This window comes from Oncorhynchus gorbuscha, linkage group LG21, assembly GCF_021184085.1.
Source record: "Oncorhynchus gorbuscha isolate QuinsamMale2020 ecotype Even-year linkage group LG21, OgorEven_v1.0, whole genome shotgun sequence".
Taxonomy (NCBI): Eukaryota; Metazoa; Chordata; class Actinopteri; order Salmoniformes; family Salmonidae; genus Oncorhynchus; species Oncorhynchus gorbuscha.
This window is the reverse complement of record NC_060193.1, coordinates 1,803,377-1,864,324: the sequence shown is the minus strand read 5'-3', so window position 1 is coordinate 1,864,324 and position 60,948 is coordinate 1,803,377. Positions and strand designations below refer to the sequence as shown.

Below are 60,948 nucleotides of genomic sequence, written 5' to 3'. Positions count from 1 at the left end.
TGTCTGTTCACACTGCTATGCTTTATTTTGGCCAGGTCGCAGTTGCAAATGAGAACTTGTTCTCAACTAGCCTACCTGGTTAAATAAAGGTGAAATAAATAAAAAAATAATGGCTAGAATGGATCCATGTCAAGTTAACGTGAGCTTTGACTTAGAGAATTAGGGTTAGTTTAGGAAAAGGGTTAGGGTTAGCTGAAATGCAATAAACAATCACTTTTGACGTTCATTTGACAAAAGATGGAAACGATCTAGCCATGACCCAGTCCAGCGGAGGGCGGGAGTGAAACCTGTGTGAAGCTAGCAACATATTGAAGTATGGCCCACAATGCAATTTACAAGTCTAATAAATCTACATATTTCAACAGATGTATACTTTTTTATGTCAAATTAATTATTGTCTTTAAAAATATATATTTTTATAACAACATTCCAAACTATTTTAGAATTAATTCGTCCAAATGTGTCGTGATTCCACTAGTTGTATCCGTTTTTGAATCGATTTCAAAGGGGAGACTTTTATTTTGAAGTCGAACCGCATATTTCCCCGGTTGTTTGTTATTGTAGCTAATTTCACACAGGTGAGTTACATTCAATTCCTGCTGCGAGTCACAGGCACGCCTTTACAACTCGGGGCCACTTGTTTTCTGGTAAGAAATTTAAACAATACGCATGCATATTATTTTTTATTATTTTGTAACTAGACTGTCTAGCTACAATGCAATATTGTGTGTCAAAGTTATCAATCTAATAACGGAGAAAAGATACAACGGAGTTCCGTTTTCAATGACTCGGCGTGCTAATTATATAGATAGGTCATGTTTACAACGAGGCTATCTTAATATATAGCAAAAAGACGCGAAATAATCACGCACATTTGTGAGCTCCGAGCTAGGAAACGTGTCAGTCTACGAGGGTGTAATATGAATGCAGCCACATAAACATGTTATTGGCTGACCATTGCATGGCTTCCAGTTGTTCTCGTTAACTGGTGGAGGGAAGGGTGTTTGTTTGGCTGGTGGATCGTGTTCTCACTTTGCGACAAATGGCGCCCGAGCCTCCCAATACTCTTTTGAGTGTCAAGGTGTACGCTTACACGATAATGCAAATATTTTGGACAGTCGGATTCGTGTAATAGTTAGTTAACGTTTACATGCTTTGCCAGAACGTTTTTTCCCCTAATAATCCTGTTTTAAATGGACAGTTGCGTGCATCTGAAATCAGGCCACTTTAAATGGGACTTTTGATAAATGTAGAAAATCGCCAATCAAAATAAACGTAATACCAAAGTGACTTATGTTTTGAGAAGTGTGTTTGATAATGAGTCCGGACGTAGACTGAACAAGAATATAAAGGCAGCATGTAAGGTTTTGGTCCCACGTTTCATGAGCTGAAATAAAAGACTCCAGACATTTTCTATAGGCACAAAAAGCTTATTACTATAAAATTGTGCCCAAATTTGTTTACATCCCTGTCAGTGAGCATTTATCTTTTGCCAAGATAATCCATCCACCCGGCGTGGCTTATAAGAAAGCTGATTAATAGGCATAATCATTACATATGTGCACCTTGTGCTGGTGTAACCAGTATGAAATGGCTAGCTAGTTAGCGGTGCACGCTAATAGTGTTTTCAATCGGTGACGGCACTCACTCTGAGCCCTTCACGTCGTGGTTCCCCCTTTGCTCTGCAAGGGCCGCGGATTTTGTGGAGCGATGGGTAACGAGGCTTCGAGGGGTGACTGTTTGTTGATGTGTGCAGAGGGTCCCTGGTTCGAGGAGAGGGACAGTAAAGGGCCACTCTAAAGTATGCATTTTTGTCGTAACGCAATGTCACATGTCTCAAGTTGAGGGATGCTGATTGCAAGAATGTCCAACAGAGCTGTTGCCAGATAATTTAATGATAATTTCTCTACTATAAGTCCTTTTTTGAGAATTTGTCAGTACGTCCAACCGGCCTCACAACCGCAGACCACGTGTAACCATGACAACCCAGGACCTCCCCATGCGGCTTCTTCCCCTGCGGGATCTTCTGAGACCAGTCACCCGGACAGCTGATGAAACTGAGGGTTTGCACAACCAAAGAAGTTCTTCACAAACTGTCAGAAACCGTCTCAGGGAAACTCGGCGTCCTCACCAGGGTCTTGACCTGACTGCAGTTCAGCGTCGTAACTGACTTCAGTGGGAAAATGTTCACCTTCGATGGCCGCTGACACCCTGGATAAGTGAGCTCTTCACGGATGAAGCCTGAATTCAACTGTACCGGGCAGATGGCAGACTGTGTATGGTGTGTGGGCGAGAGGTTTGGTGATGTCAGGTGGGAAGTGAAGGACACAGTTTACTAGCTTAGCCATCTAGTCCTAAGCAGGAATCTGGTACATAGCAGGCAGGAGCGACACCGTGTGCCAGCTAGTCCTAAGCAGGAATCTGGTACAAAGCAGGCAGGAGCAACACCGTGTGCCAGCTAGGTAGACTGTGTCCCCCTCCCTGTCTGTCCAGAGATAACTGGAGTGGGAAACTCTTTGAGGGCCCAGAGTATTTTATTCTAAGTTTGCGCAAGCCGTGGGCCAAGTTGATCCAGTGTTTCATGTTCCTTGCAGACAGGCCATGCATAGACAATGTGATTTCTAGGATACACATCAGACCAGCTCAGTAGCCTCTAGGTGATTTTTATTCTGTGATTTGTAATCACATGTGTCTATATATGGGAGAAATACAACTTTTTAAATTTTTTTAATGTCAACCAATCGATTGGTTGAAAGAACAGGTGACTCTCAGTCGACCAAGATCATTATTATTATTATTTTTTGGGGGGGGGGTTCAGCCCTAGAATACAAGTGTAATGTGTGTGTAGGGAGTTTTTTTGTGTATTTGTCTATAAAAAAAATATCATGACTTATTTCAACTTATTGATTATGAATTTGAACATTCTAAAAGCAGTGTTATGACATAAATCACCATGGCAACAGGAAGCAGCAACAGTATCGTTTTCAATGTGTGTAAACGAAATGGTTCATCAGGTAAAAACTACTGAATGAGCCCCCCAAAAAATGTGCTGGGATCGATTTTGTTGACATGAAACGGTGAAGTTTTTTTTTTTTGTGTGTCCTGGCTTACTTTGTTACTGTGAATGTCTTACACACTCTGTTTCCCATTCTCTTCCTGTTGAGGGCTAACTTAGCAAGCTTGGGTTCTGATAAAGAGTTCCACAGTTGAGCTAAACTCACGAGGCAGTTATATTCCTCAAGAATCAATGTGTTTTATATCGTTCATTGACGTCAAAATTGTAGCAACTGAAGATTGATGTTTATTTTAAAAAATTTACGATGTCTGTTTTGCAAACCAACTGCCTCTCCTCCCACTAGTGTTTAGTGACGTGTCTGTCCTGTCAGCTGATCTCTATCGGTCCCTCCTCTCCTCTCCACAGTATGAGAAGTAGTGCTGCAGCACGATGCCAGGCAAGGCAGCAGACGCGTTCCAACCTGGGGACTTGGTCTTCGCCAAGATGAGGGGCTTCCCCCATTGGCCGGCCAGGGTGAGTCTAACACACACACTGAGGGGCTTCCCCCATTGGCCGGCCAGGGTGAGTCTAACACACACACTGAGGGGCTTCCCCCATTGGCCGGCCAGGGTGAGTCTAACACACACACTGAGGGGCTTCCCCCATTGGCCGGCCAGGGTGAGTCTAACACACACACTGAGGGGCTTCCCCCATTGGCCGGCCAGGGTGAGTCTAACACACACTGAGGGGCTTCCCCCATTGGCCGGCCAGGGTGAGTCTAACACACCGACTGTCTGCTGATGATGTAGTTGACAAACCTCTTGTATTTGACCGCGTTCTACTCCCTAATGCCTAGTTATGATTTTGTCTCGTTACTGCAAATCCCCAACGGGCTCAGGAGGGGAAGATGGTCGAGACAGACGATAGTGTCTGTGTTTCTCCTACAGATAGATAGATGGTGTCTGTGTTTCTCCTACATATAGATAGATGGTGTCTGTGTTTCTCCTACATATAGATAGATGGTGTCTGTGTTTCTCCTACAGATAGATAGATGGTGTCTGTGTTTCTCCTACAGATAGATAGTGTCTGTGTTTCTCCTACAGATAGATAGATGGTGTCTGTGTTTCTCCTACAGATAGATAGATGGTGTCTGTGTTTCTCCTACAGATAGATAGATGGTGTCTGTGTTTCTCCTACAGATAGATAGATGGTGTCTGTGTTTCTCCTACAGATAGATAGATGGTGTCTGTGTTTCTCCTACAGATAGATAGATGGTGTCTGTGTTTCTCCTACAGATAGATAGATGGTGTCTGTGTTTCTCCTACAGATAGATAGATGGTGTCTGTGTTTCTCCTACAGATAGATAGATGGTGTCTGTGTTTCTCCTACAGATAGATAGATGGTGTCTGTGTTTCTCCTACAGATAGATAGATGGTGTCTGTGTTTCTCCTACAGATAGATAGATGGTGTCTGTGTTTCTCCTACAGATAGATAGATGGTGTCTGTGTTTCTCCTACAGATAGATAGTGTCTGTGTCTCTCCTACAGATAGATAGTGTCTGTGTCTCTCCTACAGATAGTGGTGTCTGTGTCTCTCCTACAGATAGTGGTGTCTGTGTCTCTCCTACAGATAGTGGGGTCTGTGTCTCTCCTACAGATAGTGGGGTCTGTGTCTCTCCTACAGATAGATAGTGGGGTCTGTGTCTCTCCTACAGATAGATAGATAGATAGATAGATAGATAGTGTCTGTGTCTCTCCTACAGATAGATAGTGTCTGTGTCTCTCCTACAGATAGATAGTGTCTGTGTCTCTCCTACAGATAGATAGTGTCTGTGTCTCTCCTACAGATAGATAGTGTCTGTGTCTCTCCTACAGATAGTGGTGTCTGTGTCTCTCCTACAGATAGAAGGTTCCAGTGTTTTTCTTTGGAACTCACCAGACGTAAGTAGAGGAGGCTTCCTTCCTGTCCTTCCTTCCTGTCCTTCCTTCCTGTCCTTCCTTCCTGTCCTTCCTTCCTGTCCTTCCTTCCTGTCCTTCCTTCCTGTCCTTCCTTCCTGTCCTTCCTTCCTGCACTTCCTTCCTGTCCTTCCTTCCTAAGAAGAAGGTTCCAGTGTTTTTCTTTGAACTTCCTCCATATTCTTCCTGTCCTTCCTTCCTGCACTTCCTTCCTGCACTTCCTCCATATTCTTCCTGTCTTTCCTCCCTGTCTTTCCTCCCTGTCTTTCCTCCCTGTCTTTCCTCCCTGTCTTTCCTCCCTGTCTTTCCTCCCTGTCTTTCCTCCCTGTCTTTCCTCCCTGTCTTTCCTCCCTGTCTTTCCTCCCTGTCTTTCCTCCCTGTCTTTCCTCCCTTCCTGCCTTTCCTCCCTTCCTGCCTTTCCTCTCTTCCTGCCTTTCCTCTCTTCCTGCCTTTCCTCTCTTCCTGCCTTTCCTCTCTTCCTGCCTTTCCTCTCTTCCTGCCTTTCCTCTCTTCCTGCCTTTCCTGCCTTTTCCTTGCCTTTCCTCTCTTCCTGCCTTTCCTCTCTTCCTGCCTTTCCTCTCTTCCTGCCTTTCCTCTCTTCCTGCCTTTCCTCTCTTCCTGCCTTTCCTCTCTTCCTGCCTTTCCTCTCTTCCTGCCTTTCCTCTCTTCCTGCCTTTCCTCTCTTCCTGCCTTTCCTCTCTTCCTGCCTTTCCTCTCTTCCTGCCTTTCCTCTCTTCCTGCCTTTCCTCTCTTCCTGCCTTTCCTCTCTTCCTGCCTTTCCTCTCTTCCTGCCTTTCCTCTCTTCCTGCCTTTCCTCTCTTCCTGCCTTTCCTCTCTTCCTGCCTTTCCTCTCTTCCTGCCTTTCCTCTCTTCCTGCCTTTCCTCTCTTCCTGCCTTTCCTCTCTTTCTGCCTTTCCTCTCTTCCTGCCTTTCCTGTCTTTCTGCCTTCCTGTCTTCCTGTCTTCCTGCCTTCCTGTCTTCCTGCCTTCCTGTCTTCCTGCCTTCCTGTCTTTCTGCCTTCCTGTCTTTCTGCCTTCCTGTCTTTCTGCCTTCCTGTCTTTCCTCTCTTCCTGCCCTTCCTCCCTATTCTTCCTGTCTTTCCTTCAAAATACAAATATAGGACAAAACACATCACAACAAGAGATCGACAACAACATAGCAAGGCAGCAACACAACCTAACATCAACATGGTAGCAGCACAACATGGTATAAACATTGTTGGGCCCAGACAACAGCACAAAGGTTAAGAAGGTAGAGGCCACAATACATCGCACAAAGCAGCCACAACGGTCAGTCCGTGTCCATGACTGAGTCTCTGAATGAAGAGATGGAGATAAAACTATCCAGTCTGAGTGTTTGTTGCAGCTGGTTCCAGTCGCGAACTGAAAAGACGAGCGACCCCAGGGACGGCAATCTTTTTTAAATAGTTACTCCAATAACAACATTATTTATTATCATTGTTGTTATTTATTATTGTCTCATTAATTATCATTGTTATAAAAAAATATAAAAAACATGATTTATTACTTTATTATTATTCTCATGTTATGATTTATTATCATTATTATAATTTATCATGGTTATTACATGCTAGTAGTCTCCAATTGGAAGTGTATGATTGGTTTGTACTGACTGAGTATTAGTATTATTACTAACTGAGTATTAGTAGTATTACTGACTGAGTATTAGTAGTATTACTGACTGAGTATTAGTAGTATTACTGACTGAGTATTATTACTGACTGAGTATTAGTACTGACTGAGTATTAGTAGTATTACTGACTGAGTATTAGTAGTATTACTGACTGAGTATTAGTACTGACTGAGTATTAGTACTGACTGAGTATTAGTACTGACTGAGTATTAGTACTGACTGAGTATTAGTACTGACTGAGTATTAGTACTGACTGAGTATTAGTATTATGACTGAGTATTAGTACTGACTGAGTATTAGTACTGACTGAGTATTAGTACTGACTGAGTATTAGTACTGACTGAGTATTAGTATTATGACTGAGTATTAGTATTATGACTGAGTATTAGTATTATGACTGAGTATTATGACTGAGTATTATGACTGAGTATTATGACTGAGTATTATGACTGAGTATTATGACTGAGTATTATGACTGAGTATTAGTGACTGAGTATTAGTAGTGACTGAGTATTAGTAGTGACTGAGTATTAGTAGTGACTGAGTATTAGTAGTGACTGAGTATTAGTAGTGACTGAGTATTAGTAGTGACTGAGTATTAGTAGTAGTAGTGACTGAGTATTAGTAGTAGTAGTGACTGAGTATTAGTAGTAGTAGTGACTGAGTATTATGACTGAGTAGTACTGACTGAGTAGTAGTACTGACTGAGTAGTAGTACTGACTGAGTAGTATTACTGACTGAGTATTAGTACTGACTGAGTATTTATGACTGAGTATTAGTACTGACTGAGTATTTACTGACTGAGTATTTACTGACTGAGTATTAGTATTGACTGAGTATTTATTGACTGAGTATTTATTGACTGAGTATTAGTATTGACTGAGTATTTATTGACTGAGTATTAGTATTGACTGAGTATTAGTATTGACTGAGTATTAGTATGACTGAGTATTAGTATGACTGAGTATTTACTGACTGAGTATTAGTACTGACTGAGTATTTATGACTGAGTATTATGACTGAGTAGTAGTACTGACTGAGTAGTAGTACTGACTGAGTAGTAGTACTGACTGAGTAGTAGTACTGACTGAGTAGTAGTACTGACTGAGTAGTAGTACTGACTGAGTAGTAGTACTGACTGAGTATTATGACTGAGTATTATGACTGAGTATTATGACTGAGTATTATGACTGAGTATTAGTATTGACTGAGTATTATGACTGAGTATTAGTATTATGACTGAGTATTATGACTGAGTATTAGTATTCTGACTGAGTATTATGACTGAGTATTAGTATTATGACTGAGTATTATGACTGTAGTAGTACTGACTGAGTATTAGTACTGACTGAGTATTATTGACTGAGTAGTAGTATTTGACTGAGTATTAGTATTTGACTGAGTATTAGTATTATGACTGAGTAGTAGTATTGTGACTGAGTATTACTACTGACTGAGTATTACTTAGTATTGTGACTGAGTATTAGTTTACTGACTGAGTATTAGTTTTACTGACTGAGTATTAGTATTGACTGAGTATTAGTATTGACTGAGTATTAGTTTTGACTGAGTATTAGTATTATGACTGAGTATTAGTATTATGACTGACTGAGTCACTCTAAGTGTCTGATAAAGGACCAAAATGGGAATTTGATGATTTCTGTCATTCTGTTCTTGTTTGTGGACCGAGTCTTCTTCTTCTGTCATTCCCAGAGCATCCATACCCACTGAAAATATAGTGACCTACGTAGGGAACAAGGGCAGATATGGGAAAGGAGTGCGCATTAGAGGTTTCACAGAGGGAATGTGGGAGATAGAGAACACTCCTAGAGTATGCAGCAAACAGAAGGTGAGGAGGACACACTCTCTCTCTCTGTCTCTCTCTCTCTCTCTCTCTGTCTCTCTGTCTGTCTCACACTCTCTCTGTCTGTCTCACACTCTCTCTGTCTGTCTCACACACTCTCTGTCTGTCTCACACGCTCTCTGTCTGTCTCACACGCTCTCTGTCTGTCTCACACGCTCTCTGTCTGTCTCACACGCTCTCTGTCTGTCTCACACGCTCTCTGTCTGTCTCACACGCTCTCTGTCTGTCTCACACGCTCTCTGTCTGTCTCACACGCTCTCTGTCTGTCTCACACGCTCTCTGTCTGTCTCACACGCTCTCTGTCTGTCTCACACGCTCTCTGTCTGTCTCACACGCTCTCTGTCTGTCTCACACGCTCTCTGTCTGTCTCACACGCTCTCTGTCTGTCTCACACGCTCTCTGTCTGTCTCACACGCTCTCTGTCTGTCTCACACGCTCTCTGTCTGTCTCACACGCTCTCTGTCTGTCTCACACGCTCTCTGTCTGTCTCACACGCTCTCTGTCTGTCTCACACGCTCTCTGTCTGTCTCACACGCTCTCTGTCTGTCTCTCTGTCTGTCTCACACGCTCTCTGTCTGTCTCACACGCTCTCTGTCTGTCTCACACGCTCTCTGTCTGTCTCACACGCTCTCTGTCTGTCTCACACGCTCTCTGTCTGTCTCACACGCTCTCTGTCTGTCTCACACGCTCTCTGTCTGTCTCACACGCTCTCTGTCTGTCTCACACGCTCTCTGTCTGTCTCACACGCTCTCTGACACACTCTCTCGCTCTCTGACACACTCTCTCGCTCTCTGACACACTCTCTCGCTCTCTGACACACCTCCCTCCATGTAGTGAATTGGAATGTCTCTCTCTCTCAGCTCTGTTTCTCTGTCTGAAACAGGTGGGTGTTACCCCAGCTAAAAAAGAGCAAGCAGAGAAAAAGCCAGACCCGTCCAAGACATCTGCACCGGTCACAGTGAGTCAACTGTCCGGCTGTGATACAGACAGCAACTATATAATAGTAGAAAAACATTTATATATATATATATATAAAAAAAAGTTTTTAACTTCAACTTACAGATGTCCACCTCCCTTAAACAGGCCCCAATAAAGGCCCCTAAAACACAAGCGAAGGCTATCAAGACGGTGGCAGTGACGGCCCCGGGAAACAAGGCTTTACCGGGAAACAGAAAAACATCTGCCGACGGCCGACAGAGGAACGACACGCCGGCCAACACCAGAGCCGAGAAAAGGAAAAAGGTATGGAGGGGAACGCACCAATGTTTCTAAACTTAACATTTATCTGTCGAACTGAGAAGTATAAAATATTTTTAATTGCCGATGTATAAACGTGTTTATAAATTGATTTAAAGACCAATAACCTCTAATATATCTGTATCTATCTAATATATCTGTATCTATCTAATATATATATCTATCTATCTAATATATATCTATGCTAATCCGTTTCATTAGATCGGAATGTATTCTTCCCGGGACGAGCCTGTCCTAGGGCAGAAGACAGCCCCGGCCAGTTCAGCTGTAATCCCACCAGGTAAAGAACATTGCCACTATCTGTCAGCCATTTTGTATCAGTCATATCAATGTGGTGTCATGGTACAGGGATTCTAAAATGGCCGCCCTGTTCTGGTCTCCACAGCCAGCAAGAAGACGAGATTGACGGAGGAGAAAAGCTTGTCCACTCCAAAGAGCGAGAAGACCACAGAGAGAAAGAAACAGGAGGAGAGTAGAGGGAGGAAGAGGAAAAAGGATGATGAGGGAGAGAAGATAACAGAAGAGAGAAAGAAACAGGAGAGAAGAGGGAGGAAGAGGAAAAAGGATGATGAGGGAGAGAAGATAAAGGAAGTTGGTGTTGAAGAGGGAAAGATTGAAGTCAGTAAGATGAGGAAGGTGGAAAGTTTAGAAACAGACAAACAAGTAATCCACAAGGAAGAGGTTAAGAAGGGGAACGAAGAGAGGAGGCTGGGGTATTAGTGAAGGGGAACGAAGAGGAGGAGGCTGGGGTAGCAGTGATGGGGAACGAAGAGGAGGCTGGGGTAGCAGTGAAGGGGACCGAAGAGGAGGAGGCTGGGGTAGCAGTGAAGGGGACCGAAGAGGAGGAGGCTGGGGTAGCAGTGAAGGGGACCGAAGAGGAGGAGGCTGGGGTAGCAGTGAAGGGGACCGAAGAGGAGGAGGCTGGGGTAGCAGTGAAGGGGAAGGGGACCGAAGGGGAGAGGAGGAGGCTGGGGTAGCAGTGAAGGGGACCGAAGAGGAGGAGGCTGGGGTAGCAGTGAAGGGGACCGAAGAGGAGGAGGCTGGGGTAGCAGTGAAGGGGAACGAAGAGGAGGAGGCTGGGGTAGCAGTGAAGGGGAACGAAGAGGAGGAGGCTGGGGTAGCAGTGAAGGGGAACGAAGAGGAGGAGGCTGGGGTAGCAGTGAAGGGGAACGAAGAGGAGGAGGCTGGGGTAGCAGTGAAGGGGAACGAAGAGGAGGAGGCTGGGGTAGCAGTGAAGGGGAACGAAGAGGAGGAGGCTGGGGTAGCAGTGAAGGGGAACGAAGAGGAGGAGGCTGGGGTAGCAGTGAAGGGGAACGAAGAGGAGGAGGCTGGGGTAGCAGTGAAGGGGAACGAAGAGGAGGAGGCTGGGATAGCAGTGAAAGGGCACGAAGTGAAGGAGACCGATACTGTCACAGAGATCAGTCCTGGTCAGGATGAAGAGGTGAGTGCTCTCTGACAGGTCCCAAACGGCCCCCTATTCCCTACAGCATTGTCACCATACGATAATTTTGACCCTAATATCAGGTTTAGTATTACAATACTCGATACAGTCACGATACAGTCACGGTGTTTGATAGGAAAAAGATACCTAAATGATACCACGGCAACAAAAGATGGCATATTAGCCAAAGGCCCAGAATGGCACTGGATCCACTGGACAGGTAAACTCAGCTACTGCTCTGTTCAATCGTTGGCCATCTTGAATTCAATATCAAGATCTTTTTTTTTTTTTTACATCAACATGTAACAAATATAAACGCAACATGTAAAAAGTGTTGGTCCCATTTTTTTTTTTTTTTAATGAGCTGAAATAAAAAAAGATGCCCGAAAACGTATATCTTTCTTGTTTGTTTACATCCCTGTTAGTGAGCCAAGATAATCCTTCCTGACAGGTGTGGGTATACCAAGAAGCTGATTAAACACCATGATCATTACACAGGTGCACCTTGGGCTTGGGACAATAAAAGGCTACTCTTAAAATGTGCAGTTTTGTCACCAACACAATGCCACAGATGTCTCGAGTTGAGGGAGTTTGCAATTGGAATGCTGACTGCAGGAATGTCCACCAGAGTTGTTGCCAAATAATTTAATGTTCATTTCTCTACCATAAGCCGTTTCTAATATCGTTTTAGAGAATTTGGCATAACGTCCAACTGGCCTCACAACCGCAGACCACATGTATGGCGTTGTGTGGGCGAGCGGTTTGCTGTTGTGAACAGAGTGCCCCGTGGTGGTGGGGTTATGGTATGGCAATACAGACAATGAACACAATTTTATAGATGGCAATTTGAATGCACAAAGATACCGTTTGGTGATCCTGAGGCCCATTGTCGTGCCATTCATCTGCAACCATCACCTCATGTTTCAGCGTGATAATGCACGGCCCCATGTCGCAAGGACCTGGACACAATTCCTGGAAGCTGAAAATGTCCCAGTTCTTCCATGGCCTGCATACTCTCCAGACATGTCACCAATTGAGCATGTTTGGAATGCTCTGGATCGACATATCCATGAACTTCACACAGCCATTGAAGAGTGGGACAACATTCCACAGGCCACAATCAACAGCCTGATCAACTCTATGTGAAGGAGATGTGTCGCGCTGCATGAGGCAAATGGTCACACCAGATACTGACTGGTTTTCTGATCCACACCAGATACTGACTGGTTTTCTGATCCACACCAGATACTGACTGGTTTTCTGAAGCACACCAGATACTGACTGGTTTTCTGATCCACACCAGATACTGACTGGTTTTCTGATCCACACCAGATACTGCCTGGTTTTCTGATCCACACCAGATACTGCCTGGTTTTCTGATCCACACCAGATACTGCCTGGTTTTCTGATCCACACCAGATACTGCCTGGTTTTCTGATCCACACCAGATACTGCCTGGTTTTCTGATCCACACTCCTTACCTTTTAAGGTGTCTGTGACCAACAGATTAAGACCTATTGGTAACATGATACAGCCCAGACTCCCAGTACAGGCTAGCAGTGAGTTAGTGGAGCAGACAGGGTGCAGCCCAGACTCATTTACATTACATTACATTTAAGTCATTTAGCGGACGCTCTTATCCAGAGCGACTTACAAATTGGTGCATTCACCTTATGACATCCAGTGGAACAGCCACTTTACAATAGTGCATCTAAATCTTTTAAGGGGGGGGGGGGTAGAAGGATTACTTTATCCTATCCTAGGTATTCCTTAAAGAGGTGGGGTTTCAGGTGTCTCCGGAAGGTGGTGATTGACTCCGCTGTCCTGGCGTCGTGAGGGAGTTTGTTCCACCATTGGGGGGCCAGAGCAGCGAACAGTTTTGACTGGGCTGAGGGGGAACTGTACTTCCTCAGTGGTAGGGAGGCGAGGAGGCCAGAGGTGGATGAACGCAGTGCCCTTGTTTGGGTGTAGGGCCTGATCAGAGCCTGGAGGTACTGAGGTGCCGTTCCCCTCACAGCTCCGTAGGCAAGCACCATGGTCTTGTAGCGGATGCGAGCTTCAACTGGAAGCCAGTGGAGAGAGCGGAGGAGCGGGGTGACGTGAGAGAACTTGGGAAGGTTGAACACCAGACGAGCTGCGGCGTTCTGGATGAGTTGAAGGGGTTTAATGGCACAGGCAGGGAGCCCAGCCAACAGCGAGTTGCAGTAATCCAGACGGGAGATGACAAGTGCCTGGATTAGGACCTGCGCCGCTTCCTGTGTGAGGCAGGGTCGTACTCTGCGGATGTTGTAGAGCATGAACCGACAGGAACGGGCCACCGCCTTGATGTTAGTTGAGAACGACAGGGTGTTGTCCAGGATCACGCCAAGGTTCTTGGCGCTCTGGGAGGAGGACACAATGGAGTTGTCAACCGTGATGGCGAGATCATGGAACGGGCAGTCCTTCCCCGGGAGGAAGAGCAGCTCCGTCTTGCCGAGGTCCAGCTTGAGGTGGTGATCCGTCATCCACACTGATATGTCTGCCAGACATGCAGAGATGCGATTCGCCACCTGGTCATCAGAAGGGGGAAAGGAGAAGATTAATTGTGTGTCGTCTGCATAGCAATGATAAGAGAGACCATGTGAGGTTATGACAGAGCCAAGTGACTTGGTGTATAGCGAGAATAGGAGAGGGCCTAGAACAGAGCCCTGGGGGACACCAGTGGTGAGAGCGCGTGGTGAGGAGACAGATTCTCGCCACGCCACCTGGTAGGAGTGACCTGTCAGGTAGGACGCAATCCAAGCGTGGGCCGCGCCGGAGATGCCCAACTCTGAGAGGGTGGAGAGGAGGATCTGATGGTTCACAGTATCGAAGGCAGCCGATAGATCTAGAAGGATGAGAGCAGAGGAGAGAGAGTTAGCTTTAGCAGTGCGGAGCGCCTCCGTGATACAGAGGAGAGCAGTCTCAGTTGAATGACTAGTCTTGAAACCTGACTGATTTGGATCAAGAAGGTCATTCTGAGAGAGATAGCGGGAGAGCTGGCCAAGGACGGCACGTTCAAGAGTTTTGGAGAGAAAAGAAAGAAGGGATACTGGTCTGTAGTTGTTGACATCGGAGGGCTCGAGTGTAGGTTTTTTCAGAAGGGGTGCAACTCTCGCTCTCTTGAAGACGGAAGGGACGTAGCCAGCGGTCAGGGATGAGTTGATGAGCGAGGTGAGGTAAGGGAGAAGGTCTCCGGATATGGTCTGGAGAAGAGAGGAGGGGATAGGGTCAAGCGGGCAGGTTGTTGGGCGGCCGGCCGTCACAAGACGCGAGATTTCATCTGGAGAGAGAGGGGAGAAAGAGGTCAGAGCACAGGGTAGGGCAGTGTGAGCAGAACCAGCGGTGTCGTTTGACTTAGCAAACGAGAATCGGATGTCGTCGACCTTTTCAAAATGGTTGACGAAGTCATCTGCAGAGAGGGAGGAGGGGGGGATTCAGGAGGGAGGAGAAGGTGGCAAAGAGCTTCCTAGGGTTAGAGGCAGATGCTTGGAATTTAGAGTGGTAGAAAGTGGCTTTAGCAGCAGAGACAGAGGAGGAAAATGTAGAGAGGAGGGAGTGAAAGGATGCCAGGTCCGCAGGGAGGCGAGTTTTCCTTCATTTCCGCTCGGCTGCCCGGAGCCCTGTTCTGTGAGCTCGCAATGAGTCGTCGAGCCACGGAGTGGGAGGGGAGGACCGAGCCGGCCTGGAGGATAGGGGACATAGAGTCAAAGGATGCAGAAAGGGAGGAGAGGAGGGTTGAGGAGGCAGAATCAGGAGATAGGTTGGAGAAGGTTTGAGCGGAGGGAAGAGATGATAGGATGGAAGAGGAGAGAGTAGCGGGGAGAGAGAGTGAAGGTTGGGACGGCGCGATACCATCCGAGTAGGGGCAGTGTGGGAGGTGTTGGATGAGAGTGAGAGGGAAAAGGATACAAGGTAGTGGTCGGAGACTTGGAGGGGAGTTGCAATGAGGTTAGTGGAAGAACAGCATCTAGTAAAGATGAGGTCGAGCGTATTGCCTGCCTTGTGAGTAGGGGGGGAAGGTGAGAGGGTGAGGTCAAAAGAGGAGAGGAGTGGAAAGAAGGAGGCAGAGAGGAATGAGTCAAAGGTAGACGTGGGGAGGTTAAAGTCGCCCAGAACTGTGAGGTGAGCCGTCCTCAGGAAAGGAGCTTATCAAGGCATCAAGCTCATTGATGAACTCTCCGAGGGAACCTGGAGGGCGATAAATGATTAGGATGTTAAGCTTGAAAGGGCTGGTAACTGTGACAGCATGGAATTCAAAGGAGGCGATAGACAGATGGGTAAGGGGAGAAAGAGAGAGTGACCACTTGGGAGAGATGAGGATCCCGGTGCCACCACCCCGCTGACCAGAAGCTCTCGGGGTGTGCGAGAGCTCGGCAGTTCCAGAGGCTACCGGAGACCTGGAACTCCACTTGGGTCGTGCGCGCTGGGACCACCAGATTAGGGTGGCCGCGGCCATGCGGTGTGGAGCGTTTGTATGGTCTGCAGAGAGGAGAGAACAGGGATAGACAGACACATAGTTGACAGGCTACAGAAGAGGCTACGCTAATGCAAAGGAGATTGGAATGACAAGTGGACTACACGTCTCGAATGTTCAGAAAGTTAAGCTTACGTAGCAAGAATCTTATTGACTAAAATGATTAAAATGATACAGTACTGCTGAAGTAGGCTAGCTGGCAGTGGCTGCGTTGTTGACTTTGTAGGCTAGCTGGCAGTGGCTGCGTTGTTGACACTACACTAATCAAGTCGTTTCGTTGAGTGTAATAGTTTCTACAGTGCTGCTATTCGGGGGCTAGCTGGCTAGCTAGCAGTGTTGATTACGTTACGTTGCGTTTAAAAGAACGACAATAGCTGGCTAGCTAACCTAGAAAGTCGCTCTAGACTACACAATTATCTTTGATACAAAGACGGCTATGTAGCTAGCTATGTAGCTAGCTACGATCAAACAAATCAAACCGTTGTACTGTAATGAAATGAAGTGAAAATGTGATACTACCTGTGGAGCGAAGCGGAATGCGACCGGGTTGTTGAGTTCTATTCGGAAGACGTTGGCTAGCTAGCAGTGTCTTCTACGTTAAGGACGACAAATAGCTGGCTAGCTAACCTCGGTAAATTAAGATAATCACTCTAAGACTACACACTCTAAACTACACAATTATCTTGGATACGAAGACAGCAAAGACAGCTATGTAGCTAGCTAACACTACACTAATCAAGTCGTTCAGTTGAGTGTAATAGTTTCTACAGTGCTGCTAATCGGTGGAGCTGGCTAGCTAGCTGGCTAGCTGCTTTAAAAGAACGACAATAGCTGGCTAGCTAACCTAGAAAGTCGATAGACTACACAATTATCTTTGATACAAAGACGGCTATGTAGCTAGCTAAGAAGAAATTCTAAGAAACAAATCAAACCGTTGTACTATAATGAAATGTAATGAAAATGTGATACTACCTGTGGAGCGAAGCGGAGCGACCGGGTTGTTGAGTTCTATTCGGAAGACGTTGGCTAGCTAGCAGTGTCTTCTACGTTAAGGACGACAAATAGCTGGCTAGCTAACCCGGTAAATTAAGATAATCACTCTAAGACTACACCCTAAACTACACAATTATCTTGGATACGAAGACAGCAAAGACAGCTATGTAGCTAGGAGTTCAGTTGAGTGTACAGTTTGATACAGTGCCCGGTGGACGTTTCCCAGCTACAGGCTGGGCAGAGCAGTGAGTTAGTGGAGCTAACATGATACACGCAATTAGACTGTAGCTAGCTAAGAAGGCTAGATTAGAGTGAGTTAGTGAAGCAAACATGATTACAGTCCAGACTCCCTACAGGCTAGCAGTGAGTTAGTGGAGCTAACATGATACAGCCCAGAATCCCAGTACAGGCTAGCAGTGAGTTAGTGGAGCTAACATGATACAGCCCAGACTCCCAGTTCAGGCTAGCAGTGAGTTAGTGAAGCAAACATGATTACAGTCCAGACTCCCTGGCTAGCAGTGAGTCAGTGGAGCTAACATGATACAGCCCAGACTCCCAGGCTAACAGTGAGTTAGTGGAGCTAACATGATGCAGTCCAGACTCTCAGGCTAGCAGTGAGTTAGTGGAGCTAACATGATGCAGTCCAGACTCTCAGGCTAGCAGTGAGTTAGTGGAGCTAACATGATGCAGTCCAGACTCACAGGCTAGTAGTGAGTTAGTGGAGCTAACATGATGCAGTCCAGACTCACAGGCTAGCAGTGAGTTAGTGGAGCTAACATGATACAGGCCAGACTCCCAGTCCAGGCTAGCAGTGAGTTAGTGGAGCTAACATGATACAGCCCAGACTCCCAGTACAGGCTAGCAGTGAGTTAGTGGAGCTAACATGATGCAGTCCAGACTCCCAGTACAGGCTAGCAGTGAGTTAGTGGAGCTAACATGATACAGCCTAGACTCCCAGGCTAGCAGTGAGTTAGTGGAGCTAACATGATACAGCCCAGACTCCCAGGCTAGCAGTGAGTTAGTGGAGCTAACATGATGCAGCCCAGACTCCCAGGCTAGCAGTGAGTTAGTGGAGCTAACATGATGCAGTCCAGACTCTCAGTGCAGGCTAGCAGTGAGTTAGTGAAGCTAACATGATACAGCCCAGACTCCCAGGCTAGCAGTGAGTTAGTGGAGCTAACATGATGCAGTCCAGACTCCCAGGCTAGCAGTGAGTTAGTGGAGCTAACATGATGCAGCCCAGACTCCCAGACTAGCAGTGAGTTAGTGGAGCTAACATGATACAGCCCAGACTCCCAGGCTAGCAGTGAGTTAGTGGAGCAGACAGGGTGCAGCCCAGACTCTCAGGCTAGCAGTGAGTTAGTGGAGCAGACAGGGTGCAGCCCAGACTCCCAGTACAGGCTAGCAGTGAGTTAGTGGAGCAGACAGGGTGCAGCCCAGACTCCCAGTACAGGCTAGCAGTGATTTAGTGGAGTTAACATGATACAGCCCAGACTCCCAGTACAGGCTAGCAGTGAGTTAGTGGAGCTAACATGATGCAGCCCAGACTCCCATTGCAGGCTAGCAGTGAGTTAGTGGAGCTAACATGATGCAGTCCAGACTCCCAGGCTAGCTGTGAGTTAGTGGAGCTAACATGATACAGCCCAGACTCCCAGTTCAGGCTAGCAGTGAGTTAGTGGAGCAGACAGGGTGCAGCCCAGACTCCCAGTACAGGCTAGCAGTGAGTTAGTGGAGCTAACATGATACAGCCTAGACTCCCAGACTAGCAGTGAGTTAGTGGAGCTAACATGATACAGCCCAGACTCCCAGGCTAGCAGTGAGTTAGTGGAGCTAAAATGATACAGCCCAGACTCCCAGGCTAGCAGTGAGTTAGTGGAGCAGACATGATGCAGTCCAGGCTACCAGTACAGGCTAGCAGTGAGTTAGTGGAGCTAACATGATGCAGGCCAGACTCTCAGGCTAGCAGTGAGTTAGTGGAGCAGACATGATGCAGTCCAGGCTACCAGTACAGGCTAGCAGTGAGTTAGTGGAGCTAACATGATGCAGGCCAGACTCTCAGGCTAGCAGTGAGTTAGTGGAGCTAACATGATAGATCCTAGACTCCCAGGCTAGCAGTGAGTTAGTGGAGCTAACATGATGCAGGCCAGACTCTCAGGCTAGCAGTGAGTTAGTGGAGCTAACATGATAGATCCTAGACTCCCAGGCTAGCAGTGAGTTAGTGGAGCAGACATGATGCAGTCCAGGCTACCAGTATAGGCTAGCAGTGAGTTAGTGGAGCTAACATGATGCAGGCCAGACTCCCAGTCTAGCAGTGAGTTAGTGGAGCTAACATGATACAGCCCAGACTCCCAGTACAGGCTAGCAGTGAGTTAGTGGAGCTAACATGATGCAGCCCAGACTCCCAGTACAGGCTAGCAGTGAGTTAGTGGAGCTAACATGATGCAGCCCAGACTCCCAGTACAGGCTAGCAGTGAGTTAGTGGAGCTAACATGATGCAGCCCAGACTCCCAGGCTACCAGTATAGGCTAGCAGTGAGTTAGTGGAGCTAACATGATGCAGGCCAGACTCCCAGTCTAGCAGTGAGTTAGTGGAGCTAACATGATACAGCCCAGACTCCCAGTACAGGCTAGCAGTGAGTTAGTGGAGCTAACATGATACAGTCCAGACTCCCAGTACAGGCTAGCAGTGAGTTAGTGGAGCTAACATGATGCAGCCCAGACTCCCAGGCTAGCAGTGAGTTAGTGGAGCTAACATGATGCAGCCCAGACTCCCAGTACAGGCTAGCAGTGAGTTAGTGGAGCTAACATGATACAGTCCAGACTCCCAGTACAGGCTAGCAGTGAGTTAGTGGAGCTAACATGATGCAGGCCAGACTCCCAGGCTAGCAGTGAGTTAGTGGAGCTAACATGATACAGCCCAGACTCCCAGTACAGGCTAGCAGTGAGTTGGTGGAGCTAACATGATGCAGGCCAGACTCCCAGGCTAGCAGTGAGTTAGTGGAGCTAACATGATAGATCCTAGACTCCCAGGCTAGCAGTGAGTTAGTGGAGCTAACATGATACAGCCCAGACTCCCAGTACAGGCTAGTAGTGAGTTAGTTGAGCTAACATGATGCAGCCCAGACTCCCAGTACAGGCTAGCAGTGAGTTAGTGGAGCTAACATGATACAGCCCAGACTCCCAGGCTAGCAGTGAGTTAGTGGAGTTAACATGATACAGCCCAGACTCCCAGGCTAGCAGTGAGTTAGTGGAGCTAACATGATACAGCCCAGACTCCCTGTACAGGCTAGCAGTGAGTTAGTGGAGCAGACATGATGCAGTCCAGGCTACCAGTACAGGCTAGCAGTGAGTTAGTGGAGCTAACATGATGCAGGCCAGACTCCCAGGCTAGCAGTGAGTTAGTGGAGCTAACATGATACAGCCCAGACTCCCTGTACAGGCTAGCAGTGAGTTAGTGGAGCAGACATGATGCAGTCCAGGCTACCAGTACAGGCTAGCAGTGAGTTAGTGGAGCTAACATGATAGATCCTAGACTCCCAGGCTAGCAGTGAGTTAGTGGAGCTAACATGATAGATCCTAGACTCCCAGGCTAGCAGTGAGTTAGTGGAGCTAACATGATAGATCCTAGACTCCCAGGCTAGCAGTGAGTTAGTGGAGCTAACATGATACAGCCCAGACTCCCAGGCTAGCAGTGAGTTAGTGGAGCTAACATGATACAGCCCAGACTCCCAGGCTAGCAGTGAGTTAGTGGAGCTAACATGATGCAGCCCAGACTCCCAGTACAGGCTAGCAGTGAGTTAGTGGAGCTAACATGATACAGCCCAGACTCCCAGTACAGGCTAGCAGTGAGTTAGTGGAGCTAACATGATGCAGCCCAGACTCCCAGTACAGGCTAGCAGTGAGTTAGTGGAGCTAACATGATACAGCCCAGACTCCCAGGCTAGCAGTGAGTTAGTGGAGCTAACATGATACAGCCCAGACTCCCAGGCTAGCAGTGAGTTAGTGGAGCTAACATGATGCAGCCCAGACTCTCAGGCTAGCAGTGAGTTAGTGGCGCTAACATGATGCAGTCCAGACTCCCAGGCTAGCAGTGAGTTAGTGGAGCTAACATGATACAGCCCAGACTCCCAGTACAGGCTAGCAGTGAGTTAGTGGAGCTAACATGATGCAGCCCAGACTCCCAGGCTAGCAGTGAGTTAGTGGAGCTAACATGATACAGCCCAGACTCCCAGGCTAGCAGTGAGTTAGTGGAGCAAACATGATACAGCCCAGACTCCCAGGCTAGCAGTGAGTTAGTGGAGCTAACATGATGCAGTCCAGACTCCCAGGCTAGCAGTGAGTTAGTGGAGCTAACATGATACAGCCCAGACTCCCAGGCTAGCAGTGAGTTAGTGGAGCTAACATGATACAGCCCAGACTCCCAGGCTAGCAGTGAGTTAGTGGAGCTAACATGATACAGCCCAGACTCCCTGTACAGGCTAGCAGTGAGTTAGTGGAGCAGACATGATGCAGCCCAGACTCCCAGTACAGGCTAGCAGTGAGTTAGTGGAGCTAACATGATACAGCCTAGACTCCCAGGCTAGCAGTGAGTTAGTGGAGCAGACATGATACAGCCCAGACTCCCAGTACAGGCTAGCAGTGAGTTAGTGGAGCTAACATGATGCAGCCCAGACTCCCAGGCTAGCAGTGAGTTAGTGGAGCTAACATGATACAGCCCAGGCTAGCAGTGAGTTAGTGGAGCTAACATGATGCAGCCCAGACTCTCAGGCTAGCAGTGAGTTAGTGGCGCTAACATGATGCAGTCCAGACTCCCAGGCTAGCAGTGAGTTAGTGGAGCTAACATGATACAGCCCAGACTCTCAGTACAGGCTAGCAGTGAGTTAGTTGAGCTAACACGATACAGCCCAGACTCCCAGGCTAGCAGTGAGTTAGTGGAGCTAACATGATACAGCCCAGACTCCCAGGCTAGCAGTGAGTTAGTGGCGCTAACATGATGCAGTCCAGACTCCCAGGCTAACAGTGAGTTAGTGGAGCTAACATGATACAGCCCAGACTCCCAGTACAGGCTAGCAGTGAGTTAGTGGAGCTAACATGATGCAGCCCAGACTCCCAGGCTAGCAGTGAGTTAGTGGAGCTAACATGATAGATCCTAGACTCCCAGGCTAGCAGTGAGTTAGTGGAGCTAACATGATAGATCCTAGACTCCCAGGATAGCAGTGGGTTAGTGGAGCAGACATGATGCAGTCCAGGCTACCAGTACAGGCTAGCAGTGAGTTAGTGGAGCTAACATGACAGAGCCTAGACTCCCAGGCTAGCAGTGAGTTAGTGGAGCTAACATGATACAGCCCAGACTCCCAGGCTAGCAGTGAGTTAGTGGAGCAGACATGATAGATCCTAGACTCCCAGGATAGCAGTGGGTTAGTGGAGCAGACATGATGCAGTCCAGGCTACCAGTACAGGCTAGCAGTGAGTTAGTGGAGCTAACATGACAGAGCCTAGACTCCCAGGCTAGCAGTGAGTTAGTGGAGCTAACATGATACAGCCCAGACTCCCAGGCTAGCAGTGAGTTAGTGGAGCAGACATGATACAGCCCAGACTCCCAGTACAGGCTAGCAGTGAGTTAGTGGAGCTAACATGATGCAGCCCAGACTCCCAGGCTAGCAGTGAGTTAGTGGAGCTAAATGGCATATATTATTATTATGATACAGCCCAGACTCCCAGTACAGGCTAGCAGTGAGTTAGTTGAGCTAACACGATACAGCCCAGACTCCCAGGCTAGCAGTGAGTTAGTGGAGCTAACATGATACAGCCCAGACTCCCAGGCTAGCAGTGAGTTAGTGGAGCTAACATGATGCAGCCCAGACTCCCAGGCTAGCAGTGAGTTAGTGGAGCTAACATGATGCAGTCCAGACTCCCAGGCTAGCAGTGAGTTAGTGGAGCTAACATGATACAGCCCAGACTCTCAGTACAGGCTAGCAGTGAGTTAGTTGAGCTAACACGATACAGCCCAGACTCCCAGGCTAGCAGTGAGTTAGTGGAGCTAACATGATGCAGTCCAGACTCCCAGGCTAGCAGTGAGTTAGTGGAGCTAACATGATACAGCCTAGACTCCCAGGCTAGCAGTGAGTTAGTGGAGCTAACGCGATGCAGCCCAGACTCCCAGTACAGGCTAGCAGTGAGTTAGTGGAGCTAACATGATACAGCCCAGACTCCCAGGCTAGCAGTGAGTTAGTGGAGCAGACATGATACAGCCCAGACTCCCAGTACAGGCTAGCAGTGAGTTAGTGGAGCTAACATGATACAGCCTAGACTCCCAGGCTAGCAGTGAGTTAGTGGAGCAGACATGATACAGCCCAGACTCCCAGTACAGGCTAGCAGTGAGTTAGTGGAGCTAACATGATGCAGCCCAGACTCCCAGGCTAGCAGTGAGTTAGTGAAGCTAACATGATACAGCCCAGACTCCCAGTACAGGCTAGCAGTGAGTTAGTTGAGCTAACACGATACAGCCCAGACTCCCAGGCTAGCAGTGAGTTAGTGGAGCTAACATGATACAGCCCAGACTCCCAGGCTAGCAGTGAGTTAGTGGAGCTAACATGATGCAGCCCAGACTCTCAGGCTAGCAGTGAGTTAGTGGCGCTAACATGATGCAGTCCAGACTCCCAGGCTAGCAGTGAGTTAGTGGAGCTAACATGATACAGCCCAGACTCCCAGTACAGGCTAGCAGTGAGTTAGTTGAGCTAACACGATACAGCCCAGACTCCCAGGCTAGCAGTGAGTTAGTGGAGCTAACATGATACCGCCTAGACTCCCAGGCTAGCAGTGAGTTAGTGGCGCTAACATGATGCAGTCCAGACTCCCAGGCTAACAGTGAGTTAGTGGAGCTAACATGATACAGCCCAGACTCCCAGTACAGGCTAGCAGTGAGTTAGTGGAGCTAACATGATGCAGCCCAGACTCCCAGTACAGGCTAGCAGTGAGTTAGTTGAGCTAACACGATACAGCCCAGACTCCCAGGCTAGCAGTGAGTTAGTGGAGCTAACATGATACAGCCCAGACTCCCAGTACAGGCTAACAGTGAGTTAGTGGCGCTAACATGATGCAGCCCAGACTCCCAGGCTAGCAGTGAGTTAGTGGCGCTAACATGATGCAGCCCAGACTCCCAGTACAGGCTAACAGTGAGTTAGTGGAGCAGACATGATGCAGGCTATCAGAGGTCGGCTATGCTGATATACAGGCTTGGTCTTTGAGACACTTTTAGCAGAAGTACCTTAAGTAACACAAATTTTAGTACCGAACCGTTTTTCATGGTCTAGTGTGGAAATACAGAAGTTTGGGTATACCGTGAGTTATAGCTAGTTATATAGTTATAAGTTATACCATGCAACACTTGTTATCTATCCCTACTTCTAACTATATGGAGTGTCGTTTGAAATGCAGACCAGGCCAACTGTCCAATATTAGTGAAGATTGATAGTGATGTAATATCCTGTAAGTGACATCACATCCTGTATGTGTACAGCGTCGGCGGCGTCTGGCGGCCAGGAGAGAGAGTGTCCTGAAGTCTCTACAAGGACTTCTCACTAGAAGGAAGGGCCTGAGAAGACACAGCCTTAAACCTACACGGACACCGTGAGCACACGCCTCACGAATACACACACGCCTCACGAATACACACACACACTACCCCACTCTGCTCTGAGCAGACACACACACTGCCCCACACTGCCCTACACTGCCCCACACTGCCCCACGCTGCCCCACGCTGCCCCACGCTGCCCCACACTGCCCCACACTGCCCTACACTGCCCTAAGCTCTGAAATAATCTACTTTTTTTCTACCTTTCATCAGGAAAAATGGAGCTGAAGAGAAGAAGAGTAGAAAGACAGGCGGGCAGAAAAGGGACAGAAAAACAGCGAGCAAGACCGCAGGCGGCAAGACAGCGGGCGGCAAGACAGCGGGCGGCAAGACAGCGGGCGGCAAGACAGCGGACAGGAAGACAGCGGGCAGGAAGACAGCGGGCGGCAAGACAGCGGGCAGGAAGACAGCGGGCAGGAAGACAGCGGGCAGGAAGACAGCGGGCAGGAAGACAGCGGGCAGGAAGAAAACAGATGAGAAGGTGGAAAGTATGAAAACGGAAGTAAAAAAATTGGAAGGCAAAAAAACTGAATGTAAGAAACCAGAACAAAAGATGGAGAAGAAAGTGGAGAGCAAGAAATCAGCGGAGGCTACGAAGTCCGACTCGACCCGGGCGGAGGCTACGAAGTCCGACTCGACCCGGGCGGAGGCTACGAAGTCCGACTCGACCCGGGCGGAGGCTAAGAAGTCCGACTCGACCCGGGCGGAGGCTAAGAAGTCCGACTCGACCCGGGCGGAGGCTAAGAAGTCCGACTCGACCCGGGCGGAGGCTACGAAGTCCGACTCGACCCGGGCGGAGGCTAAGAAGTCCGACTCGACCCGGACGGAGGCTAAGAAGTCCGACTCGACCCGGGCGGAGGCTAAGAAGTCCGACTCGACCCGGGCGGAGGCTAAGAAGTCCGACTCGACCCGGGCGGAGGCTAAGAAGTCCGACTCGACCCGGGCGGAGGCTAAGAAGTCCGACTCGACCCGGGCGGAGGCTAAGAAGTCCGACTCGACCCGGGCGGAGGCTAAGAAGTCCGACTCGACCCGGGCGGAGGCTAAGAAGTCCGACTCGACCCGGGCGGAGGCTAAGAAGTCCGACTCGACCCGGGCGGAGGCTAAGAAGTCCGACTCGACCCGGGCGGAGGCTAAGAAGTCCGACTCGACCCGGGCGGAGGCCAAGAAGTCCGACTCGACCCGGGCGGAGGCCACGAAGTCCGACTCGACCCGGGCGGAGGCCACGAAGTCCGACTCGACCCGGGCGGAGGCCACGAAGTCCGACTCGACCCGGGCGGAGGCCACGAAGTCCGTCTCGACCCGGGCGGAGGCCACGAAGTCCGACTCGACCCGGGCGGAGGCTAAGAAGTCCGAAGTCCAGAAAGTGGAGACAGAAAAGGTAGAGAGACGACAGGAGGAGGAGCCTAAATCACCTCAGTGAGTACAGGAATGAATAACCCGTCTGTCCTATCTGTCTGCCCTGTACCTGTCTTTTATCTACCTGTCCTACCTGTCTGCCCTGTACCTGTCTTTTATCTACCTGTCCTACCTGTCTGCCCTGTACCTGTCTTTTATCTACCTGTCTGCCTGTCTCCCCTGTACCTGTCTTTTATCTGCCTGTCTCCCCTGTACCTGTCTTTTATCTGCCTGTCTCCCCTGTACCTGTCTTTTATCTGCCTGTCTCCCCTGTACCTGTCTTTTATCTGCCTGTCTCCCCTGTACCTGTCTTTTATCTGCCTGTCTCCCCTGTACCTGTCTTTTATCTGCCTGTCTCCCCTGTACCTGTCTTTTATCTGCCTGTCTCCCCTGTACCTGTCTGTGATCATAACTAACCATTGGTTGTCTTCTCTGTACCAGGAGAGGTGTACCAGGGGACGGCCAGAAAACAGACAGCGTGTCTAAGCTACATGCCACTAAAGAATCTTTCAGTCTAACGGACTCTACCCTGCACCGTATACACGGAGACATACGCATCTCTCTGAAGACGGACAACCCTGTGAGTCACGCGCACAACCTTTGATCTGTTTGAGAAATGGAACTGTTTACCCCCCATCCATCAGGACATTAGTCAGTGTCTGATAGTCCTGGACCAACTCACTATGGTCTATGTAACGTCTCTCTTTCTCTGTCTCTCTCTTTGTCTCTGTGTGTCTCACTCTCACTGTCTCTCTCTTTTTCTGTGTCTCTCCCTCACTGTCTCTTTGTCTCTGTGTGTCTCTATCACTGTCTTTGACTCTGTGTCTCTATTTCACTGCCTCTTTGTCTCTGTCTCTCCCTCACTGCCTCTTTGTCTCCGTCTCTCCCTCACTGTCTCTTTGTCTCTGTCTCTCCCTCACTGTCTCTTTGTCTCTGTGTGTCTCTATCTCACTGTCTCTTTGTCTCTGTGTGTCTCTATCTCACTGTCTCTTTGTCTCTGTGTGTCTCTATCTCACTGTCTCTTTGTCTCTGTGTGTCTCTATCTCACTGTCTCTTTGTCTCTGTGTGTCTCTATCTCACTGTCTCTCTGTCTCTCCCTCACTGTCTCTTTGTCTCTGTGTGTCTCTATCTCACTGTCTCTTTGTCTCTGTGTCTCTATCTCTCTCTTTGTCTCTGTCTCACTGTCTCTCTCTTTTTCTCTGTGTGTCTCACTGTCTCTTTGTCTCTGTCTCTCCCTCACTGTCTCTGTCTCTCCCTCACTGTCTCTGTCTCTCCCTCACTGTCTCTGTCTCTCCCTCACTGTCTCTTTGTCTCCCTCACTGTCTCTTTGTCTCCCTCACTGTCTCTTTGTCTCCCTCACTGTCTCTTTGTCTCCCTCACTGTCTCTTTGTCTCCCTCACTGTCTCTTTGTCTCCCTCACTGTCTCTTTGTCTCCCTCACTGTCTCTTTGTCTCCCTCACTGTCTCTTTGTCTCTGTCTCTATCTCACTGTCTCTTTGTCTCTGTGTGTCTCTATCTCACTGTCTCTTTGTCTCTGTGTGTCTCTATCTCACTGTCTCTTTGTCTCTGTGTGTCTCTATCTCACTGTCTCTTTGTCTCTGTGTCTCTATCTCTCTCTTTTTCTCTGTGTGTCTCTATCTCACTGTCTCTTTGTCTCTGTGTGTCTCTATCTCACTGTCTCTTTGTCTCTGTGTCTCTATCTCACTGTCTCTTTGTCTCTGTGTCTCTATCTCACTGTCTCTTTTCTCTGTGTGTCTCTATCTCTCTCTTTTTCTCTGTGTGTCTCACTGTCTCTGTCTCTCAGGATATTAGTAAGTGTCTGACAGCGCTGGACCAACTCAGTATGGTCTATGTAACGTCACAACACGTCCAGAGACACAGTGAACTCATCACTACGCTCAGAAAGGTACGACTGCTACCATACACATCCAATAAAACACCTGACTTAGTGCTTCCGGAAAGTACCCAGACCCCTTTGTTACGTTATGGATTAAATAAACAATCGTCAATCAATACCCCATAATGACAAAGCAAAAAATATCTGTTTTTAGAAGTTTTTGCAAATTTATTACAAATTCAGTATTCAGACCCTTTACTCACTACTTTGTTGAAGCACCTTTGGCAACGATTACAGCCTCCAGTCTTCTTGGGTATGACGCTACAAGCTTTGCACACCTGTATTTGGGGAGTTTCTCCTATTCTTCTCTGCAGATCCTCTCAAGCTCTGTCAGGTTGGATGGGGAGCGTCGCTGCACAGCTATTTTCAGGTTTCTCCAGACATGTTTGATCGGGTTTAAGTCCGGGCTCTGGCTGGGCCACTCAAGGACATTCAGAGACTTGTCCAGAAGCCACTCCTGTGTTTTCTTGGCTGTGTGCTTAGGGTCGTTGTCCTGTTGGAAGGTGAACCTTCACCCCAGTCTGAGGTCCTGAGCGCTCTGGAGCAGGTTTTCATCAAGGATCTCTCTGTACTTTGCTCTGTTCATCTTTCCCTCGATCCTGACTAGTCTCCTGGTCTCTGCCGCTGAAAAACATCCCCACAGCATGATGCTGCCACCACCATGCTTCACCTTAGGGATGGTATCGGGTTTCCTCTAGACATGAAGCTTGGCGTTCAGGACCAAGTGTTCAATCTTGGTTTCATCAGACCAGAGAATCTGGTTTCTCATTGTCTGAGAGTCTTTAGGTGCCTTTTGGCAAACTCCAAGTGGGCTATCATGTGCCTTTTACTGAGGAGTGGCTTCTGTCTGGCCACTCTACCATAAAGACCTGATTGGTTGAGTGCTGCAGAGATGGTTGTCCTTCTGGAAGGTTCTCCCATCTCCACAGAGGAGCTCTGTCAGAGTGACCATCGGGTTATTGGTCACCTCACCTTCAGTTTGGCCGGGCGGCCAGCTCTAGGAAGAGTCTTGGTGGTTCCAAACTTCTTCCATTTAAGAATGATGGAGGCCACAGTGTTCTTGGGGACCTTCAATGCTGCAGAAATGTTTTAGGTACCCTTCCCCAGATCTGTGCCTCGACACAATCCTGTCTTTGAGCTCTAAAAACAATTCCTTCGACCTCATGGCTTGGTTTTTGCTCTGACATGCACTGTCAACTGTGGGACCTTATAGACAGGTGTGTCTTTCCAAATCATGTCCAATAAATATAATTTACCACAGTTGAACTCCAATCAAGTTGTAGAAACATCTCAAGGATGATCAATGGAAACAGGATCCACCTGAGCTCATTTTCAAGTCCCATAGCAAAGGGTCTGAATATTTATGTAAATAAGATTTTTCTATTTTTTACTTTTAATACATTTTCAAAAATGTCTAAACCTGTTTTCGCTTTGTCATTATGGAGTATTGTGTGTAGGTTGAAGAAAATGTTTTAAGTAATCAATTTGGAATAAGGCCAGAATTTAACAAAATGTTGAAAAAGTCAAAGAATTTGAATACTTTCCGAACACAGCCGACGAACAGAACCAGGCGAACAGAACCAGGCACACACAGCCGACGTACAGAACCAGGCGAACAGAACCAGGCACACACAGCCGACGTACAGAACCAGGCGAACAGAACCAGGCACACACAGCCAACGAACAGAACCAGGCACACACAGCCAACGAACAGAACCAGGCACACACAGCCGACGTACAGAACCAGGCGAACAGAACCAGGCACACACAGCCGACGTACAGAACCAGGCGAACAGAACCAGGCACACACAGCCGACGTACAGAACCAGGCACACACAGCCGACGTACAGAACCAGGCACACACAGCCGACGTACAGAACCAGGCACACACAGCCGACAGATACAATAACCACACACACACACCTGACCACACCTGTGTGCTTCCCAGATGCGTCGTTTCCGCAGTAACCAGGACGTGATGGACAAGGCATCGATGCTCTACAACCGCTTCAAGAACGCATTCCTATTGGTTAACGACAAGGATAACGTCATCAGCCCCGAGTTCCTCCGCTCGCTCCTGGAGGAGAAAGAGAGGGAGGAGGAGGAGAGGGTGGAGAGATGGAGGGAGAAACAGAAGAGGAGAGGAGAGGTGCTGCAGGAGGTTCGCAGGAGAATGAGTCAACTGGAGGAGAGGAGGGGAGGAGAGAAGGGGGTCGTGACTGAGAAGGAAGAGGAGGTGCCAGGGGAGGTGCCAGGGGAGGTGCCAGAGGTTGGGAGCTCCGAACTCCAATAGCCTCATCCTGAGCTCCACTGTGAGAAACGGAGCAGGGTGAAGTTGCCCCTAGACTCTTGGTGCAGGTTACAATTTTTGACCACCAATGGTTGAAGGTTAGTATTTGGGGAGGGAAACTGATTATAGATCTGTACCTGGGGGGGGGTGACAGAACAATGGAACAGACAGAACAATGGAACAGACAGAACAATGGAACAGACAGAACAATGGAACAGACAGAACAATGGAACAGACAGAACAATGGAACAGACAGAACAATGGAACAGACAGAACAATGGAACAGACAGAACAATGGAACAGACAGAACAATGGAACAGACAGAACAATGGAACAGACAGAACAATGGAACAGACAGAACAATGGAACAGACCAACTCAGAATCAGAGGGGGTGAACACGGAACATAACCAGCTGTCCAACTGGGGTTATGATGTTTCTTAACCCTCTCTTGTCCAATCAGAGTATTTGGACAACCTCTTTATCCATATTCATTGGTGCACACCGTTTCAAAAACATTGCAGACTTTTTGCAATGGAAAAGGTCAACGAGTGGTTTTTATTTTTATTGGACACGTTCAGGGTGTTAGATCTTCTAGTGAATAGGGGTGTTTTCCTAAAGACAGACTCACCTGGGGAGTGTGTTACATCTCCTCCTTTCCCTGAGGATGAGAGGAGAGAAGGCGGACCTACTTATAGGATGTAGAAACCAGGGAACAGTTCAGTCTACACATGTTTTTACTTTCCTGATTATTATTGTTTATTTTTTATATCTACACCTTGTATGTTCTCTTAAATACTATACTTAATGTTGTTGTATAGTTTTTAACGGTGATGTATAGACGACATTCTACGTAGCTTGTACTCCTTGTCCTACAGTAAGTAGCTGAGTTGGTTATTGCTTTAGGCCAGATGGCTAGTTGCCTAAAGCAGGTCTGGTAGCCTGGTAATATTACCCTTCAGGTATCTCCTTCAATAGCCATCATCACCCCCCTCCAGGGCCAGACAGTAGCCCACTGCTCATGGTTGTAACCCCCCTCCAGGGCCAGATAGTAGCCCACTGCTCATGGTTGTAACCCCCCTCCAGGGCCAGATAGTAGCCCACTGCTCATGGTTGTAACCCCCCAGGGCCAGATAGTAGCCCACTGCTCATGGTTGTAACCCCCCTCCAGGGCCAGATAGTAGCCCACTGCTCATGGTTGTAACCCCCCTCCAGGGCCAGATAGTAGCCCACTGCTCATGGTTGTAACCCCCCCCACTGCTCATGGTTGTAACCCCCCTCCAGGGCCAGATAGTAGCCCACTGCTCATGGTTGTAACCCCCCTCCAGGGCCAGATAGTAGCCCACTGCTCATGGTTGTACCCCCCCTCCAGGGCCAGATAGTAGCCCCCCTCCAGGGCCAGATAGTAGCCCACTGCTCATGGTTGTAACCCCCCTCCAGGGCCAGATAGTAGCCCACTGCTCATGGTTGTAACCCCTCCAGGGCCAGATAGTAGCCCACTGCTCCCCTCCAGGGCCAGATAGTAGCCCACTGCTCATGGTTGTAACCCCCCTCCAGGGCCAGATAGTAGCCCACTGCTCATGGTTGTACCCCCCCCCCCCCCTCCAGGGCCAGATAGTAGCCCACTGCTCATGGTTGTAGCCCACTGCTCCCCCCCAGGGCCAGATAGTAGCCCACTGCTCATGGGGCCAGATAGTAGCCCACTGCTCATGGTTGTAACCCCCCTCCAGGGCCAGATAGTAGCCCACTGCTCATGGTTGTAACCCCCCAGGGCCAGACAGTAGCCCACTGCTCACCCCCCTCCAGGGCCAGATAGTAGCCCACTGCTCATGGTTGTAACCCCCCTCCAGGGCCTTATAGTAGCCCACTGCTCATGGTTGTACCCCCCTCCAGGGCCAGATAGTAGCCCACTGCTCATGGTTGTAACCCCCTCCAGGGCCAGATAGTAGCCCACAGGGCTCATGGTTGTAACCCCCCTCCAGGGCCAGATAGTAGCCCACTGCTCATGGTTGTACCCCCCCCTCCAGGGCCAGATAGTAGCCCACTGCTCCAGGGCCAGATAGTAGCCCACTGCTCATGGTTGTAACCCCCCCCAGGGCCCCCCTCCAGGGCCAGATAGTAGCCCACTGCTCATGGTTGTACCCCCCCCCTCCAGGGCCTTATAGTAGCCCACTGCTCATGGTTGTACCCCCTCCAGGGCCAGATAGTAGCCCACTGCTCACTGTAACCCCCTCCAGGGCCAGGTAGCCCACTGCTCAACCCCCCCCTCCAGGGCCAGATAGTAGCCCACTGCTCATGGTTGTAACCCCCCCTCCAGGGCCAGATAGTAGCCCACTGCTCATGGTTGTAACCCCCCTCCAGGGCCAGATAGTAGCCCACTGCTCATGGTAACCCCCCAGGGCGGCCAGATGTAAGCTCATGGTTGTAACCCCCCCCTCCAGGGCCAGATAGTAGCCCACTGCTCATGGTTGTAACCCCCCAGGGCGGCCAGATAGTAGCCCACTGCACATGTTGTAACCCCCTCCAGGGCCAGACAGTAGCCCACTGCACATGGTTGTACCCCCCCCCCAGGGCGGCCAGACAGTAGCACACAAGTTAAAGGGGAACACATTTTGGTTTTGACACTGTGGAGTAGATTTGAGTTACACGTGACCTTTTTTAGATGTGCTTTACAGTTATCATTTTCACTGGTTAATTCAGTTTACACTGTTGGTCAATCAAGCCGTTCTGTCACGCAATAAATGAGCATTAGTTCAGGTTACAGTCGGTCAATAAACCCGTTCTACATTAAAATGAGATTCAGATGGTTTCTTGAGTGTTTTAGGGACGGACACGGTTATTAGAATATCTGAACGGACGTTTAGTATTTTATTACTTGCTAGCTTTGTATTGTTGTTGAAGGAAAACAAATAGGCTTATTAAAATGAAAATACTTTGTCTAAAAATGTAATATAATTATGTGACATTGCTACATAGCATACAACGAGTTGACATTTGAAGACAGTTTTTATGAGGTTTATGAGCCTCTCGGTCAGTCGAAGCAGAAACGGCGCGGTGTTTTCTAATCAATACTAAATGGAATTAAAATGATGGCTACAATGATCAAGCAACAGGTAAGCGGTTTTTAATATGTAACCTTTGGTTTAAACAAGGCAAGTCCAGTCAAGAACACATTATAAATAAGAATGACTGCCTACACCGGCCAAACCAAACACAGTCACGACGGTTGTGATACAGCCTGGTCCAATGGTGTCTTTCCGCCCCGGGAATATGAATGGAGTTGGGACTGAGAAGCACAGCAAAATGGACCAGTCACTGGCTACTTATGATGGGATGCTGGGTAACCTATGGCGGCAGCCAGCTTGTCTCATTGGCGTGAGTCGGAATGCCTACTCTTGTTCACGTTAAATTCAAAAGGGCTTTATTAGCAAAACAACTGAAAGGGCTTTATTAGCGTAGAAAACATATGTTAACTTTGGCAAAACAACTGAAATAGACCATGAACAAGAGTGGGTGACACCAGCGTCATGACACGGTCATAATCTGTTATATTGCCAGAACACTGTCGTGACACATTAGACCTGTCGTGACACATTAGACCTGTCGTGACACATTAGACCTGTCGTGACACATCATTAGACCTGTCGTGACACATCATTAGACCTGCCGTGACATCATTAGACCTGTCGTGACACATCATTAGACCTGTCGTGACACATCATTAGACCTGCCGTGACACATCATTAGACCTGCCGTGACACATCATTAGACCTGCCGTGACACATCAGACCTGCCGTGACACATTAGACCTGTCGTGACACATCATTAGACCTGTCGTGACACATCATTAGACCTGCCGTGACGCATCATTAGACCTGTCGTGACACATCATTAGACCTGCCGTGACATCATTAGACCTGCCGTGACGCATCATTAGACCTGCCGTGACGCATCATTAGACCTGCCGTGACGCATCATTAGACCTGCCGTGACGCATCATTAGACCTGCCGTGACACATCATTAGACCTGTCGTGACACATTAGACCTGTCGTGACACATCATTAGACCTGTCGTGACACATCATTAGACCTGTCGTGACACATCATTAGACCTGCCGCATCATTAGACCTGCCGTGACGCATCATTAGACCTGCCGTGACGCATCATTAGACCTGCCGTGACGCATCATTAGACCTGCCGTGACACATTACAATATTTTATGGCTGGTTATGACACCTACATAAGTGTCAAACCCCACAAAGCCAACCACACAGCTGGTCCCAGGCAGTTGTATTTTGAACACCGTCCACAAGCATCGGGATGAACCTGCCACAAGCGCGGGATGAACACCGTCCATCATTAGACCGGGATGACGCATCCACAAAGACCGGGATGAACGCATCATTAGACCTGGGATGAACACGCATCATTAGACCTGCCGACCGATGAACATCATTAGACCAAGCGACGGGCATGAACAGACCTGCAAGACGGATGAACATTAGACCTGTCGTGACGGATCATTAACCTGCCGTGACGCATCATTAGACCTGGGATGAACACATCATTAGACCTGCCGATGAACACATCATTAGACCACAAGCGACGGGATTACAATATTTTATGGCTGGTTATGACGGGATGTGTCAAACCCCACAAAGCCGGGATGCTGGTCCCAGGCAGTTGTATTTTGAACACAAGTCCACAAGCGACGGGATGAACACACGTCCACAAGCGACGGGATGAACACACGTCCACAAGCGACGGGATGAACACACGTCCACAAGCGACGGGATGAACACACGTCCACAAGCGACGGGATGAACACACGTCCACAAGCGAAGGGATGAACACACGTCCACAAGCGAAGGGATGAACACACGTCCACAAGCGAAGGGATGAACACACGTCCACAAGCGACGGGATGAACACACGTCCACAAGCGAAGGGAAAACGGTTATTAAGAGAGAGCAGAGATGCGAGAATGAATTATAAACACAACAAACAAAATGGTTTATATAGCGTATATATCGCGTAAAAGTCCCTCTGGTGGTCTACTCTCGTCTGAGCTGTACCAGAGCGCGGAATAAGTGATGAATTAAAAACACTCGACACCGGTTGAATATGTCCGGTGTCACCAGCGCTCGGAATAACACGAAAACAGCCTAACCGGATCTGCCAGGGCGAGTCAAATGGTCCCGAGTGAGGTGTTCTCTCATTATATGTCTGGAGGTAGAGAGTCAATGTTGGCCAGTTAGCTTGGGTGCTTTTGACATCCGTTGTGAGGATCAACCTCCTGGGCCAGAGCGACCACGGTGCGCTCTGAACGTTTACGAACGCCTACGGAGGAGCGCACTCCGAGCACACCGTGACTGTTAGTTATCTTTCCGTGTGATCAGGTATTGTATTCATTCCGTCGATTCGGTTAAAACGTTTCTAAGTGATGACACTCTCTATATCAGGTAGGTGCAGGAAAGAGTGTGCAAAGGCGGTATTGAATGTCACGGGCTGTCCATGTGTCACTCTCCGTCTTCTCAAATGTATCTCTCGACCTGTGTGCACCTACGTTGTGATCGTTCATTCATAGGCTAGGCTGTAGAAACCTCATGATGGGTACAGGGAACATTCTAGTATCATGTAGTAACCTAAACCCATCACTGACAGTATCCTAAACCTGTCACTGTTACATTGAACCGGGTGAATATGAATGACAGTAACCTGGGTGAATATGAATGACAGTAACCTGGGTGGAATATGAATGACAGTAACCTGGGTGGAATATGAATGACAGTAACCTGGGTGAATATGAATGACAGTAACCTGGGTGAATATGAATGACAGTAACCTGGGTGAATATGAATGACAGTAACCTGGGTGAATATGAATGACAGTAACCTGGGTGAATATGAATGACAGTAACCTGGGTGAATATGAATGACAGTAACCTGGGTGAATATGAATGACAGTAACCTGGGTGAATATGAATGACAGTAACCTGGGTGAATATGAATGACAGTAACCTGGGTGAATATGAATGACAGTAACCTGGGTGAATATGAATGACAGTAACCTGGGTGAATATGAATGACAGTAACCTGGGTGAATATGAATGACAGTAACCTGGGTGAATATGAATGACAGTAACCTGGGTGAATATGAATGACAGTAACCTGGGTGGAATATGAATGACAGTAACCTGGGTGAATATGAATGACAGTAACCTGGGTGAATATGAATGACAGTAACCTGTACAGGTGAATATGAATGACAGTAACCTGGGTGAATATGAATGACAGTAACCTGGGTGAATATGAATGACAGTAACCTGGGTGAATATGAATGACAGTAACCTGGGTGAATATGAATGACAGTAACCTGGGTGAATATGAATGACAGTAACCTGACAGGTGAATATGAATGACAGTAACCTGGGTGAATATGAATGACAGTAACCTGGGTGAATATGAATGACAGTAACCTGGGTGAATATGAATGACAGTAACCTGGGTGGAATATGAATGACAGTAACCTGGGTGGAATATGAATGACAGTAACCTGGGTGAATATGAATGACAGTAACCTGGGTGAATATGAATGACAGTAACCTGGGTGAATATGAATGAGTAACCTGGGTGAATATGAATGACAGTAACCTGGGTGAATATGAATGACAGTAACCTGGGTGAATATGAATGACAGTAACCTGGTGTGAATATGAATGACAGTAACCTGGGTGAATATGAATGACAGTAACCTGGGTGAATATGAATGACAGTAACCTGGGTGAATATGAATGACAGTAACCTGGGTGAATATGAATGACAGTAACCTGGGTGGAATATGAATGACAGTAACCTGGGTGAATATGAATGACAGTAACCTGGGTGAATATGAATGACAGTAACCTGGGTGAATATGAATGACAGTAACCTGGGTGAATATGAATGACAGTAACCTGGGTGAATATGAATGACAGTAACCTGGGTGAATATGAATGACAGTAACCTGGGTGAATATGAATGACAGTAATGAATATGAAGTAACCTGGGTGAATATGAATGACAGTAACCTGGGTGAATATGAATGACAGTAACCTGGGTGAATATGAATGACAGTAACCTGGGTGAATATGAATGACAGTAACCTGGGTGAATATGAATGACAGTAACCTGGGTGAATATGAATGACAGTAACCTGGGTGAATATGAATGACAGTAACCTGGGTGAATATGAATGACAGTAACCTGGGTGAATATGAATGACAGTAACCTGGGTGAATATGAATGACAGTAACCTGGGTGAATATGAATGACAGTAACCTGGGTGAATATGAATGACAGTAACCTGGGTGAATATGAATGACAGTAACCTGGGTGAATATGAATGACAGTAACCTGGGTGAATATGAATGACAGTAACCTGGGTGAATATGAATGACAGTAACCTGGGTGAATATGAATGACAGTAACCTGGGTGAATATGAATGACAGTAACCTGGGTGGAATATGAATGACAGTAACCTGGGTGAATATGAATGACAGTCATCCAGTATGCTGTAATAGAAATAAGGCCATGCTCATAAATAAATAAATGTATCGTCCTTCTTAATCGTAAACGACACGACCTCCACTGGTGTCAACACTATGTTTATGCTGTATAACAAGTTCTGAAATGGACCATATTTAATTGTAATTGCGCACACATTGATGTCAGACTTGCACCTACCCCGATGCTCTGTTGCATGATGGGATGAATGCAGGAGCAGATTTCAGGAGCAGGACAAGACACCCTCTGTTGGACTGATGACTGATACAGAGCTGTGAGAAAGTCCCCCTGAATCTCTGGTTCTCCTTTAGCTGCAATGACTCCAACCAAACACTACCTGTAGTTGTTGACCAGTCTCTCACGTCTCTGTGGAGGAAGTTTACTGTAGCAGCAATGACTCCAACCAAACACTACCTGTAGTTGTTGACCAGTCTCTCACGTCTCTGTGGAGGAAGTTTACTGTAGCAGCAATGACTCCAACCAAACACTTCCTGTAGTTGTGGACCAACCAAACACTTCCTGTAGTTGTTGACCAGTCTCTCACGTCTCTGTGGAGGAAGTTTACTGTGGCAGCAATGACTCCAACCAAACACTTCCTGTAGTTGTTGACCAACCAAACACTTCCTGTAGTTGTTGACCAGTCTCTCACGTCTCTGTGGAGGAAGTTTACTGTGGCAGCAATGACTCCAACCAAACGTTATCTTGCTGCATGACCCAGCTGTGCTTCAGCTCACAGAGGGATAAATATGGGTTGTATTTACAATGGTGTTTGTTCTTCACTGGTTGCCCTTTTTTCTTGTGGCAACAGGTCACAAATCTTGCTGCTGTGATGTCACACTGTGATGTCACACTGTGGTATCTTACCTTCACTTTCATTCTTTGTGGACCTGTGTAATCTGAGGGAAAATGTGTCTCTAATATGGTCATACATCGGGCAGGAGGTTAGGAAGAGCAGCTCAGTTTCCACCTCATTTTGTGGGCAGTGTTGCACATAGCCTGTCTTCTCTTGAGAGCCATGTCTGCCTACGGCGGCCTCTCTCAATAGCAAGGCAACGCTTTCCTTAAGTTTGGGACAGTCACAGTGGTCAGGCATTCTGCTACTGTGTATTGTCTGTTTAGGGCCAAATAGCATTCTAGTTTGCTCTGTTTTTTTGTTAATTCTTTCCAATGTGTCAAGTAATTATCTTTTTGTTTTCTCATGATTTGGTTGTGTCTAGTTGTGTTGCTGTCCTGGGGTTCTGAGGGGACTCTTCTCCAGGTTCGTAGGTGAAGGCTTTGTCGAATCAGTTATAGCAGGTTGTAGAATTAAATTATATTCTATATTATAATATATATAAATTATATTATTATAAATATTTTCTGGATTTGAATCATTAGCGGGAATCGTCCTAATTATGAGCTGCATTATTTGGTATTTTACCAAGAAGATGTTTTTGCAGAATGCTGCATGCAGAGTCTCAATTTGGTGTTTGTCCCATTTTGTGAATCGTTGGTTGGTGAACGGGGACAATGTGGACTCAAACCAGGATCTCCAGTGGCACAGCTAGCACTGCGATGCAGCGCCTTAGACCACTCCAACCAGGATCTCCAGTGGCACAGCTAGCACTGCGATGCAGCGCCTTAGACCACTCCAACCAGGATCTCCAGTGGCACAGCTAGCACTGCGATGCAGCGCCTTAGACCACTCCAACCAGGATCTCCAGTGGCACAGCTAGCACTGCGATGCAGCGCCTTAGACCACTCCAACCAGGATCTCCAGTGGCACAGCTAGCACTGACCACTCCAACCAGGATCTCCAGTGCAGCGCCTGCGATAGACCACTCCAACCAGGATCTCCAGTGGCACACAGCTGCAGCACTGACCACTCCAACCAGGATCTCCAGTGGCACAGCAGCACGCCTTAGACCACTCCAACCAGGATCTCCAGTGGCACAGCTAGCACTGCGATGCAGCGCCTTAGACCACTCCAACCAGGATCTCCAGTGGCACAGCTAGCACTGCGATGCAGCGCCTTAGACCACTCCAACCAGGATCTCCAGTGCCAACCAGTGGCACAGCGGCTGATCTCCAAATGTTCATTTTGATCTCCAGTGGCACAGCTAGCACTGCGATGCAAGGTCCTCCAACCAGGATCTCCAGTGCACTGCGATGTCTCTCAGATCGTTCACAGCTTTGTGGAAGTTACCTGTGGCACTGATGTTTAGGCTGGGGTAGATTAACTGCCAGGGGCCAAATCTGACAGAATCTGCGCAGAAGGTCTAGGTGCTGCTGTAGGCCCTCCTTGGTTGGGCACAGAAGCACCAGATCATCAGCAAACAGTAGATATTAGACTTCAGGTTTTAGTAGGGTTCTAGTAGGGTTCTAGTAGGGTTCTGCGCAGAAGGTAGGTGGTGAGGCCCTCCTTGGTTGGGGACAGAAGCACCAGATCATCAGCAAACAGTAGACATTTAACTTCAGGTTTTAGTAGGGTTCAGACTGTTCTAGAAGGCCGGGTGCCCTGTTCTAGCCAAATTGAGTCAAAAGCTTTTTTTGAAATCAACAAAGCATGAGTAGACTTTGTTTTTGTTTTGTTTGTTTGTGAATTAGGGTGTGCCGGGTGAATACGTGGTCTGTCGTATGAGGTCAGTGATAAAGTAGTCTACAGTACTACTGCCAAGAGATGAGCTATAGGTGTACCTACCATAGGAGTCCCCTCGAAGACTACCATTGACTATGTACAGACCCAGCGTGTGACAGAGCTATAGGTGTACCTACCATAGGAGTCCCCTCGAAGACTACCATTGACTATGTACAGACCCAGGATGTAACAGAGCTATAGGTGTACCTACATCGAAGACTACCATTGACTATGTACAGACCCCCAGGATGTACAGACCCAGCGTGTGACAGAGCTATAGGTGTACCTACCATAGGAGTCCCCTCAAAGCCTACCATTGACTATGTACAGACCCAGGATGTAACAGAGCTATAGGTGTACCTACCATTGACTATGTACAGACCCAGGATGTAACAGAGCTATAGGTGTACCTACCATTGACTATGTACAGACCCAGCGTGTGACAGAGCTGCAGGAGTTGTGACCTGTTTTTGTTGGTTATGTTGCCATAGTTGTCTTGGGGGGCATATGTGGGAGGGGATGCTGTCACCTCCAGGTAGATGTTTGTCCCCCTGTGTGCTGAGGGTGTCAGGTTCTTGTCCAGTTCTGACATTTAGGTCACCACAGACTAGTACATGTTGAGATAATTTCCTTATTAATTTCTAGCCTGTTTTGACTAATTTAATAGAGTGAGTTAGGTCTGCTCTATATCAAATTAGCATACCCCCGGAGTCCCTTCCCTGTTTCACACCTGGTAGTGTGGTGGATGGGACTACCAGCTCTCTGTAACCTAGAGGTCAACCAGTGGGTCCATCTCCTCTATACCACCCACCTGGTAGTGTGGTGGATGGGACTACCAGCTCTCTGTAACCTAGAGGTCAACCAGTGGGTCCGTCTCCTCTATACCACCCACCTGGTAGTGTGGTGGATGGGACTACCAGCTCTCTGGAACCTAGAGGTCAACCAGTGGGTCCATCTCCTCTATACCACCCACCTGGTAGTGTGGTGGATGGGACTACCAGCTCTCTATAACCTAGAGGACAACCAGTGGGTCCATCTCCTCTATACCACCCACCTGGTAGTGTGGTGGATGGGACTACCAGCTCTCTATAACCTAGAGGACAACCAGTGGGTCCATCTCCTCTATACCATGTTTCTTGTAGGATGACAATGTCTGGTATGTTTCCCATTTAGAGGACAACCAGTGGGTTTGATTTAAGTGTGGTGGATGGGACTACCAGTTCCTAGAGGACAACCTGGGTCCAGTAGACCAAGTAGTGTGGATGGGAAACTAGAGGACAACCACCAACCCACCTGGTAGTGTGGTGGATGGGATGACCTAGAGGACAACCAGACCTTGATATATTCCAGGATGAGATAGTTCTCAGACCTTGTATATTCCTCTCTGTCTCTGTCTCTCTAGAGCTTAGTTTGCTGCTTAGAGGTCGTGAGAGCGCCTTTGCCTCCCTCTAGTGGCTGTGTTTGGGTGGTGCATGTGAAGAGGACCACTGACTCGTGGGAGGAGCGATTTTGTATTTGCCACATCGCCAGAACAATTTTCCGCGCAATGCGCACACTGTGAAAAGACCTATATTAATCCGGTACATTTTTCAAAACTTATTAGGGTACAACAATCATAGGCTATCATTCAGACACCGAGGGAATATAAGAACGGTATCCACTTCTTATCCTAGGAACCTGTATTTTTTTATTATGGATCATAATTAACTGGCATTTAGAAAATATGATTTTGTGCGTGACTATTCATCTGAATTGATTCCCAGGCCACCCCCCCCCTCTGCGTATAATAAATAAATAAAGGCACGCAGAGTCACATGCGTATCGTGGTGCGTCGCTTTTGGACTCGAGGCACATTTATTAAAAATGATCGCGTCCAGAGTCGATACGAGAACACCGTAACCGTGCCACGGCAAAGGTTAGTATAGTCTATAGGCGGCTGTCCTCTCTGGGACTATTTGTCTAGGCTGAATGAACGCTCAAATGAGAAGGACCGATTCACATATATACATGATTTCTCTCCTAGACTAGGCTATATGCCGCAGAGTGAGTAAGGCGCGGGTTGATAGAAATAGGCTAAATGCCGGCTTTTACCGGGGTTGTTGATATCTCAACGGCCGGTTGCGCGCTGCCTTATATCCTGTTTCAGTTTCTTGACTGCTGACGTGACACCTGGAGAGGGCTCTCTCGTTCTTTCCGTGATTGACCGGAGAAAGGCTCGAGGGCTGTGTCGTCAGGACGGACTGGGCTGCCCGGGTGGAAACGGCTTTCCTGTTGTGAGGTCAGAAGGCGGACCGGTGTTGAGCGTTCCTGGGAGTGTGTATCCCGCGAAAGGAAGGTGAAAGGAAAGGCTCCGCAGAGAGAAAGCAGCAGCTGGCTAAACCACGAACCGCCCAGGCAAAAACAGTCTCTGTCTGAACAGAGACTGAGACACTCACCGCCGAGAGAGAGAAGGAGAGCTGGACCAAAACTAAATAATTGAATATCTAGCCTTTTCTCCTGCTGAAGCCCTAAGTTTGTTACCAGTCCCAGTCCTTTACTGGCTTTGCTGCTAACCTTCTACCCAGCGAACCATGGCCCAGGTCGGGAACGGATCTGGGAATAACGCCGACGACGAGGTGAGAAAGAGGACATGGGTGATGATGATGATGATGATGTATCTTAAACTATGGTTGTGTTCTCGCCTGCATTTGTCTTGGTTTAGATACGCTCATATTACTCAATACGGAAGTAGGCTACAAGGTTATTTCTGTTGTTGACTAGTTGTGTAGCCTACTATTATTATTATTCCTAATCATACACTTCATTTGTAAAGCGCATTTCTCACACCCAATGCGTTTTAATATGGACATAATTGGACACGGGCTATCCTATTACACTGTGTTACATAGTTACCCCGCGGAAGATTAGGTTATGTGACCATAACGGTTGCTGTGGATATGTCCTGTTAGTAAGTGAGCTAGTTAGAAAAGACATGGTCTATTGTACAAGATTTACAATTAAGTTACCCTCTTCATTATCACAATACAATTACAGACAGACATTCTCCTCCTTATCATTCTGTGTGTCTGTCTTGGGCCTACTCGGCAAGTTAGATAAGAACAAATTCTTATTTACAAATGACGGCCGACGATGCTTAGCCAATTGTGCGACGCCCTATGGGACTCTACTCCCAATCACGGCCGGTTGTGATACAGCCTGGATTCGAACCAGGGTGTTTTTAGTGACGCCTCTAGCACTGAAATGCAGCCGACATAATTGCATGTATTAAATGCATGCTTGTTGTGCAGCCAGACAGTAGCGTAAAAACTGCATTTAGCTTAAATATCCCGGTAGACCCTTTGTGACGTGGCTCACGTTTTTCAGCAGACAGACAGACCGCTGGATTGAGACTAAATGCCCCCGAGACGCAACACAGCGGGGTATTTCGGGAAATTCCAGGCAGTTCGGAAGTCACTTGGCTCAATAAATTAAGTTCTGAACTCGCTACATTGCATTTTAATGTTTTCAATTTATTTAACCTTTATTTAACTAGGCAAGTCAGTTTAAGAATGTATTGTAATGACCCGACTAGATCATAAAGGAACAATTGTCCAGACAGAGGCTTGAGTTTACGAATTGACGGTTTATTACACCAACTTTACACAGGCTACTGTTTGGGCCGTAGCACACGCCAAATAGATGACACAAGCCAATCGTGACCTTCTCTTGTGAAGCCCAGACGTAAGAGAGAGAGAACAAAAGCTGAACCTGGTCTTAACTTCCAATGCTCCACCCCCCTGCCCAACCCCCCTCCACGCCACTCCACCAACCACCAGGATGCCCGGCATCAGAACATTCCAGGCATTCCCGTGATTGGCAGATAGCAGGTTGATTGACAGGTTGGACCCCGCGAACACCGGGTACTGGTCAGTACAACACAACCACCTCCTAGCCTAACACATAACACACAGCTGTCTGTGCGGGTCGCTACAGTATTATTATTTACAATGACGGTTGAGGAACAGTGGGGTTAACTGCCTTGTTCAATGCTCTAACCACGAGGCGACCTGCCGCACAACAGTCCTGCCCTATCAACACTTCTTGTTCAAAATTCGCTGCATGTTGTAGTTTTCTGCCGTGGCACTCCAATATACTCTGACAAATGAATCATTTAAAAAAAATGGCTATTAAAAAATAAATACAAATCTGTGTCCTGGGTACAGTGCATTTGAAAGTGGCAATGTTAGTCGTCAGTCATCAGTCATAAGTAGCCAGTCATAAGTAGCCAGTCATAAGTAGCCAGTCATAAGTAGCCAGTCATAAGTAGCCAGTCATAAGTAGCCAGTCATAAGTAGCCAGTCATCAGTAGTCCGTCAGTCAGTAGTCAGTAGTTAATCAGTCATCACTAGTCAGTAGTCAGTCATCACTAGTCAGTAGTCAGTCATCACTAGTCAGTAGTCAGTCATCACTAGTCAGTAGTCAGTCATCACTAGTCAGTAGTCAGTCATCACTAGTCAGTAGTCAGTCATCACTAGTCAGTAGTCAAGTCATCACTAGTCAGTAGTCCATCAGTCATCACTAGTCAGTAGTCCATCAGTCATCGGTAGTCAGTAGTCCATCAGTCATCGGTAGTCAGTAGTCAGTCATCACTAGTCAGTAGTCAATCATCACTAGTCAATCATCAGTAGTCAGTAGTCAATCATCAGTAGTCAGTAGCCAATCATCACTAGTCAATCATCAGTAGTCAGTAGTCAATCATCACTAGTCAATCATCAGTAGTCAGTAGTCAATCATCACTAGTCAGTAGCCAGTCATCACTAGTCAATCATCAGTAGTCAGTAGTCAATCATCACTAGTCAATCATCAGTAGTCAGTCATCAGTAGTCAGTAGTCAATCGTCAGTAGTCAATCGTCAGTAGTCAGTAGTCAATCATCAGTAGTCAGTAGTCAATCATCAGTAGTCAGTAGTCAATCATCAGTAGTCAGTAGTTAATCATCAGTAGTCAGTAGTTAATCATCAGTAGTCAGTAGTTAATCATCAGTAGTTAATCATCAGTAGTTAATCATCAGTAGTTAATCATCAGTAGTCAGTAGTTAATCATCAGTAGTCAGTAGTTAATCATCAGTAGTCAGTAGTTAATCATCAGTAGTCAGTAGTTAATCATCAGTAGTCAGTAGTTAATCATCAGTAGTCAGTAGTTAATCATCAGTAGTCAGTAGTTAATCATCAGTAGTCAGTAGTTAATCATCAGTAGTCAGTAGTTAATCATCAGTAGTCAGTAGTTAATCATCAGTAGTTAATCATCAGTAGTCAGGAGTTAATCATCAGTAGTCAGTAGTTAATCATCAGTAGTCAGTAGTTAATCATCAGTAGTCAGTAGTTAATCATCAGTAGTTAATCATCAGTAGTCAGTAGTTAATCATCAGTAGTCAGTAGTTAATCATCAGTAGTTAATCATCAGTAGTCAGTAGTTAATCATCAGTAGTCAGTAGTTATTCATCAGTAGTTAATCATCAGTAGTCAGTAGTTAATCATCAGTAGTCAGTAGTTAATCATCAGTAGTTAATCATCAGTAGTCAGTAGTTAATCATCACTAGTCAGTAGTCAGTAGTTAATCATCAGTAGTTAATCATCAGTAGTTAGTAGTTAATCATCAGTAGTTAGTAGTTAATCATCAGTAGTCAGTAGTTAATCATCAGTAGTCAGTAGTTAATCATCAGTAGTTAATCATCAGTAGTCAGTAGTTAATCATCAGTAGTCAGTAGTTAATCATCAGTAGTTAATCATCAGTAGTCAGTAGTTAATCATCAGTAGTCAGTAGTTAATCATCAGTAGTTAATCATCAGTAGTCAGTAGTTAATCATCAGTAGTCAGTAGTTAATCATCAGTAGTCAGTAGTTAATCATCAGTAGTTAATCATCAGTAGTTAATCATCAGTAGTTAATCATCAGTAGTCAGTAGTTAATCATCAGTAGTCAGTAGTTAATCATCAGTAGTCAGTAGTTAATCATCAGTAGTCAATCATCAGTAGTCAGTAGTTAATCATCAGTAGTTAATCATCAGTAGTTAATCATCAGTAGTCAGTAGTTAATCATCAGTAGTTAATCATCAGTAGTCAGTAGTTAATCATCAGTAGTTAATCATCAGTAGTTAATCATCAGTAGTCAGTAGTTAATCATCAGTAGTTAATCATCAGTAGTCAGTAGTTAATCATCAGTAGTTAATCATCAGTAGTTAATCATCAGTAGTCAGTAGTTAATCATCAGTAGTCAGTAGTTAATCATCAGTAGTCAGTAGTTAATCATCAGTAGTCAGTAGTTAATCATCGTAGTCAGTAGTTAATCATCAGTAGTTAGTAGTTAATCATCAGTAGTCAGTAGTTAATCATCAGTAGTCAGTAGTTAATCATCAGTAGTTAATCATCAGTAGTCAGTAGTTAATCATCAGTAGTTAATCATCAGTAGTTAATCATCAGTAGTCAGTAGTTAATCATCAGTAGTCAGTAGTTAATCATCAGTAGTTAATCATCAGTAGTCAGGAGTTAATCATCAGTAGTCAGTAGTTAATCATCAGTAGTTAGTAGTTAATCATCAGTAGTCAGTAGTTAATCATCAGTAGTCAGTAGTTAATCATCAGTAGTTAATCATCAGTAGTCAGTAGTTAATCATCAGTAGTCAGTAGTTAATTCAGTCAGTAGTTAATCATCAGTAGTCAGTAGTTAAGTAGTCAGTAGTTAATCAGTAGTCAGTAGTTATTCATCAGTAGTTAATCATCAGTAGTCAGTAGTTAATCATCAGTGGTCAGTAGTTAATCATCAGTAGTCAGTAGTTAATCATCACTAGTCAGTAGTCAGTAGTTAATCATCAGTAGTTAGTAGTTAATCATCAGTAGTTAGTAGTTAATCATCAGTAGTTAGTAGTTAATCATCAGTAGTCAGTAGTTAATCATCAGTAGTCAGTAGTTAATCATCAGTGGTCAGTAGTTAATCATCAGTAGTCAGTAGTTAATCATCAGTGGTCAGTAGTTAATCATCAGTAGTCAGTAGTTAATCATCAGTGGTCAGTAGTTAATCATCAGTAGTCAGTAGTTAATCATCAGTAGTTAATCATCAGTAGTCAGTAGTTATTCATCAGTAGTTAATCATCAGTAGTCAGTAGTTAATCATCAGTAGTCAGTAGTTAATCATCAGTAGTCAGTAGTTAATCATCAGTAGTTAATCATCAGTAGTCAGTAGTTAATCATCAGTAGTTAATCGTCAGTAGTCAGTAGTTAATCATCACTAGTCAGTAGTCAGTAGTTAATCATCAGTAGTCAGTAGTTAATCATCAGTAGTCAGTAGTTAATCATCAGTGGTCAGTAGTTAATCATCACTAGTAAGTAGTCAGTAGTTAATCATCAGTCGTCAGAAGTTAATCATCAGTAGTCAGTAGTTAATCATCACTAGTCAGTAGTCAGTACACTATCAACACACTCATTGCTGGACATAAAGTGATAGTGACAGACTCCATTCGAATGGGGACTGGAAACACACCACACACACACACACACACACACACACACACACACACACACACACACACACACACACACACACACACACACACACACACACACACACACACACACACACACACACACACACACACACACACACACACACACACACACACCACTAGACTCCAGCGTCAGTCCTCATCAATTAGTTAGTAGTGTCCCATTACCTGTGGTGGAACAAATCAGCTGGTGTGTGTGTGTGTGTAATGCTGAGAGAATGGCCTTGTGACACATCATCATCTGTTAATGAACTGACTGATATGTAGACAGCAACCTTGAGATGAGCGAGAAATAGAGGATATTGTGTATTGGACAGCAACAATATTATTCTAATCAATTTTTTAAAAATGTGTAATATTATTTTTTTATTTAACCTGCGGTGGGTTCAACAGCTCTAGCTGTTGTAATCTAGTTATCCTGATCCTCAGTCATACCATTAACCCTAGAGCCCACTGTTAGGAGGGTTTTATCGATGACACGTGTGCGTGTGCGTGTGTGTGTGTGTGTGTGTGTGTGTGTGTGCTGGACAGGGAGAGAACGTGTTCACTGTTAAAAGCTGTCTGTTTAACAGGCCTGGGTGATGTCGTTGTGTAGAAGCCATCGATCTGATCTAGACAGTAAAACATTGCCTTGGGGGACGGGGGGACGGAGTGCTCTCTCTCTCTCTCTCTCTCTCTCTGTGTGTGTGTGGGCTGTTGTCACGATTTTATGTAAGTGACTATCATGCTATGTTTAGCATCCTCTCAGAGCTGGACAGGGGGTGGGGACTGGGTGGGTGTGAGTGGGGAGCTGGACAGGGGTTGGGGACTGGGTGGGTGTGAGTGGGGAGCTGGACAGGGGGTGGGGACTGGGTGGGTGTGAGTGGGGAGCTGGACAGGGGTTGGGGACTGGATGGGTGTGAGTGGGGAGCTGGACAGGGGTTGGGGACTGGGTGGGTGTGAGTGGGGAGCTGGACAGGGGTTGGGGACCGGATGGGTGTGAGTGGGGAGCTGGACAGGGGTTGGGGACCGGATGGGTGTGAGTGGGGAGCTGGACAGGGGTTGGGGACCGGATGGGTGTGAGTGGGGAGCTGGACAGGGGTTGGGGACTGGATGGGTGTGAGTGGGGAGCTGGACAGGGGTTGGGGACCGGATGGGTGTGAGTGGGGAGCTGGACAGGGGTTGGGGACCGGATGGGTGTGAGTGGGGAGCTGGACAGGGGTTGGGGACCGGATGGGTGTGAGTGGGGAGCTGGACAGGGGTTGGGGACCGGATGGGTGTGAGTGGGGAGCTGGACAGGGGTTGGGGACCGGATGGGTGTGAGTGGGGAGCTGGACAGGGGTTGGGGACCGGATGGGTGTGAGTGGGGAGCTGGACAGGGGTTGGGGACCGGATGGGTGTGAGTGGGGAGCTGGACAGGGGTTGGGGACCGGGTGGGTGTGAGTGGGGAGCTGGACAGGGGTTGGGGACTGGGTGGGTGTGAGTGGGGAGCTGGACAGGGGTTGGGGACGGGTGGGTGTGAGTGGGGAGCTGGACAGGGGTTGGGGACTGGGTGGGTGTGAGTGGGGAGCTGGACAGGGGTTGGGGACTGGATGGGTGTGTGGGGAGCTGGACAGGGGGTTGGGGACTGGATGGGTGTGGGGAGCTGGACAGGGGTTGGGGACTGGGGGATGGGTGTGAGTGGGGAGCTGGACAGGGGTTGGGGACTGGATGGGTGTGAGTGGGGAGCTGGACAGGGGTTGGGGACTGGGTGGGTGTGAGTGGGGAGCTGGACAGGGGTTGGGGACTGGATGGGTGTGAGTGGGGAGCTGGACAGGGGTTGGGGACTGGATGGGTGTGAGTGGGGAGCTGGACAGGGGTTGGGGACTGGATGGGTGTGAGTGGGGAGCTGGACACTGGATGGGGTTGGGGACTGGATGGGTGTGAGTGGGGAGCTGGACAGGGGTTGGGGACTGGATGGGTGTGAGTGGGGAGCTGGACAGGGGTTGGGGACTGGATGGGTGTGAGTGGGGAGCTGGACAGGGGTTGGGGACTGGATGGGTGTGAGTGGGGAGCTGGACAGGGGTTGGGGACTGGATGGGTGGATGGGTGTGGGGAGTGGGGAGCTGGACAGGGGTTGGGGACTGGATGGGTGTGAGTGGGGAGCTGGACAGGGGTTGGGGACCGGATGGGTGTGAGTGGGGAGCTGGACAGGGGTTGGGGACCGGATGGGTGTGAGTGGGGAGCTGGACAGGGGTTGGGGACTGGATGGTTCTTAGGTGAACCAATGAGAATGTCTAAGGGCTTTATTGTCATGGGAACAGGTTTACACGGCCAAGTGAAGAAACCCAACAACAAAGACCAAAACAATCAAACATTAACTGGAAACATTACACACGTGTGTGTCTCTCTCTCTCTCTCTGTCTCTCTCTCTGTCTCTCTCTCTGTCTCTCTCTCTGTCTCTCTCTCTGTCTCTCTCTCTGTCTCTCTGTCTGTATCTCTCTCTGTCTCTCTCTCTGTCTCTCTCTCTCTCTGTCTCTCTCTCTCTCTCTGTCTCTCTCTCTGTCTGTCTCTCTCTCTGTCTCTCTCTCTGTCTCTCTCTCTGTCTCTCTCTCTGTCTCTCTCTCTCTCTCTCTCTCTCTCTCTCTCTGTCTCTCTCTCTGTATCTCTCTCTCTCTCTGTCTCTCTCTCTGTCTCTCTCTCTGTCTCTCTCTCTGTCTCTCTCTCTGTCTCTCTCTCTGTCTCTCTCTCTCTCTCTCTGTCTCTCTCTGTCTCTGTCTCTGTCTCTCTCTCTCTCTGTCTCTCTCTCTGTATCTCTCTCTCTCTGTCTCTCTCTCTGTATCTCTCTCTCTCTGTCTCTCTCTCTGTATCTCTCTCTCTCTGTCTCTCTCTCTGTATCTCTCTCTCTCTGTCTCTCTCTCTGTATCTCTCTCTCTCTGTCTCTCTCTCTGTCTGTCTCTGTCTGTCTCTCTCTCTCTCTGTCCCTCTCTCTGTCTCTCTCTCTGTCTCTCACTCTCTCTGTCTCTCACTCTCTCAATTTCATCTTAAAGGCTTTATTGGCATGGGAAACATATGTTAACATTGCCAAAGCAAGTGAGGTAGATAATAAACAAAAGTGAAATAAACAATAAAAATGAACAGTAAACATTACACTCACAGAAGTTGAAAAAGAATAAAGACATTTCAAATGTCATTATGTATGTGTAACAGTGTTGCACATCTCCCTAGTTAAATAAAGGGACAACAGTAAGGATGTGCAGATACTTAAAGTACAAAAGGGAAAATAAATAAACATAAATATGGGTTGTATTTACAATGGTGTTTGTTCTTCACTGGTTGCCCTTTTCTCGTGGCAACAGGTCACAAATCTTGCTGCTGTGATGGCACACTGTGGAATTTCACCCGGTAGATATGGGAGTTTATCAACATTGGGTTTTGTTTTCTAATTCTTTGTGGATCTGTGTAATCTGAGGGAAATATGTGTCTCTAATATGGTCATACATTGGGCAGGAGGTTAGGAAGTGCAGCTCAGTTTCCACCTCATTTTGTGGGCAGTGAGCACATAGCCTGTCTTCTCTTGAGAGCCATGTCTGCCTACGGCGGCCTTTCTCAATAGCAAGGCTCTGCTCACTGAGTCTGTACATAGTCAAAGCTTTCCTTAAGTTTGGGTCAGTCACAGTGGTCAGGTATTCTGCGACTGTGTACTCTCCACTGTGTACTCTCTCAACACCACAGGCCTTTTTGGGTTGGAGGGTTTTTATTTTGTCCTGTAGTTCATTCAATGTAATTGGAGAATCCAGTGGGTTCTGGGCGTCTGTAATAGTTGAAAGTAAGATTTGTATTTGATCATGCTGTTGTGCTGTTTGTTCTTTGTTATAGAGATAAAGATATTGAAGAAGTGGTTTATCTATACATCTCTGTTTTGGATAGATAACTCTTCGTGTTGTTGTTTGTTTAGTGTTTTCACATTTTCCCAGAAGTGGTTCGATTCTATGGATTCTTCAATTGCATTGAGCTGATTTCTGACGTGCTGTTCCTTCTCTTTCCGTAGTGTATTTCTGTATTGTTTTAGTGATTCTCCATAGTGAAGGTGTAGGGGGGCAGCTGGTGGTAATGTGGTTGGTGGGGTCCTCTATGGTCTGGGTGGGGTGGTCCTCTATGGTCTGGTGGGGGTCTTCTATGGTATTCTATGGTCTGGGTGGGGGTCCTCTATGGTCTAGGTGTGGGGTCCTCTAAGGTCTGGGTGGTGGGTCCTCTATGGTCTGGGTGGTGGGTCCTCTATGGTCTGGGTGGGGGGGTCCTCTATGGTCTGGGTGTCCACTATGGTCTGGGGTCCTCTATGGTCTGGGTGTGGGGTCCTCTATGGTCTGGGTGGGGTGGTCCTCTATGATCTGGGTGGGGTGATCCTCTATGATCTGGGTGGGGTGATCCTCTATGGTCTGGGTGGGGGGTCCTCTATGGTCTGGGTGTGGGGTCCTCTATGGTCTGGGTGGGGTCCTCTCTGGTCTGGGTGTGGGGTCCTCTGGTCTGGTCTGGGGTGGTCTGGGTGGGGTGGGGGTCCTCTATGGTCTGAGTGGGGTGATCCTCTGGTCTGAGTGGGGGTCCTCTATGGTCTGGGTGGGGGTCCTCTATTGTCCTCTATGGTCTGGGTAGGGGGTCCTCTATGGTCTGAGTGGGGGTCTTCTATGGTATTCTATGGTCTGGGTGGGGGTCCTCTATGGTCTAGGTGTGGGGTCCTCTAAGGTCTGGGTGGTGGGTCCTCTATGGTCTGGGTGGGGGTCCTCTATGGTCTGGGTGCGGGGGTCCTCTATGATCTGGGTGTCCACTATGGTCTGGGGTCCTCTATGGTCTGGGTGTGGGGTCCTCTATGGTCTGGGTGGGGTCCTCTATGGTCTGCGTGTGGGGTGATCCTCTATGGTCTGGGTGTGGGGTGATCCTCTATGGTCTGGGTCCTCTATGGTCTGGGTGGGGTGGTCCTCTATGGTCTGGGTGGGGTGGTCCTCTATGGTCTGGGTGGGGTGGTCCTCTATGGTCTGGGTGGGGTCCTCTATGGTCTGGGTGGGGTCCTCTATGGTCTGGGTGGGGGTCCTCTATGGTCTGGGTGGGGTGGTCCTCTATGGTCTGGGTGGGGTGGTCCTCTATGGTCTGGGGGGTCCTCTATGGTCTGGGTGGGGTGGTCCTCTATGGTCTGGGGGGGTCCTCTATGGTCTGGGTGGGGTGGTCCTCTATGGTCTGGGTGGGGTGGTCCTCTATGGTCTGGGTGGGGTGGTCCTCTATGGTCTGGGGGTCCTCTATGGTCTGGGTGGGGTGGTTCTCTATGGTCTGGGTGGGGTGGTTCTCTATGGTCTGGGTGGGGGTCCTCTATGGTCTGGGTGGGGTGGTCCTCTATGGTCTGGGTGGGGTCCTCTATGGTCTGGGTGGGGGTCCTCTATGGTCTGGGTGGGGTGATCCTCTATGGTCTGGGTGGGGTCCTCTCTGGTCTGGGTGAGGGGTCCTCTGGTCTGAGTGGGGGTCCTCTATGGTCTGGGTGGGGGGTCCTCTATGGTCTGGGTGGGGGTCCTCTATTGTCCTCTATGGTCTGGGTGGGGGTCCTCTATGGTCTGAGTGGGGGTCTTCTATGGTACTCTATGGTCTGGGTGGGGTCCTCTATGGTCTGGGTGGGGTCCTCTATGGGCCTCTATGGTCTGAGTGGGGTGGTCCTCTATGGTCTGGGTGGGGGAGCCTCTATGGTCTGGGTGGGGTGGTCCTCTGGTCTGAGTGGGGGTCCTCTATGGTCTGGGTGGGGTTCCTCTATTGTCCTCTATGGTCTGGGTGGGGGGTCCTCTATGGTCTGAGTGGGGATCTTCTATGGTACTCTATGGTCTGGGTGGGGTCCTCTATGGTCTGGGTGTGGGGTCCTCTATGGTCTGGGTGGGGGTCCTCTATGGTCTGAGTGGGGTCTTCTATGGTACTCTATGGTCTGGGTGGGGGTCCTCTATGGTCTGAGTGGGGGTCATCTATGGTCTGAGTGGGGGTCATCTATGGTCTGGGTGAGGGTCCTCTATGGCCTGGGTGGGGGATCCTCTATGGTCTGGGTGGGGTCCTCTATGGTCTGGGTGGGGTCCTCTCTGGTCTGGGTGAGGGGTACTCTATGGTCTGAGTGGGGGTCCTCTGGTCTGAGTGGGGGGTCCTCTATGGTCTGGGTGGGGTCCTCTATTGTCCTCTATGGTCTGGGTGGGGGGTCCTCTATGGTCTGGGTGTGGGGTCCTCTATGGTCTGAGTGGGGGTCTTCTATGGTACTCTATGGTCTGGGTGGGGGTCCTCTATGGTCTGGGTGGGGTGGTGGGCCTCTATGGTCTGAGTGGGGTGGTCCTCTATGGTCTGGGTGGGGGAGCCTCTATGGTCTGGGTGGGGTGGTCCTCTGGTCTGAGTGGGGGTCCTCTATGGTCTGGGTGGGGTCCTCTATGGGCCTCTATGGTCTAGGTGTGGGGTCCTCTATGGTCTGGGTGTGGGGTCCTCTATGGTCTGGGTGGGGTGGTCCTCTATGGTCTGGGTGGGGGGTCTCGCTGGTCTGGGTGGGGGGTCTCGCTGGTCTGAGCAGGGTGTCTATTGCTCCATTTCTCCTGTGTGAGGTGCTGGGGCTGCTGTTGAGGGTGACGTCCTTCAGGGTCCTGGCAGGGTTGTGATTGCTGCCTTGTATAGGTGGACCTGGTCATATAGGCTGTTCAAGTCCAGGGTGGAGTGGTGGGCCAGGAAAACGTTTGGTTTTGAGGCACAGGAAATACCTGAATTTACCCGCTCTATGGTAGCAGGGTGGAAGTTTTTTCATGGTAGTACGGTGGAGAACCACTTGTGCGTTGGGGAAAGTAGAAGAAGCCTTTTCAATCACTCCCTTCAGTGCTGTGGCCACCCTTTCCTGCTGTGCTCTCAGGTCGTTTGTGCCTGTGTGTTTTATTATGTGGCTGGGTGAACCTAGTTGGTCCTCAGACAGAAGGTCTGGGGGCGCTGGGTGAACCTAGTTGGTCCTCAGACAGAAGGTCTAGGGCGCGCTGGGTGAACCTAGTTGGTCCTCAGACAGAAGGTCTAGGGGCGCGCTGGGTGAACCTAGTTTGGCCTCAGACAGAAGGTCTAGGGGCGCTGGGTGAACTCTAGTTTGGCCTCAGACAGAAGGTCTAGGGCGCGCTGGGTGAACCTAGTTTGGCCTCAGACAGAAGGTCTAGGGGCGCTGGGTGAACCTAGTTGGTCCTCAGACAGAAGGTCTAGGGCGCGCTGGGTGTTTGGACACCAGAGTTTAGACACACTGTGTTTGGGAAAAGTTTTTTTTTCTTCTATATATTTCCCGTTTGAGTCCATAAGTAGTACAATCTTTGTCTTGTGTATGTCCTCAGTGGGTGTGGGGGGGTTGTCAGGAGGGCTATCAGGGTGGCTGACAGGGGGGGTGCTCAGGGTGGCTGACAGGGGGGGTGCTCAGGGTGGCTGACAGGGGGGGTTAGATCCCCTTGGTGTTTGGGGTTTTTCATTTGTCTGTTCCGCTGTGATGTCGCCACTATGGTCTGGGCTGGACTGTTCTGCTGTGGTGTCGACACTATGGTCTGGGTCTGGGCTGTTCTGCTGTGGTGTCGACACTATGGTCTGGGTCTGGGTTGGACTGTTCTGCTGTGGTGTCGACACTATGGTCTGGGTTGGACTGTTCTGCTGTTGTGTCGACACTATGGTCTGGGTTGGACTGTTCTGCTGTGGTGTCGACACTATGGTCTGGGTTGGACTGTTCTGCTGTGGTGTCGACACTATGGTCTGGGTCTGGGTTGGACTGTTCTGCTGTGGTGTCGACACTATGGTCTGGGTCTGGGCTGGACTGTTCTGCTGTGGTGTCGACACTATGGTCTGGGTCTGGGTTGGACTGTTCTGCTGTGGTGTCGACACTATGGTCTGGGTTGGACTGTTCTGCTGTGGTGTCGACACTATGGTCTGGGTCTGGGTTGACTGTTCTGCTGTGGTGTCGACACTATGGTCTGGGTCTGGGCTGGACTGTTCTGCTGTGGTGTCGACACTATGGTCTGGGTCTGGGTTGGACTGTTCTGCTGTGGTGTCGACACTATGGTCTGGGCTGGACTGTTCTGCTGTGGTGTCGACACTATGGTCTGGGTCTGGGTTGGACTGTTCTGCTGTGGTGTCGACACTATGGTCTGGGTCTGGGTTGGACTGTTCTGCTGTGGTGTCGACACTATGGTCTGGGTTGGACTGTTCTGCTGTGGTGTCGACACTATGGTCTGGACTGGACTGTTCTGCTGTGGTGTCAACACTATGGTCTGGGTCTGGGTTGGACTGTTCTGCTGTGGTGTCGACACTATGGTCTGGGTTGGACTGTTCTGCTGTGGTGTCGACACTATGGTCTGGGCTGGACTGTTCTGCTGTGGTGTCGACACTATGGTCTGGGTTGGACTGTTCTGCTGTGGTGTCAACACTATGGTCTGGGTTGGACTGTTCTGCTGTGGTGTCGACACTATGGTCTGGGTCTGGGTTGGACTGTTCTGCTGTAGTGTCAACACTATGGTCTGGGTCTGGGTTGGACTGTTCTGCTATGGTGTCGACACTATGGTCTGGGCTGGACTGTTCTGCTGTGGTGTCGACACTATGGTCTGGGTTGGACTGTTCTGCTGTGGTGTCAACACTATGGTCTGGGTTGGACTGTTCTGCTGTGGTGTCGACACTATGGTCTGGGTTGGACTGTTCTGCTGTGGTGTCGACACTATGGTCTGGGTCTGGGTTGGACTGTTCTGCTGTGGTGTCAACACTATGGTCTGGGTCTGGGCTGGACTGTTCTGCTGTGGTGTCGACACTATGGTCTGGGTCTGGGTTGGGCTGTTCTGCTGTGGTGTCAACACTATGGTCTGGGTTGGACTGTTCTGCTGTGGTGTCAACACTATGGTCTGGGTTGGACTGTTCTGCTGTGGTGTCGACACTATGGTCTGGGTTGGACTGTTCTGCTGTGGTGTCGACACTATGGTCTGGGTCTGGGTTGGACTGTTCTGCTGTGGTGTCGACACTGGTCTGGGTTGGACTGTTCTGCTGTGGTGTCAACACTATGGTCTGGGTTGGACTGTTCTGCTGTGGTGTTGACACTATGGTCTGGGCTGGACTGTTCTGCTGTGGTGTCAACACTATGGTCTGGGTTGGACTGTTCTGCTGTGGTGTCGACACTATGGTCTGGGTTGGACTGTTCTGCTGTGGTGTCGACACTATGGTCTGGGCTGGACTGTTCTGCTGTGGTGTCGACACTATGGTCTGGGCTGGACTGTTCTGCTGTGGTGTCGACACTATGGTCTGGGTCTGGGTTGGACTGTTCTGCTGTGGTGTCGACACTATGGTCTGGGTTGGACTGTTCTGCTGTGGTGTCAACACTATGGTCTGGGTTGGACTGTTCTGCTGTGGTGTCGACACTATGGTCTGGGTCTGGGTTGGACTGTTCTGCTGTGGTGTCAACACTATGGTCTGGGTCTGGGCTGGACTGTTCTGCTGTGGTGTCAACACTATGGTCTGGGTCTGGGCTGGACTGTTCTGCTGTGGTGTCGACACTATGGTCTGGGCTGGACTGTTCTGCTGTGGTGTCGACACTATGGTCTGGGTTGGACTGTTCTGCTGTGGTGTCGACACTATGGTCTGGGTTGGACTGTTCTGCTGTGGTGTCAACACTATGGTCTGGGTTGGACTGTTCTGCTGTGGTGTCGACACTATGGTCTGGGTCTGGGTTGGACTGTTCTGCTGTGGTGTCGACACTATGGTCTGGGTCTGGGCTGGACTGTTCTGCTGTGGTGTCGACACTATGGTCTGGGTCTGGGCTGGACTGTTCTGCTGTGGTGTCAACACTATGGTCTGGGTCTGGGTTGGACTGTTCTGCTGTGGTGTCAACACTATGGTCTGGGTTGGACTGTTCTGCTGTGGTGTCGACACTATGGTCTGGGTTGGACTGTTCTGCTGTGGTGTCGACACTATGGTCTGGGTCTGGGTTGGACTGTTCTGCTGTGGTGTCAACACTATGGTCTGGGTCTGGGTTGGACTGTTCTGCTATGGTGTCGACACTATGGTCTGGGCTGGACTGTTCTGCTGTGGTGTCGACACTATGGTCTGGGTTGGACTGTTCTGCTGTGGTGTCAACACTATGGTCTGGGTTGGACTGTTCTGCTGTGGTGTCGACACTATGGTCTGGGTTGGACTGTTCTGCTGTGGTGTCAACACTATGGTCTGGGTCTGGGTTGGACTGTTCTGCTGTGGTGTCAACACTATGGTCTGGGTCTGGGCTGGACTGTTCTGCTGTGGTGTGACACTATGGTCTGGGTCTGGGTTGGGCTGTTCTGCTGTGGTGTCAACACTATGGTCTGGGTTGGACTGTTCTGCTGTGGTGTCAACACTATGGTCTGGGTTGGACTGTTCTGCTGTGGTGTCGACACTATGGTCTGGGTCTGGGTTGGGCTGTTCTGCTGTGGTGTCAACACTATGGTCTGGGTTGGACTGTTCTGCTGTGGTGTCGACACTATGGTCTGGGTCTGGGTTGGACTGTTCTGCTGTGGTGTCGACACTATGGTCTGGGTTGGACTGTTCTGCTGTGGTGTCAACACTATGGTCTGGGTTGGACTGTTCTGCTGTGGTGTTGACACTATGGTCTGGGCTGGACTGTTCTGCTGTGGTGTCAACACTATGGTCTGGGTTGGACTGTTCTGCTGTGGTGTCGACACTATGGTCTGGGCTGGACTGTTCTGCTGTGGTGTCGACACTATGGTCTGGGTCTGGGTTGGACTGTTCTGCTGTGGTGTCGACACTATGGTCTGGGTTGGACTGTTCTGCTGTGGTGTCAACACTATGGTCTGGGTTGGACTGTTCTGCTGTGGTGTCGACACTATGGTCTGGGTCTGGGTTGGACTGTTCTGCTGTGGTGTCAACACTATGGTCTGGGTCTGGGCTGGACTGTTCTGCTGTGGTGTCAACACTATGGTCTGGGTCTGGGCTGGACTGTTACATTTACATTACATTTAAGTCATTTAGCAGACGCTCTTATCCAGAGCGACTTACAAACTGTTCTGCTGTGGTGTCGACACTATGGTCTGGGCTGGACTGTTCTGCTGTGGTGTCGACACTATGGTCTGGGTTGGACTGTTCTGCTGTGGTGTCAACACTATGGTCTGGGTTGGACTGTTCTGCTGTGGTGTCGACACTATGGTCTGGGTCTGGGTTGGACTGTTCTGCTGTGGTGTCGACACTATGGTCTGGGTCTGGGCTGGACTGTTCTGCTGTGGTGTCGACACTATGGTCTGGGTCTGGGCTGGACTGTTCTGCTGTGGTGTCAACACTATGGTCTGGGTCTGGGTTGGACTGTTCTGCTGTGGTGTCAACACTATGGTCTGGGTTGGACTGTTCTGCTGTGGTGTCGACACTATGGTCTGGGTTGGACTGTTCTGCTGTGGTGTCAACACTATGGTCTGGGTCTGGGTTGGACTGTTCTGCTGTGGTGTCGACACTATGGTCTGGGTCTGGGTTGGACTGTTCTGCTGTGGTGTCAACACTATGGTCTGGGTCTGGGCTGGACTGTTCTGCTGTGGTGTCAACACTATGGTCTGGGTCTGGGTTGGACTGTTCTGCTGTGGTGTCGACACTATGGTCTGGGCTGGACTGTTCTGCTGTGGTGTCGACACTATGGTCTGGGTTGGACTGTTCTGCTGTGGTGTCAACACTATGGTCTGGGTTGGACTGTTCTGCTGTGGTGTCGACACTATGGTCTGGGTTGGACTGTTCTGCTGTGGTGTCAACACTATGGTCTGGGTCTGGGTTGGACTGTTCTGCTGTGGTGTCAACACTATGGTCTGGGTCTGGGCTGGACTGTTCTGCTGTGGTGTCGACACTATGGTCTGGGTCTGGGTTGGGCTGTTCTGCTGTGGTGTCAACACTATGGTCTGGGTTGGACTGTTCTGCTGTGGTGTCAACACTATGGTCTGGGTTGGACTGTTCTGCTGTGGTGTCGACACTATGGTCTGGGTTGGACTGTTCTGCTGTGGTGTCGACACTATGGTCTGGGTCTGGGTTGGACTGTTCTGCTGTGGTGTCGACACTATGGTCTGGGTTGGACTGTTCTGCTGTGGTGTCAACACTATGGTCTGGGTCTGGGTTGGACTGTTCTGCTGTGGTGTTGACACTATGGTCTGGGCTGGACTGTTCTGCTGTGGTGTCAACACTATGGTCTGGGTTGGACTGTTCTGCTGTGGTGTCAACACTATGGTCTGGGTTGGACTGTTCTGCTGTGGTGGACACTGGTCTGGGCTGGACTGTTCTGCTGTGGTGTCGACACTATGGTCTGGGTCTGGGTTGGACTGTTCTGCTGTGGTGTCGACACTATGGTCTGGGTTGGACTGTTCTGCTGTGGTGTCAACACTATGGTCTGGGTTGGACTGTTCTGCTGTGGTGTCGACACTATGGTCTGGGTCTGGGTTGGACTGTTCTGCTGTGGTGTCAACACTATGGTCTGGGTCTGGGCTGGACTGTTCTGCTGTGGTGTCAACACTATGGTCTGGGTCTGGGCTGGACTGTTCTGCTGTGGTGTCGACACTATGGTCTGGGCTGGACTGTTCTGCTGTGGTGTCGACACTATGGTCTGGGTTGGACTGTTCTGCTGTGGTGTCGACACTATGGTCTGGGTTGGACTGTTCTGCTGTGGTGTCAACACTATGGTCTGGGTTGGACTGTTCTGCTGTGGTGTCGACACTATGGTCTGGGTCTGGGTTGGACTGTTCTGCTGTGGTGTCGACACTATGGTCTGGGTCTGGGCTGGACTGTTCTGCTGTGGTGTCGACACTATGGTCTGGGTCTGGGCTGGACTGTTCTGCTGTGGTGTCAACACTATGGTCTGGGTCTGGGTTGGACTGTTCTGCTGTGGTGTCAACACTATGGTCTGGGTTGGACTGTTCTGCTGTGGTGTCGACACTATGGTCTGGGTTGGACTGTTCTGCTGTGGTGTCAACACTATGGTCTGGGTCTGGGTTGGACTGTTCTGCTGTGGTGTCGACACTATGGTCTGGGTCTGGGTTGGACTGTTCTGCTGTGGTGTCAACACTATGGTCTGGGTCTGGGCTGGACTGTTCTGCTGTGGTGTCAACACTATGGTCTGGGTCTGGGTTGGACTGTTCTGCTGTGGTGTCAACACTATGGTCTGGGTCTGGGCTGGACTGTTCTGCTGTGGTGTCAACACTATGGTCTGGGTTGGACTGTTCTGCTGTGGTGTCGACACTATGGTCTGGGTTGGACTGTTCTGCTGTGGTGTCAACACTATGGTCTGGGTCTGGGTTGGACTGTTCTGCTGTGGTGTCAACACTATGGTCTGGGTCTGGGCTGGACTGTTCTGCTGTGGTGTCGACACTATGGTCTGGGTCTGGGTTGGGCTGTTCTGCTGTGGTGTCAACA

At 48.6% G+C, this 60,948-nt stretch overlaps 3 protein-coding genes and 1 long non-coding RNA gene across 9 annotated transcripts in view; all 4 read left to right on the top strand.

The window, feature by feature from the left end:
* The first annotated feature begins 554 nt into the window (after positions 1-554).
* LOC124008496 lies at positions 555-4,218 on the top strand. The gene is made up of 3 exons (XR_006834105.1): positions 555-647; positions 3,422-3,529; positions 3,894-4,218. It is a non-coding gene; the product is annotated as an uncharacterized LOC124008496 (long non-coding RNA).
* Positions 4,219-4,890: 672 nt separating this feature from the next.
* Positions 4,891-10,662, top strand: LOC124008495 (vicilin-like seed storage protein At2g18540). 2 transcript variants are annotated; one of them, XM_046319810.1, is made up of 6 exons: positions 4,891-4,935; positions 8,318-8,453; positions 9,352-9,426; positions 9,552-9,710; positions 9,927-10,005; positions 10,111-10,662. In XM_046319810.1, exons 2-6 carry the CDS (start codon positions 8,409-8,411, stop codon positions 10,443-10,445), a joined length of 693 nt encoding a protein of 230 aa, XP_046175766.1. In that variant the 5' UTR covers positions 4,891-4,935; positions 8,318-8,408; the 3' UTR covers positions 10,446-10,662. The 2 variants fall into 2 exon arrangements, with proteins under 2 accessions (XP_046175766.1, XP_046175765.1); XM_046319809.1 differs by having other exon boundaries at positions 9,531-9,710.
* LOC124008827 (hepatoma-derived growth factor-related protein 2-like) lies at positions 10,484-30,847 on the top strand. The gene is made up of 7 exons (XM_046320397.1): positions 10,484-10,615; positions 10,687-11,166; positions 24,173-24,282; positions 24,503-25,705; positions 26,126-26,264; positions 27,488-27,589; positions 29,529-30,847. Exons 1-7 carry the CDS (start codon positions 10,484-10,486, stop codon positions 29,871-29,873), a joined length of 2,511 nt encoding a protein of 836 aa, XP_046176353.1. The 3' UTR covers positions 29,874-30,847.
* Positions 30,848-41,914: 11,067 nt separating this feature from the next.
* LOC124008729 (tetratricopeptide repeat protein 39B) overlaps positions 41,915-60,948 on the top strand; it is an 86,279-nt gene continuing 67,245 nt past the window's right edge. For all 5 annotated transcript variants that reach the window (XM_046320249.1, XM_046320247.1, XM_046320248.1 and 2 more), the window contains exon 1: positions 41,915-42,647. In XM_046320249.1, coding sequence (XP_046176205.1) covers positions 42,603-42,647 — 45 coding nt within the window. In that variant the 5' untranslated portion in view covers positions 41,915-42,602. The remainder of the gene's footprint in view (positions 42,648-60,948) is intronic.

Bases quoted from the DNA above. Each gene is read 5' to 3' on its own strand.
- LOC124008827 (XM_046320397.1), top strand. From the start codon at position 10,484: ATGGGGAACGAAGAGGAGGCTGGGGTAGCAGTGAAGGGGACCGAAGAG. The intron at 24,283-24,502 runs GTGAGCACACGC...ACCTTTCATCAG, and splicing joins CTTAAACCTACACGGACACC to GAAAAATGGAGCTGAAGAGA. The intron at 25,706-26,125 runs GTGAGTACAGGA...TCTCTGTACCAG, and splicing joins GAGGAGCCTAAATCACCTCA to GAGAGGTGTACCAGGGGACG.
- LOC124008495 (XM_046319809.1), top strand. From the start codon at position 8,409: ATGTGGGAGATAGAGAACACTCCTAGAGTATGCAGCAAACAGAAG. The intron at 8,454-9,351 runs GTGAGGAGGACA...TGTCTGAAACAG, and splicing joins GAGTATGCAGCAAACAGAAG to GTGGGTGTTACCCCAGCTAA. The intron at 10,006-10,110 runs GTAAAGAACATT...TGGTCTCCACAG, and splicing joins TTCAGCTGTAATCCCACCAG to CCAGCAAGAAGACGAGATTG.